General features: G+C 40.0%; 1 protein-coding gene across 1 annotated transcript; it reads right to left on the bottom strand.

Moving 5' to 3' along the window:
• Positions 1-42,377: 42,377 nt before the first annotated feature.
• On the bottom strand, positions 42,378-44,480 carry LOC132115369 (beta-microseminoprotein J1-like). The gene is made up of 4 exons (XM_059523816.1): positions 44,411-44,480; positions 44,230-44,311; positions 43,512-43,629; positions 42,378-42,656 (listed from the first exon to the last, which is right to left on the bottom strand). The coding sequence occupies exons 1-4, from the start codon at positions 44,456-44,458 to the stop codon at positions 42,518-42,520; spliced, it is 387 nt and encodes a 128-aa protein (XP_059379799.1). The 5' UTR covers positions 44,459-44,480; the 3' UTR covers positions 42,378-42,517.
• Between the last annotated feature and the right edge of the window lie 27,609 nt (positions 44,481-72,089).

Consider the following 72,089-nt stretch of genomic DNA (forward strand, 5'->3'; position numbering starts at 1 on the left):
TATGAATATTGATTACTCCTGCCCTGAGAGCAGCGCATATTTTATTTAAATAATAGTAATATGAATATTGAGTACTCCTGCCCTGAGAGCAGCACATAGTTTAGTAAAATAACAGTAATATGAATATTGAGTACTCCTGCCCTGAGAGCAGCGCATTGTACACTTAAAATAACAGTAATATAAATATTGATTACTCCTGCCCTGAGAGCAGGGCTAATGCTAATGAGAACGCTAATGATAAACTGACTGAGATATGAACAAGTTTTTTTTTTTTTTGCTCATATTGGTTTCACAGACATCGCAGTAGCTTTGGAAAAGCGTGTTTTACTCCTGTTACCGCACAAACAGCTTTGGTGCAATCAACAGATGAAGCAGTCAAATAAAAATGCATGATATATGATATTTAGACCATGATTATTTGTTCTGTGCATCTTTGTTCTCATAAAATTCAAGGCATTGATGTTTGCCTACAAAACCACCACTGGCTCTGCACCCATTTACCTAAATGTATTACTTCAGACTTATGTGCCCTCTAAAAGCTTGCGTTTGTGCAAGTGAACATCGCTTGATTGTGCCATCCCAAAGAAGCACCCAACTCTGTACGAGCAGCTGAGTCCTTAGCCATATTCAGGAATCGGTTTAAAACCCATCTCTTCCATCTTTATTTGGCCCTCTAACTTTAGCACTCAATATTCTACACTTTTCTAATTTTAATCTATAGGGAGACTGATGAAGAGTGAGAGAATCAGCAGACCAAAGGGAACGAGAAGGCAGGTAACGGGTGACTAAGTCACAAATAAAAGAAGAGGCAGTTCCATATATAGCTTTGTATGTTAATGTTAGAGTTTTAAAAACAATACGTGACTGTGCAGGAAGCCAATGCAAACTATAAAGCAAGCCTGTGATATGCTGATGTGATGGAGTATATGTGAGAACACAAGCTGCTGAATTCTGGATATACTGCAGGTGTTTGATTGATTTAGCAGGTAAGCCAATAAATAGTGCAGTACAGTAGTCAATCCTGGAAGTAACAAATGCATGAATAAGACTTTCAGCGTCAGGTTGGGTGAGGAAAGGCCTAATTCTTGCAATGTTTCTGAGGTGATGGAAAGCCGATTTTGTAATACTCTTAATGTGAGAGTCTAGTGTCTGATGAGTGTCAAAAATCACTCCAAGGTTATGAGCATGTAACACTGGCACACTGTATCAGATGCAGCACTAAGATCTAACAAGACCAGGATGGGGGAAGCTGTTGTCAGAGTCAGCTGAGACAAGCAGATCATTCAGAACTTGAACCAGGGCTGTCTCTGCACCGTGTCTCATTCTAAATCCAGACTGAAAAGGTTAAAAAAGTGTGAGTGGAGTTGGGCCAAAACTTTTGCAATAAAGGGTAATTTTTAGATAGGTCTATAATTAGATAGATCTCACTTATTACATCCAGGCTTTTTAAGGACTGGTGTAATAGCTGCAACTTTAAGGGCTTTTGGAACTGTACCAGTAGTGAGGGAGGTGTTCACAGTGTTCAAGAGGAGGAGACTAATCGAAGAGAGACACCCCTTTAGAACAAATGTTGGGAGAGTACATGTAGTTGTATTCATTCCCATCACTAATTTCAGAATACAATCCTTAGTGACTATGCTGAAACTAGAAAATGCACTTTCAGGAAAACTACAGTAGGTGGACAACCAGAATGGGTATTACCACCGCGTGTACCACCGCGGTTAACTGAGGTCAGTCGCCTGTTAAAATCATTCACAAAACTACCGCCAGGTGGCGCAAAGGGACGGTTTCTGAAATGAATATAAGTTTAAATTGTTGGTTTGTTAATGGAGATGAAATGCCGAACCTAAACAACAATAACATTATAATATAACATTGTAACATACTTAAACATTTTTTTTTACAGTGAGTTAATTTCAAAACGTGGGAAAGTCTTAGGCTATAAGTCTACACATTAAAAATGAAAAGAAAGACTTTTACACAAAGGCTCTTACTGCATGCTATTGTTATTAAACAGTCATTAAATAATAGGCCTATATATGTATACACAAGGATTAAAAGCTAAATGTTTTAATTTCAGTTCATTCTTGGTTTAAAAAAAAAAATCTTCAGGTTCCATATCCAATGCGAAATGAGAATGGTCCAGCATTTAGAAATAATTATTATTAACTCTGTTATTATTCTTGATTTTTCTAACTGCTAAAATATTGCATTTTCGAATTATGCCTTTACTGTGTGACCAAAAATTTATTATTAAGTATTATTTCTGTTTCAGCTGTTTGATCGCGCTGGTGCCTCGTTCATATTCATTGGAAACAGTGCAGTCGTTCACCAGCTATGTGGCGCGAGTTCATTATGATTTTTCTTTTTCTGTCGATAATGAAACACGTGTGAACTACAAAGCCTATTTTCAAATGGGCAACATCACGAATATGGAAATGTTTGGATTTGCCCAGAATGAGAGAGCCCAACCTTACCTTATGTTTCCTTTAAATTATTATAATTTTTTTTTTTTTCTATAACTAAGCATCATATACTGCAATTATATTTATCCATTAGAATTAGAATTTTTTAATTATTGTTCTGTTCTGATACATTTTTTTAATTTAAAGGATTTCTTATAAAGTGAGGGTAACTAAAATATAACATTTTTAGGCCTGCCGTTACTGTATAATCTCTGAATGTAATAAAGTGCAATTTTTTTTACTGTTACTGTGGGTTATGTGTATGTTTTTATCCAGTTTTTTTTCTTCATTGCATCTGAAAATAACTTTGTGCATCACATTCAGGACCTGCTTCTCGCGTTGCTCAGCTGTGGGTGATTACAAAATGCTTTATATAAAGGTTGCTGTCCCATTTTATACAGGAATTGTTCATTTAAAAAAAGAAAAATCTAAATATATTGTTAGTTTTATGCTAACATGCAATCTAAGTCTTAGGATACAAGTTCATTTAGGCTATTTAACATGCACTGTGACATTTTACCGTTTCAACTTATAAATTCCTTGAGATTTTAAAGTTTAATAGTATTAAAAATTAAGTTGAATCTAGTATTAAAATTATTTATGTGAATTAATATGTTAGCATGACTATTTCATCATATTTTTTTTATGAGCTGTATTCATTTTCCGAGACCAAGCACCCACTTTTTTCTTTTTTTTTTTTATCTATTAATCGCTTGCATATCTCCTACAATGGGAAATGTTTTTTTTTTTTTTTTTTTTGAGCAAGGTGCCACTGTCAGGGAGTCAAAAGATAATTACATCATCATTAGAGTTGCCAATTAACTTCAGAAATAGAAAATAAGGGCTAATTGAGATTCTTTCTTTAATTCTTTATTTATAATGTTTATTGTTGTAGAAAATAAGTGTTTATTCTTTAAGAAAATAAGGTATAGAATAAGAAACGTTCCAAATATTTGTAATGATAATATATTTTTAATAATATAGGCCTTTATCTGCCTGCAGTTAAAAAGTTATATTTGTTTTGCTTCAACAATATAGACTACAATTGAAAAAACAAAAAACAAACAAAAAAGTAAATTTTACCATTATAGAATTGGGGTAGTAATTTAGGAGGTGAAAATACTGTGACATTACAAGTGGCATGGGATTTTAAAGCATAACAACTGAAGGTCTATGAAATGTTAGGATTTGTAATTCAAATATAATGAGGTCCAAGTTTAAAACACAAGTTTTTGTTTTTTTTTATTTTTTTTTACTCTCTATTTAACAGCATTAAGTTACAATGAAATACGTCTTCCTTCAGGCAGACTGAACAGAATGAACATTAGCTCAAACATAGAGAAAGTTGTGGCCAAAATAAGACTTAACTTTACCCCCTAGTGGACGAAAACGTCCCCAACAACGCATAAGGGTTAATAACTCACCCTCATGTCGTGCCAAACCAGTGAGACCGTTTATCTTTGGAACACAGTTTAAGATATTTTAGATTTAGTCCGAGAGCTCTCAGTCCCACCATTGAAACTGTGTGTACGGTATACTGTCCATGTCCAGAAAGGTAAGAAAAACATCAAAGTAGTCCATGTGACATCAGTCAGGGTCAGTTAGAATTTTTTGAAGCATCGAAAATAAGTTTTGGTCCAAAAAATGGCAAAGACTACGACTTTATTCAGCATTGGCTTCTCTTCCGTGTCTGTTGAGAGAGAGAGTTCAAAACAAAGCAGTTTGTGATATCCGGTTCGCGAACGAATCATTCGATGTAACCGGATCTTTTTGAACCAGTTCACCAAATCGAACTGAATCATTTTAAATGGTTCGCGTCTCCAATATGCATTAATCCACAAATGACTTAAGCTGTTAACTTTTTTAATGTGGCTGACACTCCCTCTGAGTTCAAACAAACCAATATCCCGTAGTAATTAATGTACTCAAACAGTACACTGACTGAACTGATGTGAAGAGAGAACTGAAGATGAACATCGAGCCATTTGTGGATTAATGCGTATTGGAGACGCGAACTGTTTAAAACTATTCAGTTCGATTTGGTGAACTGGTTCAAAAAGATCCGGTTACATCGAGTGACTCGTTCGCGAACCGGATATCACAAACTGTTTTGTTTTGAACTCTCTCACAACAGACACGGAAGAGAAGACAATGCTGAATAAAGTCGTAGTTTTTGATATTTTTGGACAAAATTTTATTTTCGATGCTTCAAAATATTCTAACTGACCCTATGATGTCACATGGACTACTTTGATTATGTTTTTCTTACCTATCTGGACATGGACAGTATACCGTACACACAGTTTCAATGGAGGGACTGAGAGCTCTCGGACTAAATCTGAAATATCTTAAAATGTGTTCCGAAGATAAACGGAGGTCTCACTGGTTTGGAACGACATGAGGGTGAGTTATTAATTACATTATTTTGATTATTGGGTGAACTAACCTTTTAAACAAAACTTCATCATGTAATGGTACTTGGTAAGACAACTCCCAGAACCGGTGCACATACTCCTCAATAGATAGGCCTCCTTGACGAAAATGTAATAGCTGGTCTACTGGGTCCATGGTTGAGCTGGATAGGTGAAACGCTGACATGAAAGTGGGAACAGATACCTCGGTGAAGAGGGGATACCAGGCTGCTGGATTCTGGTATGGCGAAGTCTTCTGTAACAAGGAGTCAGAGACGTTCGGATCCATATGCAGTGGTTTAATGAAGAGAATGGTAAACCAGGCAATGATCAGAGAAAAAAGCATCAGGTATCCAGAATCAGCAACAGTAACAAGCATAGGTTGGGGCACGCAGCAGAGAATCAAAGTCAAGATTAAACAATCCAAAGTCAGACACAGGAGGAACAAACACAGAGAGGAACAATTACAAGGAGGAACAAACACAAGGAGGAACAAGTGGTAATGGGGAACACCTGGTGGTGATTAGTCCTAAGCATGGGATTCTGGGGAATGGAGTTGGAAATGGAAATACAAAATGCCAGATTACTGAGTGGAGTGCCCTCTCTAGGAGTTCAAGGGCACTCCAGCTGATGATCGTGACAGGTATCGGTGCATCCCTAATTACAGGGCCTGCGGAACTTCAATCCAGTGCCATACTATGCTGCCTCTATGGGGCATAAACACAATTTAGACCAAAACGAGAAACTCACAATGTTTGGAGTGACAAATGTGATTGCCATAGATGGATATTCTAGCGAAGTAGTGGCACATGCAACAATGCCTGTAAAGAATAACCTCATTATTTATGAGGACGTTTACAGGTAGGCAATTTGTTGTAGCGCTAAATAATTATACATGTCCTCTACCCACACTTTGCATTTCCACAATTTTCATGGTAATATTGGCTGTAGTTTAAACCTACTTACAATCAATCAACCTACGTAAAACGTAGCTACCTATATGACCTTATCCCCAAGGATGTTTTACTGTAAATACAGCTCAACTGTGATCTCTTTCATGTCCTTACAATTTAAGGTCTGCTATGGTTAACTATGGAATGTGGGATCAGGTGCGTGTTGACCACGGCAAGGAATTCTACTTGACACTCTTCGTTCAGGAATTTTTTGCCTCCCACAGACATTGTAAGGACAAACCACTATACTACCAAAGCACGTAAACAAAGGTAAAAATTAAAATTAAAAGAAAGAAAGGAGTATGCAGACTTTTCAAAAATATGCACATGTGTAGTTGTTGTGGACTGCGCCTTAGTTACATTTAGTGATTTAATTGATGCTTTTATCCAATCAACTTACAACCAAGAACAAATATTCAAGCTACAATTCAACAAAATCCTTGGTTTAAAAAGTGTAAAATTAAAGCTACATTTTACTCACTCCAAAAGGTCTCTAAAATTTTTCATCCCTTATTATGCTCCATAAACACATATTCATATTTGTTTGTTCTATAGAATCATAAAGTTGAGCGGATGTGGCCTGAGGTTAATAGCAGGATCAGTTACCCACTGAAAGAGGCCCTTATCCACCTTATTGACCAAGAACTCCTGGACATGGACTGCAACATCAGCAGATACTGTGTGTCTAACCTGACTAGACAACTGTCTGAACTGGGCATGAGGAGAGTAATTGACACTTGGAACGCACACAGAATTCCTGGTATGGTAAAACCAGTTACAGAAAAGAAAAAAACAAACTTCCCTCAGTTGCATTGTATTTTATTGTAACAATTGAATTAAAGGAAAAGGAATACCCAATCAACTAGCAAGAGATGGGTGACTGAAAAAGTCCCAGAGGGGCTACTACCTCAAGCACCTGAAGCAGCTGACCTTTATGCAGAGGAATTGGGAAAGCCCTTAACATCTCCTCCTTTGGAGCAGACCCATTCCGAAGTGAAGACAAGTTGAACATTGGACGTCTTTTTGGGCAAACATACACTGATATGTCATATCTGTACAACTGTGTTGTTAACAGGGATTTTAAACCTTTTCAAGATGCATTGAATTACCTTGTAAACTTGACTAAATCTTACATCTAGTACAACTATGCATGTACAGCATTCATAGCTTTATTTAAGAGATAATATATAGAACGGCAGTTATTACTGGGAAAACAAGTCCTTACAGGGTGAACCAGTCTTGCTTCGCACTGAAGGGACTTATTTTCTCAATTATGACCACCGTTCTATACATTATCCCCTTATTATACAACTACTTGACAAAAGACAGAAACTTCACATAACGTGTTTTTTTTTTTTTCCATTACCATTTTTCTTGACCTCTGCTGAGAAACAAACTTTGCCAAAAGCTACTTGCCAAAATATGAACATAAACTTCACCCAATGTAAAAAATGTTTAAAAGTATTTTTTGTTACTGTTTTGCTTCTGATAAATAAAAACCTTCTTTGTAACACAGATTACGTGATTCAAAAAGGTATTTTTTCTTTCAATATACTGTATACATATAGTATCAAATTATTAAGCCACTGCATGACAAATGTCTTTAGTACTTGTTGCATATTGATATCCATGCAGCTGGTCAGAGAGTGCTACTAAGAATTATTAGAACATACTTCGGTAGCCTCCAGTTCACTTACTTTAGATTTCTATGGATTGTTATAAATGGTTAAATATTTTCTCTTAGTATTTCCAAATTTATGAATTAATCAATCTTCCCCTTCATATGCTGCAAGTTTCTGTGCCAGAGAAAGCAAAGCATCACCTAACCATTTCCAAGCTTGACTTTACAGTGGACTTTTTTTTTATGTATGCTTCTTTCTTCCTCCTTTTGACACACTACTATTACATAGGCCCAATCAGAAAAGAATCCTGAACAAAAACAATGTATATGAATCAAAGAACTTTGGAATTCTGAAACAAAACTTGATATTTTTTTTTTAGCTAACTGGCTTGGTCTGGAGGATGAAAAACAAATGAAAAAGTGCAATATGTTAAAAGTCATGCAATAGGGCTGTTTTGCTCCCTCTAGCACTGGAAACCAGTAACATGTGTGAGAGAGGATGGATCCATTAAAATATTTTGAAAGATTTAAGAAAACCTATAACCCATAAAAACCCTGATGTAATACAGTCAACCCCTCATGGTCTTTTTCCATGAAAAATTAATTACCATTTGTCAGGAACAAGACTAAGCCTTGGTGTGTGGCTAACATTTCCAGTAGGTCATAACATTAAAAGAGTGCTCTTCTTAGTACAAAAGTCAATGTCATAAAGGGTTTGAATAATGTTGATACTGCAGTAATGATTAAAAGTGGCATTTTCTTTTGAATTTGAAAAAAAAAAAAAACATCTGTTTGCTTTAAGGAACACACCAACTTTTAATGGAAGTAGCTTGTTTGAAAGTGTAACAATCAACATACCCTTGCACACAGAACAGGTGAATGCCGCACGAACATGCTCAGCATGTGTCTCCATCAAGACGTAAGTCTTTCTTGACTCGATGGCCAGCTCAGACAGGTTTTTTATAACTTGAGTCAGAATCATGGAGCGACTGGGCAGCCATTACAACCTCTTCTTTTTTATCATTAACCCCCTGAAGGTCCATTGATTCGTCATCTTTTCTGCTAAAAACGAGAACAGCATTAACAGCTTTGAGTAAATTGTTTTATATACTAATTATATTGACAGTTCATTTTTTTAAGGGGACTTACGTTGATCTCATTTTCCCACTCTTCATATCGGCAAACTACTGCTCTGGCACTGTAAGAATTTTTCTTGCATTCTGCTTCCAATAGATAGAGCCTATAGAGAGGAAACAATAGCATTTCAGATAAATAGATCTATGGATGCTTAGGCATTCAGGCAAGAAAAACGTCCACAATACTTCAGAGATGAAAAATAGATGTTGTACTATCTATGATTGAAATGACCCAGTACTTTATGGAGGGATCAGTGTAAGCAACACAATATTCAAACCTTTGAAAGGGGCGCCCAGCTTGCAAAGGTTTAAGAACCCCTGATCTAGACTACAAAGATAAAGACTTTTTTAACCTCTGGTTCCTTCCAAATCAAGTATCTCATTCCCCTGTCCGTCTGTCAGGACCAAGGCTCCCAGGGTGTGTTTGACTTCTGTCAGAACGCCCTGCACAGTAACATCACCCTCCATGAACCTGTTGATGATCATTCTGCTGGGCTGAAGTTTTCCATGTACAAATTTGGCCATGAACACAGATCTAGAATATATTCAAAGGGGTGATGTATTAGTAGATACCCATTTACTTCTAGGCTGTACGACTGGACTAAAGCTACAGACAACACATGGAGAACAATTTCACAGCCAATTAGGTTAACTGGCAACCTGATTTTGTACATAAGAGCATAATCTAATCATCAGTAAAGATCTGGATTTGTTCATTACTTATTTATTGCACAACAATATTGGATTTCTGCTAACTTTGAGGCTTAGAAAACATGATCCAATTCTATAATGAAAAGCATTGTCTGGACTCTAGGAAGCATAGAATAACCCAAAAACTATACCATGGAAATGACATTTAGGCATGATAGAAGAGTGCAGCATTCTTATCTCTACTGAAGTTGTTTACTGTTTAGAGTAATCAAAATGTTTATCTTTTTGGAAATAATTAACGTTTTGTGTTGTGGGACCATCTAGCTTGCTATAAGTGCTCAGTTGAAAAGTCAGCATATAAAATGGTATGGGGGTACATAGCATGGAAACTTTAGGAAAGGCTTTATCATTCATCTAACATGGCCAGTTAGGAGTAAATATTATTTCACATTTGGTGCATGAACAGCGGAAAATTATTTACACTGGATTGTAGGGCCGTCAAAACCCTGTATTGGGCAGGAATGGATGCGCTTTAGCACATAATTGTCTTTCACCAGTAACAGGTCCTTTCTGGTGTTATGTTCAGCAACTTTCCTGCCCCAACTTTTCTGAGACATGTTGCTTCCATCAAATTTAAAATGAACAATACATATCCCCAAAAAACAATGAAATTATTCAGTTTTACCTAACCAACAAATGCAACTCTACATAACTCTTATATGATTTTGACTGTGTGGCCCTTGGGGATAGGCCTGCTGTTGTGGATGAATTGGTGGCACTGGCACCTTGACAAGCAAATGCGAAGCACTGTTGGGATTGGGATTAGGGTTGGGAATGGGGATGGGGTGATGGTTGCAGGGCTTCAGAGGCTGCCCCATGCACCTCATATTTTGCTCGGGGCACCAAATATACTGTGCTAAAATACTCATTGCCTGAGGGGAACACCACCATGTTGGAGGCATCTGTTAGGCACACAGTCGGTGGTGACACCCAAAACTTAATAAAAAATAAACATCACCAGAGTATATGTTCAGATTAGTGCACCAAATTCCCTGTTGGGTTTTCTACCATTATTGTAATGATTTTGTTCAAAACATGAAACTACCACATGTATAGTTTGACGCTGTGTGCTTTGTAATGCCCCTGCTCATAAAGTCATCTTTGTTGGGTGGCTACTGTGCAAAACAAAAACAAAAAAATTAATTCTGGGCCGAGTTTAGCCAAGGCCACTGCCCACTGGTGTTTGTCGCCATGGAAGGAAACATTTTAAACTTTTGCCTGGAAAATCGTTCCAATTTTATTTGTGGTCCTCTTCTCGGAGGCTGACTAATTTTGACATCATTTCATATATAATGGAAATTACAGTGCCTCACGTTTTACTAAAATAAAGGAAATAATTTATAAAACATGCAACAATTTCTTAATCAGTGTACAGACAAATATCTTTTTCCCCAAAAATTAAAATATAGGCAGCTCACTAAAATAGACTACCACTTTTAATGCTCTGATGCCACAATTTCTTTAGAATAATATTCATATTATATAAATAATACTGCACACCTAGTAAATGTGTCAAATCTAAAATATAGTGTAATACTGTGTAGCTTAGAGCAGGGGTTTTTCAAACTGTGGGTCGCAACCCACTTGTGGGTCACAGAATGGAACAAGGTGGGTCGCACAAAGTCACTTGGCTGCAGCTGAATTTGCGTTTCAATGACACACACACTCACACAGTTCAGTCTAGGGCTGCACGATATAGCCTACCAATATTAATTACGAACTGCAATATCCTTAGTGTGATCCTTAGTCCAAATTGCTATTAAGTCCATGTGCGTTGTGTGTTTTGAAGCGCGGCCGCGCACGAGTTGTAATAACAGTGAAAGTCTCAGAGCAATGTCATTAAAAGGTTCCATCGGTCCGAATTATTAAAGAGAAAAAACTTGCTCACTTCAATACACTATATTCTGCATGAGATTGTAACACCAGAAAATTCAAATGTTATGAAAACGGTTTCAGGTAGGCCATGTTCATTCATTTCTATCGTCTGTTTGAACTCTGACCGGGTCATTTGACAACACTACTTGTTAATAAAACATATTTTCACGAGTTCACACTTACTCAAAAATAGCCCGGACCTAGAGTACCGCCCAAAAAGCAATTGAGCAAAAGACAGCTGCCAAACTAAGAACACCCCCCCCCCAAAAAATAAGCATTGAGTACTGGTAGCTCTCGCAGCATCCAATGGGTTATCATACTCAGAACATCAAATGCGTAAGCCTCTCCAGGAAGGGGAAAAGACATGAAGATAGCTGGCAGGAGGTCGAGACTCATGGCGTCAGATGGCTAAGCCTAGCCAACCTTCAAACAGAAAGGTAAAGTTGTGCAGCCAGGAGACTCTTGCCAACATCCGACAGGAGCACACAGCATCGCAGGGATAAGCCTTGCTGACTGTAGAAATGGAAAAGGTAAGGTTGACTAGCTGGGAGACTCTCGCCAACAAGACAGCTGCAGTGCAACAATCCTCAATGAAGCAGCCCCTCCTAACTTTAATTTCATGAGTGTCTGCAGGACTGTTGGGAGAGGTGGAGGTGTAGCTGCTCTATTTAAAGATGTTTATCAATGCAAGCAAGTGTCATTGGTCAGTACTTGTCTTTTGAATATCTAAGGATTGTGCTGAAAGGTGCTCCACGCATTCTGTTTATAATTATTTACAGGCCAAAATACTCTCCAGGTAGACACACTCTAGACCTAATCATCAGTAGGGTTATAAACATTTCATCCATTGTAATTAAGGTTAAATCTGATCACTTCTGTATTTTCTTTGAGATATTGATCTCTGCTACCACTGAATCTAGATCCGTCTCTGACAGAAGAAGATGCACCGACGAGAACACTAGTGTACTATTTATGGAGGCTGTATCTTTAACAACAAGCATTTCTGCAAACTCTGTTGATATTCTCCTTGATTCCTTCAAATCAAAAGTTAAGTATTGATGATATTGCTCCAATAATAGTCAGTAAGAAAACAAACAAGACAGAAATCAGTTTGGAGAAGATCAACGGCATTTCAGACTTTGAAAAACAATGCAGAAAAGTAGAGTGGATGTGGCGGAAGACGAAACTTGAAAATCACTATAGCATCTATAAAAATTAAATGTGGAACTAGCCACGGCTAGACAAAGTTTCTTCTAAAACCTTATAAACAGTAACTTTAACAACACTCATACTTTTTTTGCCACTTTTGAGAGACTGACAACCCCCCCCCCCCCCCCCCAAGTCAGATTCCCAGTGAAATGCTCTCAGACTGCAAATGCAATGCGTTTGCTTCCTTCTTTTCTTAGAAGATCATCAATATCAGGAAGCCAATTAGCACATTCTCAAGTAATGCAGAGGTCAGACAGATTCGGCTGCAATATCAAAAAGATACTATGTCTATTTCTGAAGCAATTGATAGCTAAATTTTGAAAGACATAGTGCAGCACCTAAAATCGTCAACCTGGTATCTTGACACACTTCCCACATCTCATTGTTCAAAAGTGTGCTTAACTGTTTAGAAGAACAACTCTTGCACCCATCTGGTAAGGAATATAGTTTTTTCTCCCCTCCACATCAATGTTATACTAGGACTGATTATTTTTTTATGCCCAGAAGTTCGTTACACCTAGTTATCTCGTGTTGTATCAACAATATTGTTATTTCAGATCATGCTATGGTTGTTCTTGAGTTAAAAACGTCAAGAAGAGATAATTTTCGGCAGTGGAGACTAAACACTAATATACTCAAAGATAAGTTATTTAAGCCTTTTTTTTCAACGGAATTTACTGCATTCTATGACATTAATGCTCAAACTAAAGACTCATCGCTTTTATGGGAGACTAGTAAAGCTTATATAAGAGGATTAATTTTTGTCTCTTTCTGCCTCGAAGAGGGGTAAAAAAATGAGACCCAAAGACAATTAGAAAAGTACTAGAGACCCAGACTTGAGTAAAAGTACAAGTGTTCTATCAAAAAAATGACTTGAGTAGAAGTTGAAGTGCTCTTTAAGCACCACACTTAAGTAGAAGTACTAAAGTATTCAACATTTTTTGTACTTAATAGGGGTGTAACGATTCACTCGTTTTCTCGATGCATCGATTACAAACCCCGATTCATATGCATCGATCTTGAAACATGATTTTTGAATCGTGAATCACCGATCTTGGACAGTAATAGATTCAAAATGCTAAGAATCGAATGAATCGCGATTTCTATAGCGATTCAATGCTTTCAAAATGTATACACATTAAGGTAAAGGTAAAGGTAAAGGTAAAGGATTTTATTGTCATTCCAAAGCATGTACATGATCTGGAACGAAATTAGGTACTGAGGTCCAGTTAAAACCATTCAAAATAAATAACTAATTACTCATCAATAAATACAATAGATAAAATAACAAATAATACAAGCCCATATTAATATATGAGTACAGTCTCTCGACACACTAAAAACCCTTAAAAATTACCAGCATAGTTAGTGCAATCTAATTTAGGACAGCAAGTTCAGTTTATCAATTCTGTATTTGTCAATGTTAAAAAGTCTCACGGCTTCTGGATAGAAGCTGTTTTTTAACCTTGATGTCCTAGCTCTGATGCTGCGCAGCCTCCTGCCTGAAGGAAGAGGGTCAAATAGTCTATTGCCAGGGTGAGAAAAGTCTTTCATGATACTTGCAGCCCTAGTCTTGCATCTGTTGATGTATATATCTCCAATTGCAGGGAGACTACAACCGATGACTTTCTCTGCCGTCTTAACCACACGCTGTAGGGCCTTCCTATCTGATACAGAGCAGTTTCCATACCACACTGTTATACAAGATGTTAGGATGCTCTCCACCACACACCTTTAAAAAGATGTGAGAACTGTAGTTCCCAAGCCAGCCTTTTTAAGCCTCCTCAGAAAATATAGCCTTTGATGAGCCTTTTTTACCAGACTGTTACAATTGGATTTCCACTTTAAGTCATCGTTGATATGTACTCCTAGATATTTGTAGCTGGAGACAATTTCCACCTGGTGTCTCCTATTGGTTTTCCTAAAGTCCACAATAATTTCTTTAGTCTTTTCCACGTTAATGCATAGGTTGTTATCCTTACACCAGGCCACCATTTGTTCCACCTCTGATCTATAGGCTGACTCGTCATTCTGAGAAATGAGTCCCATCACCACAGTATCGTCTGCAAACTTGACAACATGATTACTCGAGTGTCTGGCTGAACAATCATATGTCAGCAGTGTGTACAACATTGGGCTCAGGACACAGACCTGCGGTGAGCCGGTGTTAAGAACAATGGTGGAAGAACATTTATTATGGATTTTTTACAGACTGTTTTCTGTTTGTTAAAAAGTCCAGTACCCAGTTGCACAATGAGTAACTCAGTCCTAGAATTTCCAGTTTGTGTATCAATGTCTGTGGAATGATTGTATTAAAAGCCGAACTAAAATCCATAAAAAGCAATCTCACATAGGTGTCTTTGCTGTTCAGATGGGTAAGAGCCAGATGTAAAACTGATGAGACGGCATCTGCAGTGGACCTGTTCTTTCGATAAGCGTACTGATTCTGGTCAGTGCTACCATCAATTTTCTCACTGATTTGAGTCATGACCAGCCGCTCAAAACACTTCATCACTATTGGGGTGAGTGCTACCGGGCGATAGTCATTCAAACATGACACTGTTTTAGTCTTAGGAACAGGAATGATAGTAGCAGATTTAAAGCATGAGGGTACAGCTGCTTTTGACAGTGAGATATTAAAAATGTCAGTCAGTACCTCTGAGAGCTGAAATGCACAGTCTTTCAGAACCCTGCCTGGGATGTTATCTGGGCCTGCAGCTTTCCTTGGTTTGACTCTCTGAAGGACCCTCCTGACATCTTCTGTGGTTACACTGGGTGGCGGCTCACCAGGTGGTACAGTGAGTCTAGTGCTAGGAGTGTTATTAGAGACCTCAAAACGAGCATAAAAAGGGTTGAGAGCATCAGGAAGAGATGGATCTCTGGAGCATTCAATACCTCCTCTTTTATAATCAGTGATGCTCTTAATGCCAGCCCACATTCTCTGGTGGTCGTTGGTAGAAAAATGACCCTGTATCTTGAGAGCATAATCAGCCTTAGCTCTTTTTATGCCGGTATTCAAATTCCTCCTTGCCACTCGAAGCGCCTCCGTGTCACCCTTCCTGAATGCTGAATCTCGTGCTCTCAGAAGTGATCTGACCTCAGCAGTTAGCCAGGGCTTCTGCCAGTCAGTACTTTCAAAGCAGTGCTGCAACACAGAGGCAGCATTACTGGGCCACACTGTAATTGACTTTTGTGTTGGTTTCATTGTCTTCACAGCAGGGCTGTAGGAGGGAACAAGCATAACAGAGATATGATCAGACCGTCCAAGGTTAGGAAGAGGGAATGCTCTGTAGGCTCCGCGTCTGTTTGTGTACACATGATCGAGGGTGTTATTCCCCCGGGTTGCAATAGTAACATGTTGATAAAACCTTGGTATAATGTCCGTCAAATTTACATGGTTAAAATCTCCAGCAATCACATAAAATGCATCCGGGTACTTGTTTTGGAGAGAGACTATGTTTTCATGTAGTTCTGCTAGCGCCTCATTAGCTTTTGCACTCGGGGGGATATAAACAACAACAATGAACACCGCTGTGAGCTCTCGCGGTAGATAATACGGCAGGCATTTGATGGTCATGTATTCAACATTTCCAGAGCAGTGAGTGCTAATAATGGAACAGTTAGTGCACCAACCTTCGTTGATATACACGCAAAGTCCACCTCCTCGAGTCTTCCCCGACAACTGACTCCGGTCGGCCCGGTGGAGTAGCATGCCACTGATCTGGAGTACTGAATCTGGTACGTTGTCATTAAGCCATGTTTCCATCAATAAAAGCACACAGCAGTTCCTCATCTCCTTGTACATATTAATTTGCAGCCTTAATAAATCCATTTTGTTGTCCAACGCCCGAACATTGGCTAAAAAAAGAGATGGAATCATCAGCCTTTTATTGTTAGCCTTTAGCTTAGCCAGCAGGCCGGCTCGCTTGCCTCTCTTCTGCTTCCGAGCACACAGCTTCCTCTTGCCTCTATGCCGGCGTATGTTGCACTGCTATGCCGTTGTCCTCAGAAGTCCCATCCTAACCAGCTCTGACTTAAGATTCGGTGATAGTTTTGCTCCATACATGCTGTTAATTTTGCAGAGTTCAAGTGGGTTATACCTCACAAACGTCCTTGCACGCATACACTCAATAGCCAGTGAAGCAGGCAAAATACTAGTTAAACCGGGAATTACTACACACACGTACGAATTAATGGAGACCTTGAAGAGTGTTCGTGAATCGTTTCTCTTATCTGTCCTTCACGCGCTCCACTCTTTACCGACTGAGACTGTCACAGGATTGCGCTCGCGCTCCGTTCGTCTCTGACGCAGCTGACGTGTATTCTATAGGACTCGTGGCCAGTAATGCTAACGTGAAGTAGTTTTACTTTTCTGTAGTTTGTCAATGGCTCTCTGCATCTTACCGACGGAGTTACCGGAGCCGTCGACAGCTGTATTTATTGCATGGACGGAGCAGAAATGTAAGTGTCTAAATCATACACACAGATCCATTGAATGATAAATGTTTTTTAACAATGCGGATGAACCGAATATACGAAGGAAACTTGTAAAATTAACCACAGCATTAACAACGTCCTTAAAAATAAGAGCGCGAGATTTATCTGATAATCAGATGCATGAAAGTAGCGTTTCTTTCATTAGCAAACAGACATCTGGCACATTTTCTCTCAGAATCATTCGCTGATGGAGAGGAAAAGTTAAACAGAGATGAAGATGTTTTCACACTGAAAGAGAAGCGATCTCGCTCTCACAGCCTTGTGCCAGGCTGTATCTGCAGCTAAACTGAATAAAAGCAGAATGAACTGATGAAACTAAAAAAAAACCCACAAACAATTTATGAATGATGCAGTGCTAATTGACATTTATTACAGTACAGAAACTATAAAGTATATTTTCTACCTTATTCTGTGCAGAAAATTTAAATAATTGCTAATTAAATGTAGCCTAGTATATAAAACAATTGCCATTAGGAAAAAAATATTGATTACAAATGATTGATTACTGTCCAGCAGTGTATTTGATTTATTACAGCTAATTAAAAGTAATTAAAAAAGAAGATAATTCCTTGTAAAAAAAATAAATAAATAAATAATAATAATAATAATAATTATTATTATTATTATTATTTAGGCTACATACATAAAATGATTGTATTTGACATTTCTGTCACTTCTGAAATTATGGCTACGCCCCTGATGTGACAAAATGTTAGCTTATACATAATACTCTTTAAGCTCTTTTTTAAAAACTTGGCTTACATACATTTTTACGTATGCCATGTCGCATCATTAAACTAGCATTTAACAATTGACAAAAGGTTTTTTTTTTCTAACCTATGGTTCTCTAACCATAAATGCTACTGTAATTTGCCCCCTGACTAAGCATTTAAAGAATTTAGTAGAAGCATTTAAATAATCCCGTGAATGCACTTAAAGAATGCAGAATCGAATCGTTATAATCAAATCAAATTTAATTGTGAATCGAATCGAATTGAATCGTTCTAAATTTGCACAAATCGTTCTTGAATCGAATCGAAAACCTATGAATCGTAATCGAATCGAATCGCTGCCTTGCCAAAGATTCACAGCCCTAGTACTTAAGTATTGCAAGTATTCTATTTGAAAATTTACTACTCAAGTACTGAAAGTAAAAGTAAAAGTATTGTGTTATGTAGTTATTAAAGAAAGTAGTCAAAAGTTTGAACATATTGTTTTTACTATTTCAAATGATTAACCTAAAGGACAATCACAATTCCTTTGACTGTAACTTTTTGTAAACAAAAAACAGATTAAAGGGTTAGTTCGCCCAATTTGCAAAATTATGTCATTAATAACTCACCCTCATGTTGTTTCAAACCTGTAAGACCTCCGTTTATTTTTGGAACACAGTTTAAGATATTTTAGATTTAGTCCGAGAGCTCTCAGTCCCTCCATTGAAGCTGTGTGTACGGTATACTGTCCATGTCCAGGTAAGAAAAACATTATCAAAGTATTCCATGTGACATCAGAGGGTCAGTTAGAATTTTTTGAAGCATCGAAAAAAAAAAACATTTTGGTCCAAAAATAGCTAAAACTACGACTTTATTCAGCATTGTCTTCTCTTCCGTGTCTGTTGTAAGACAGTTCAAAACAAAGCAGTTTGTGATATCCGGTTCGCGAACGAATCATTCGATGTAACCGGATCTTTTTAAACTAGTTCACCAAATCGAACTGAATCGTTTTAAACGGTTCGCGTCTCCAATACGCATTAATCCACAAATGACTTAAGCTGTTAACTTTTTTAATGTGGCTGACACTCCCTCTGAGTTAAAACAAACCAATATCCCGGAGTAATGCATGCACTCAAACAGTACACTGACTGAACTGATGTGAAGAGAGAAATGAAGATGAACAACGAGCCGAGCCAGATAACGAACAACAGACTGACTCGTTCACGAGTCAAGAACACTGATCTATATATATAACTTATATTATAGATCAGTGGTCAAGAACCGTTTCTGTCAGACGTGTCCGATTCGAGAACCGAGGAGCTGATGATACTGCGCATGTGTGATTCAGCGTGAAAGCAAACCGACACCAAGCGGCAACATTCTGATCTGAAAAATGAAGCCTACCCGGAAGTGCGAAAAACTGCAATACATCGAAAATCCGCCAGGGGAAGGTCCCAAAAGGGAGCAAATGTCCATAGCCCCCATGTTAAAATGTCCGTTTTCACAGCATAAATTCATGTTTTTACAAGTTGGTCCCATGGACTTTTATTGTATTTTTCGATAGCTTCCGAGTGCCTGACAACTTTGAGGGGGGTGATTTTTTTTCTAACTCGTTAGTTTAGATCGTATTTAGATATAAAATATATGACAATAAGGATGTGGTTAACTTTGAGTGACAGCTTGATTGACAGCTGACAAGGCAGCGCCACGGAGAATGACAACAAGAAGCGCCATTTTTTAATACAGTTGACATATAATACTACTGTTTCTGTATCATGAAATGTAGTTTTAAGAGGTTTTCAGGCGAGAATGTAGTTGTTTAAAGCTCTAATCTGTGGTTTATTTAAAGATTTATGAAAATTTGATCCAGTTGATCCAGCGATGACCGGGCGGTCGGCGTTCATGTACCCCGCCTGAAGCAGTCCCAGTCTTTCCTCGGCTAGACCTTCTAAAGTTTGCCGCCAATGCTGCGGACTCTGGCGTCTCTGTAGTTGTTAAACATGAGATATAATTCATCTTGTGTATATCTAATGAGCGATTTTTGGTCTCGTAAATCTATCATTTTTTCCCTGAGCAATCGTTTTGGCTGAGGGGAAGTTTCATAACTTTATAAGCTATTTAACTTTACCGATGTATGGTTAGACTAGAGCGCTGACTTTGTATGTTTAACTGAATCGTTTGCTTTATTTGTATAGCTTCTTATACCTTTTACTTATACTTTTATAATGGCTAATATTGATAAAACTGAAATTTAACAAAAAGAGACTGGGTTGAGTTTTGTCATTTTAAATTTTAATACAACGAAGATTATCTGTAATGTTGTTTACTGCAAAATCTGTTGTTTAGTACAAATGCACATATTGCCTGGACCATAAAATGTTTAATATTTTTATATTATATTTAAAATGAAAAGAGGCAGGTTTGTGTTTTATTTTTATTTTTTCATAAATAGGCAAATGTTATGTGTAGTTGGATATAATCAATATGCGTTGCCTGAACCACATTTGTGTGGCTATAATGTTTAAGGTTTCTTTTAATGAAAACGAAAATAGTTAGTATGGTGTTTTATAACATATTTCGTTGCCTAAAATATACACAGAGATAACCGAATTTGCAGAGCAAGCTGAGTGAAGCGCGCTGCGTCAGAAGGTGGGCGGGGTTAGGATTTCCCAAGATTTTCCAAGATGGCGCAGCCCATACCCCCCATAAACGGCTTCAAACCCGTTCTTCAGAAAGTCTATGGGTGACGTCACAGACGCTTTGTCCATATTTTTTACAGTCTATGACCGAAACACAGAGCGCATGAACCGAACTGATTCTTTTGGTGATTGATTCTGAACTGATTCTGTGCTAATGTTATGAGCCCAGGTAAACCGAAGGCTTGCAGTCAACGCCAATGACGCCATAACGTCGGGCGCAAAAGAACCGGTGAACTGTTTTCTTCAACTGGTTTATTGAATCGAACTGTCAGAAAGAACTACTGGTGATTCGAAAACCGATGCAACCGGTTCTTGACTCGTGAACGAGTCATTATCTGGCTCGGCTTGGTGTTCATCTCTCTCTTCACAGCAGTTCAGTCAGCACGCGCAGTCTTCTCAATTCGCTCAATGATGTGCCAGCTTCATCAAACCTGCCATCTACAGTTCTGTTTGTAATGCAATGATTCGTAACATTTTTATAATTGTAACGAGTAACGATGCAGCACATAAAAAAATATTGGAGTAAAAGTATTAAACTCATCGAAAATATGTACTGAAGTAAAAGTGGAAGTAGGAGAAAAAAATAATACTCTAGTAAAGTACAGATACCGCCTTTTAGTACTTAAGTACAGTAGTGAAGTAGTTCTACTTCGTTACTATACATCTCTGTCCAGCAGCGATACCTTTTTTTCCAAAATCAGTTTACCAACTATTTCAGAAGAGCAGAAAGTGAATTTAAATGCTCCTATCTCTAAGGAAGAGTTACTAGAGGCTATTGCGAAGATGCAAAGTGGAAAAGTGCCAGGTCCCGATGGTATAGGCTGTGAATTTTATAAGGATTGGCACGCTTTGTTACTTGAACCCATGCTCAATATGTTTAATTATTCATTTAACATTGGGCGGCTTCCGGAATCGCTGAGAGAAGGTAATATTTCTCTTATTTTAAAAAAAGGTAAACCTCCTGAAGCCTGCTCTTCATATAGACCCATATCGCTATTAAATACTGACAGGAAATTGCTAGCTAAAGTTCTAGCTTCTCGTTTAGAGAAGGTAGTAACTGATCTTATTAGAGATGACCAAGTAGGTCCGCTCATCTTGTAATAATATGAGACGTCTTCTTAATATTATACAAACTTTTCAGCAACGTAAGATTGATGGGCTAGTGCTATCTCTTGATGCGGAGAAAGCATTTGACCGTATTGAGTGGTCATATTTATTTTTTGTTTTGGAGAAATTTAATTTTGGTGATTCTTTTATCAGATGGGTTAGACTGTTATACGAAGAGCCTAAAGCGTCTGTTCTTACAAATAGTTCCAAATCAGCTAGCTTCTCTTTACACGGAGGAAATAGACGGGGTGCCCATTGTCACCCCTGCTTTTTGCGCTCGCTATTGAACCCCTTGCTGAAACGATCAGAACAGACCCTTCAATTGAAGGCTTGCAAACTAATGAGAAACATCATAAAATAGCCCTTTATGCAGATGATGTGCTAATTTTCTTTTTAAATCCTGCATCTTCAGTACTATCTCTTCTTGATGTTATTAATAATTTCAGCACTTTTTCAGGATATAAGATTAATCTAAATAAGTCTGAGGCTATGCCGGTTGGTACCATGAAAACGATGCCAAAGGTTAGTTCTTTTCCATTTAAGTGGTCCCCTGGAGGATTTATATACTTGGCTATCTTTGGCTCTTATAAAAATGACTATCCACCCAAAGCTCTTATATCCTATTCAAATGATCCCTATCTTATTCTCTAAAAAGGTTTTAAAAGATGTGAACGGCTGGCTCAGCTCTTTTATCTGGAGCAAGCGCAAACCAAGGCTGAAATTCTCTGTGTTACAACTACCAGGGTCAATGGGTGGCCTGGATTTGCCCAATATTAGGTTATATCAGTGGTCTGCCCATCTAAGATATGTGTCGGATTGCGTTTCTCTTGAGAACTCTTCTACGTGGTTAGTTCTTGAACAATCTTTATCTAACCTTCCCCTTGTGGATCTGTTGTTTCTCAAAAAATTTAAAGTTGTATTTGAGAATTGTAATAACCCTCTAACGGTAAATTAACTTAGGGCATGGAGAGTTGTTTGTCGTTACGAGGGAAGAACTAAGCTAACCTCTGCTCTCACCCCAATTTTGAACAATCCGGACTTTCCTCCAGGTAGATCTGATGGGAGGTTTAAATTTTGGGCGAACAAAGGTATTATTCGACTTATAGACCTGTTTGATGAAGAAAGGTTGATGTCTTTTGAGAAGTTAAGTCAACTATATCAATTATTAAAGCAGGACTCGTTTTTTACAGATCAGAAATTACATCTTGAAAGATACCTCATTGTGTCATAACAGAAGTCTTTCCCCTATAGAAAAAGTGCTATTTCAGACACCTGGGGAGAAGTCAGTGAGTCAGTTATACAAGATTCTTAAGGCATCTTCTAAAGGAAATGTAATTTTAAATTCTAGATCGATTTGGGAGAGGGAACTTTTTGTTTCCATAAGTGAAGATGGAGTAATATTTGGAAATGTGCTAAATCTATTTCGGTATGTAATCATGCCAAGGCTATACAGTTCAAAATTGTGCATAGGATGCATATTGCACCAAATCGTAGACATGCATTCAACAATTCCCTCTCACCCCTATGTCTTAAGTGCAAGACACAAATTGGTACACTCACTCACTGTCTTTGGTCATGTAATCAGTTACAAATATATTGGGCCAAAATAGTTTCTGAAATGAGTAATATCTTTAATAAGGAGCTGGCATTAGATCCTTTATTTTTGATCCTTGGTCTGCCTGACAAAGCTTTGATTTTTTTCAAAGAAAAGAGGCTGTATAATCTTCTTACTTTTGCTGCTAGGAAAAACATATTGCTGAGATGGATATGTGACAAGACTCCTACTATATCGGGCTGGCACAAGATTTTGATGGAACTTATTCCGCTGGAATTTTTAACTTGTTTAGTTAATGGTCAGCCAGACCAGTTTTATAATGTCTGGAAACCCTTTATAAATAGTCTAGGGGTCGAATTGTCAACTATTCTATGGAAAGGTTTTCCCATTCAAATGTCTTTTGAGTGAGTATTTACTGTCTCTGAAAATGTATTGTACCTTTATTTATTTATTTATTTTGTACTCTTAAAGTGGCCTATGTTAATTGTGTTTGGTACTATTTATGCAGTGGGTTTTTTTTTTGTGGTTGGAATCTGTGTTGTGTTTTGTTAAAGTCAAAAATGTTCAATAAACATATATTTAAAAAAAAAAAGAAGAACAACTCTTAGAAGTGGTGAATGCCTCACTTCTTACTGGGACATTTCCAAACTCCCTGAAAACGGCAGTTGTTAAGCCCCTCCTGAAAAAGAGCAATCTTGATAACACCATTTTGAGCAATTATAGACCAATATCTAATTTTCCCTTAATAGGCAAAATTATAGAAAAGGTAGTTCCCCATCGAGGGAGAGACGATGCGTCGATAACGCTTTGGGAACGCATTCTGCGTGAGTGCGTCTGAAGCATCCATGTCAACTAGTCCAATGGCGAGAGTGAGCGTCAGGAGTGACATCACGACCAGGAATTGATAAAAACCCCAACCGGAGCAACCGGTGTTAGCTTTCTGTGCCTCAGCAAGCGATCTGTGTCAAACCTGTCTGTCATATTTACTGTTGTCTTGTTCAAAGTTTATATATCATGGCGAAACAACTATTCAAACAGTGTGTTTCTCCCTGCCCGCGTTATTTAACGGGTGGGGATACACACGAGCTTTGTGTAGTTTGTTTGGGAGTGGAGCATGCGTTATCAGCCTTCGAGGAGACTGATTGCCTGCATTGTGAGAAGCTTTCGCTTCGCATGCTCCGCTCCCGCTTGTCACTCTTTGATGAGAAGAGCGGCGAGCCTCGCGCTCCTCAGGGTGCAGGACCCGCTTCTGCCGAGGCAGAACGGAGAATGCATTCCTGGGGTTCGCAAATGGATCTCTCAACGGGGTTGGAGACGGGTCCGAGGGCTCTTTCTCCTCCCTTACCTGGGAGATCCATAGCTCAAACTCCGGTGTCGGAAGCCCGCCCCGCGGCTTCTTCCACCCGGGGGGAGAGCTCATTGCTTCGTTGCTCTAGCTCCGAGGAGTTAGATGTAATGGGCAGTGAAGGTGACACAATCAGGGGGGAAGAGGATTCGCCATCTCTTTCCCCAGCATATGAGGAGTTGGTTGATGTATTAACACGAGCTGTAGATAAGTTACATATATCTTGGCCATCTGATAAACAGAGCGCTCGTCCTAAAAGCAAATTAGACGAGCGTTTTCTGTCTTCTAAAACATCTCCTACATCACGGGGTCTCCCTTTTTTCCCTGATCTTCACAGTGAGCTGTCTAGATCGTGGAATAAGCCATATTCATCACGTCTTTTCAGCCCTCAAGTGCGCATTTATTCTGATATAAGAGAGCTGAAAGAAAATGGTTATGAAGCGATGCCCCGGGCGGAACAGACGCTCGCGAGCTATCTTTCCCCTGGTTCAGTGTCATCTATTAAGAAGCGACTTTGCCCACGAAGCCTTTAAAGATCACATCTAATTTAGTGGGTAAAGCTTACACAGCAGCAGGTCAGGCTGGAGCTTGCCTTCACTCGATGGCTTTGCTTCAGGCTTATCAGGCTGAGCTGCTGGGGGAGTTAGATAACAGTGAGGGAGTCAGCCGTGACGAAATTCGCGAACTTCGTCGGGCTACGGATTTATCTCTCAGGGCTACTAAAGAAACAGCACGTGCTATTGGTAGATCTATGGCTGCTTTGGTTTCTACAGAAAGACACCTTTGGCTTAATCTTTCAGATATTAAAGATAAAGATAGATCTTTTCTTTTAGATGCTCCCATTTCTCATGAAGGTCTGTTTGGTGATGCTGTGAATGAAGTGGTTGAAAGATTTCAAGAAAATAAAAAGCAATCTGAAGCTTTTAAAAGTTTTCTCCCTCGCCGATCTAATCCTGATGCTGCTGGGCGTGCAAGGCAGCCCCAGCCTTCATGCTCCTCATATCGTGTTTTTCAAAAAGAGAGTGTTGCGTCTCGCGCTCCTCCTCAAAAATCACGGGGACCGAGCCAGCACTCACAGCCAAAGCAATCTAAGCAGAAGCCGGATCTGAGGACCGTTCTTCTCGCTAAGAAAGCTTCGGCTCAGAAGATCCTGACGCCAAATGGGTCAGACCTGTGAGGGCAGCCCCAACCGAGACGGTGCGGTGTACACCTCAGTATACGGTGCCCGTCCGGTCTCGGTGCTCTCACGGGGCCGTCCTGCCAACCCCGCCACCCTTGGTGCCTCAGGGCGCAGCGGTCTCCAGCGGGTCTCTGGCGCTGTGTCTCTCAGACACTGCGTCTGGCTCGCTCCCTCTGAGGGGGGTTCAAGAGCAGTTAGCTCCGGTGGTTCCTGCGTTTCGGCTTCAGGTCCCTGCACTAGCTGTTCAAATTACACCAGAGGCCAGCCTCGAGAGGCTGGTTCCCTTAGTAGAATGTCTGACAGAATGGAAAAGTCTGCCGAATATATCTCAATGGGTCCTGCAGATAGTAGAGAAGGGTTACAGAATCCAGTTCGGTTCTCGTCCCCCTCGCTACAATGGGGTGTTGCTCACAGTAGTGCATCCCGAGCAGGCTCTGGTCATGGAGCAAGAAGTGAAATCTCTTTTAGCGAAAAATGCTATAGAGCAGGTGTATCCTCCCGACAGGGCATCGGGTTTTTACAGCCGTTATTTCATTGTTCCAAAAAAGGATGGAGGGCTGCGTCCCATTTTAGATCTTCGTCTGTTGAATCATACAGTTCAGAAATTAAAATTCAAGATATTGACACTCAAACAGATCGTGACTCAAATCAGATCCGAGGACTGGTTCGTCACGATATACCTAAAAGATGCGTACTTCCATATCTCCATCCTCCCTCAGCACAGGAAGTTCCTAAGGTTTTCTTTCGGGGGCAAAGAATACCAGTATCGGGTACTTCCCTTCGGTCTAGCTCTCTCACCCCGCACATTCACGAAATGCGTAGATGCAGCTCTGGCCCCGCTCAGGCTGCAGGGCATACGTATTCTGAATTACTTGGACGACTGGTTGATTTTAGCGGAATCAGAACAGTTGGCGGTTCGGCATCGAGATGTCGTCCTCGCTCATATGCAGAAGTTGGGTTTGAGGCTCAATACCAAGAAGAGTGTGCTATCTCCATTACAGAGGACCACTTTTCTTGGGGTGGTATGGGATTCGGTCATGATGCGAGCCGCTCTTTTGCCCGCTCGTGTAGCCAACATCCTCACAGCCACATCAGAGCTAAAGCAAGGCCAGTCACGCACTGTAAAACAGTTCGAGAGATTGTTGGGTCTCATGGCAGCAGCGTCCAATGTGATCCCCTTTGGCCTGCTGGGCATGAGACCTTTACAGTGGTGGCTCAGGACCAGAGGGTTCTCCCCGAGGGGGAAACCCACTTCGTACGATCAAGATCACGCGGCGGTGTCTCCGCGCCTTGGTCATATGGAGAGAACACTGGTTCGTGTCCCAGGGTCCGGTATTGGGAGCTCTTTGTCATCGGGTTGCCATCTCGACAGATGCTTCCCTTACCGGCTGGGGAGCGGTAATGGAAGGCCGCTCAGCTCAGGGTCTGTGGGAGAGCCATCATCACTCTTGGCACATCAACTGCCTGGAGATGATGGCGGTCTTCAAAGCTTTGAGGCACTTCCTGCCAGACCTGAGGGACCATCATGTGCTGGTCCGCACAGACAATACATCGGTGGTCTCTTACATCAACCGTCAGGGGGGTCTGCGCTCGCGCCCACTCTGCAAATTAGCGCACCAGATCCTCCTGTGGTCCCTGGGGAAATTACGCTCTCTGAGGGCAATGTATATACCAGGGACTCAGAATATTGGAGCAGACACCCTGTCGAGGCAGGTGCTGAGGTCAGGGAAATGGAGGCTTCACCCCGAGGTGGTGGAGCTCATATGGGAATCTTATGGCCAAGCAGAAGTGGATCTGTTTGCGTCTCAGTACACGACGCACTGTCCACTATGGTTCTCCCTTACTCATCCAGCCCCCCTGGGGTTGGACGCTATGGTACAGACGTGGCCGAGGCCGTGGCTCCCAGGAGTTCTGGAGAGAGTCCGCCAGGACGGAGTAAGTCTACTTCTCGTAGCTCCACACTGGCCGAGCCGAATCTGGTTTGCGGACCTGATTCATCTCCTCGACGGTCCTCCCTTGGAGATCCCGATCAGGAAAGACCTTCTATCTCAGGCCGGGGGCACTATATTTCACCCCCGGCCAGAGATTTGGAAGCTTTGGGTGTGGCCTCTGAGGGGGCGCAACTCATAGAGAGTGGTCTCTCAACTGAGGTTGTGGAGACCATTCTTAGCTCCAGAGCTCCAGCTACGAGGAAACTTTATAGACTCAAATGGAATGTTTTTTCTTCTTGGTGTTACCAACATCAGTGTTACCCTGTCCACTGCTCTGTTGGCTCAGTTCTTGAGTTTTTACAGGACCGCTTCACTTCTGGTCTGTGTCCATTCACCCTAAAAGTTTACGTGGCGGCCATTTCAGCTTTCCACGCCCCAGTGGGTGGTGCATCTCTGGGTCGTGACCCTCTTATCTCTCGTTTCCTTCGTGGCACCTTGAGGCTGAGACCTGCAACTCGTACTAGAGTGCCGGCCTGGGACCTGGCTATAGTTTTAGAAGGCCTTTCTAGGGCTCCTTTTGAACCCCTAGATTCTGTCTCTGAGAAGTTTCTTTCGTTTAAGACTACCTTTCTCCTTGCTATTTCGTCCCTAAAAAGAGTCGGAGACCTTCAGGCTCTCTCGGTTTCTCCCACCTGCCTTGAATTTGCACCTGGGATGGTCAAAGCATTTCTCTACCCTAAGCAGGGATACGTCCCTAAGGTACCGACCATTGTTCCGAGACCTATTGTTCTGCAGGCTTTCTGTCCTCCCCCGTTTGCATCATCGGCCTCTTTAAAATTCTTATCTTTGTTTTTAAATCCGTAAATAATCTGGCACCAAGCTATTTGTCTGAGCTTCTCTGTCCACATAATCCCACACGAAATCTGAGGTCTGGTGACCAGAAACTTTTGTCTGTCCCCAGATCACGGTTAAAGAATAGAGGAGACAGAGCCTTTGCGATTGCTGGCCCTAGGCTGTGGAACAGCCTTCCATTTTACATCAGAGCGGCTCAATCTCTAACTGTTTTTAAATCCTCTCCTAAAACCTACTTCTTTTCTTTAGCTTTTAATACATTGTGATATTTTGTCATGAATGTGTGGTTATGTCCTTGTTTTGTATCTTGTGTATTGTTCAGCACTTTGGTCAGCCCTGTTTGCTGTTTTTAAATGTGCTATATAAATAAATAAAAACTTGAAACTTGATCGGACCAGGAAAAGTCTAACCTCTTGTGCCCGGTGCGAGCATTGGACACTTATGTTCATCGGACTTCTTCTTTTCGGAAATCCGATCAGCTGTTTGTTTGTTTCGGGTCACCTAAGATAGGTCTTCCTGCCACTAAACAGACACTTAGTAAGTGGATAGTTGGGGCTATCCTTCTTGCCCATGAGTCTTCTGACCTACCGTGCCCTTTGGGGGTCAGAGCTCATTCTACTAGGAGTATGGCGGCCTCTAGAGCCTTATTATCTGTGGCCTCTCTTCAGGATGTTTGCGATGCGGCAGGCTGGTCCTCGCCACTCACGTTCATCAGGTTTTATAGCCTAGACCTGGACGCTACTCCCGGGTCTCAGGTTTTTAATTCTTGAGCCGTTGGTTTTTTCTGGCTGACACTCAGGCACTTGTTATATGGCGGTTTGGGTATTCTCGTTCCCAAAGCGTTATCGACGCATCGTCTCTCCCTCGATGGGGAACGTCTCAGTTACGTCTGTAACCTCGGTTCCCCGAGAAGGGAACGAGACGATGCGTCTCCCTGCCATACTTCCTTCGTTCCTGTGATCGACTTGCTTCGGCACTGTCGAAGCTAACACCGGTTGCTCCGGTTGGGGTTTTTATCAATTCCTGGTCGTGACGTCACTCCTGACGCTCACTCTCGCCATTGGACTAGTTGACATGGATGCTTCAGACGCACTCACACAGAATGCGTTCCCAAAGCGTTATCGACGCATTGTCTCGTTCCCTTCTCGGGGAACCGAGGTTACAGACGTAACCGAGACGTTTTTAAGTCAGCTGAATAAATACGTAAACTCAAATGGATACCTGGACAATTTTCAATCTAGTTTCCGACCGCATCACAGCACAGAGACAGCACTCATTAAGATAATAAGTGATATTCGCTTAAATTGTGACTCAAAATTTCAGTGCTGGTATTGCTAGATCTCAGTGCTGCTTTTGACACTGTCTATCATAACATACTACTAGAGAGACTGGAAAACTGGGTCTGGCTTTCTGAAATGGTACTCAAATGGTTCAGGTCATACTTAGAAGGGAGATGTTATTATGTGAGTCTAGGAGAGCATAAGTCTAAGTGGACATCCATGACATGCGGAGTCCCACAAGGCTCAATTCTTGCACTTCTCTTTTTTTAGACTATATATGCTTCCACTAAGTCAAATAATGAGAAAGAACCAAATTGCCTATCACAGGTATGGTGATGATACCCAAATTTACCTAGCCTTATCTCCAAATGACTACAGTCCAATTGACTCCCTCTGCCAATGCATTGATGAAAATAATAGTTTGATGTGCCAGAACTTTTTTTTAAGTTAAACAAGAAGAAAACTGAAGTCATTGCATTTGGAAACAAAGATGAAGTGTTCAAGGTGAATGCATACCTTAACTAAGAATCATGTCAGGAGTCTTGGTGTGATTCTGGAGACAGAGCTTAGTTTCAGTAGTCATGTCAAGGCATTAACTAAATCAGCATACTATCATTTAAAAAAACATTGCAAGAATTAGATGTTTTGTTTCCAGCCAAAACCTGGAGAAACTTGTTCATGCCTTTATCAACAGCAGGGTGGACTATTGTAATGGTCTCCTCACCTGCCTTCACAAAAAGACCATTAGACAGCTGGAGCTCATCTAGAACGCTGCCGCCAGGATTCTGACTAGAACCAGAAAATCTGAGCAAATCACACGAGTCCTCAGGTCCTTACACTGGCTTCCAGTTACGTTCAGGATTGATTTTAAACTACTTTTACTCTATAACTATATTCACTCAATGACCTAGAACCGAAATACATTGCAGATATGTTCACTGAATATAAACCTAACAGACCACTCAGATCATTAGAAAAGAGTCAGTTAGAAATACTAAGGGTTCACACAAAACAAGGGGAGTCCGCCTTAAGTTACTATGCCACCCACAGTTGGAATCCACTTCCAGAAGAGATCAGATGTGCTAAAACACTAGTCACATTTAAATCTAGACTCAAAACCCATCTGTTTAGCTGTGCATTTGTCGAATAAGCACTGTGCGATGCCCGAACTGATTGCACTGTATTTTAGGTATTCACTGTATTTTATGTAAAATCATTTTCTATTTCTACTTGTTTTAAATTAATTTTAAATAAGTAAATTTTGTTATCTTTTCCAAAAGTTTTAAAATTGCTTGTTATATTTTTGTTCTTCATGATTATTTTACTTTCTTTTATGTAAAGCTCTTGAATTACCATTGTGTACGAAATGTGCTATATAAATAAACTTGCCTTGCCAACGTCCGACAAGAGCTCAATACTCACGGCAACGAATGGGTAAGCCTCTCCGGGGGGAAGACGGAATGGTAAAGTTGTGTGGCTAGGAGGCTCTTGCAGGCATATGACGGGAGCTCAATACTCACTGCATGATTGGGTAAGACTTGCAGACCATAGAATGGAAAAGGAGGCTCTTGCCGGCATCCAACGGAAGCTCAATACTCATGGCATTAGGTAGGTAAGCCTTGCCAACAGTAGAATGGAAGTTAAGGTTGTGTAGCCGGGAAGCTCTCACTGTCATTGGACGAGAGCTTAATACTCAAGGCTCAGATGGGTAAGCTTCGCCGGAAGTCGGAAGGAAAGGCAAATGTAGCTTGACTGGGAGGGCTCTTGCAGGAATTCAATACTCACTTCATCAGATGGGTAAGCCTCGCCAGGAGTTGAAAGAAAAACATATTTGCTCCACCAGGACCACTCTTGCAGCACATGACAGGGAGTTCAATACTCAGAACAATTTGAGTTGTCTAAAAAGGTAGATGCTATGGGGATTACTTTGTGTAATTGTTTAACAAATCCAATAAGATGCTTCCAATAACATGCCAGAAAATCTTGGAGCAGCTTTGCATTCGAAATTTAAGCATACAACAAAATAGAAATGTATCCCACATAAGTGCCATGGATGCATAAGCACAGCTTTGGAAGCTGAGGTGATGGCGACTTTCGCCAGCCAAGTGCTAAAGACCCATTAATTTTTTTCTTCTCTCTCATCATACTGATTGCATGATCGATGTCCTACAATTGAGAGAAAGAGAGAATTCATCAAGAGCAATCCAGTTGATTAAGCTTAAACAGCTAATTCTGCTGAGCTGACAGATCAATTAGGAGTTTCTTACCCCAGAATTCTCAGAGTAGCCACTCCAAAGATTGTTAATTATCCGATTTATCAGCAGAATAATCCACAGAAAACTCTGTTACCCAATTAATTGTTAGTGATTGCCGTAGATGAGGTGTTTATGTCCGCACTTGCCAGGATTTGGGCCCAGAAGTTGTGAACCATTGGAGGTGGCTCTGAGGCAACAGCATTTGGTGGAACGGGCAGTGATGTTGCTATAAAAAGAGAATATTGTGATTTTAAATGAAGTAAAAAGATTTAAGGTGGAAGAGCAGGGGCCGCGATTGTCAGGGAAGGCAGCCTTGTGTTTAATATCAACCTCTGGGGCTTGAGGTGGGAAACGGAGACAAGTGCAAGAAATATGGAGGAAAAGAAAGACGTGTGTTGTGAGTGGTGGCAGCCTCACACTAGTGTCTGCTTTGGGAGCTGGAGGCCACTGAAAAGGAAAAACAGGGCTATTAGTTGTAGGAGGAAGAAGACCAAGATCTGTGGACCTGTGGTACAAGCAGAGGCAGCCTCACACTTGCTTCAACTGTAGGCCATGGGACAGGGTGGATTGTGACATATTGATGGGCAATGCTGAAATGCCAAAGTAGCCAACGGTGTTGACAATTTAGTCATTTGTTGTTTAGATTTAACAATTTCTTAGACTACCCTAGCAACTTGTTTTGCCAAAGCACATTGCAACAAATGTACTTTTTTGGCAACTTTTAAAAGTTTTAAGTCATTAAAAAGATATGCATTTTCATCTTAACCACACAAAGAACAAAGTATTGAAAAGCTAGCCTAAACAGCACGTTTGGCTAGAGACTTGAAGAAAGGTGCCTAGCAATACTCATGTCATGTAAATTAGGTTGCTAGTTGCACTTGATCAGTAATTTTTTCCTTTATCATAAATCTTAGTTGTTAGTTTGTGCCTATAAGTGATATAATAATATATCATTTAGGTACATAGTTGAAAATTTCTCTTAAATGAATCTTTTTCATCTATTTAACTAAATGAAGTGTAATTTAAAATACAGGAAAAATGCTAGCGAAAAGAATTTTTGGAAATCTGAGTAATTTCTTTTTATGACGTGATATCAACATACTTTTGTGCCACGACGTCATTTAACAACTTTCAGCAACAAACAACTTAACTTTTAGTGACTTTACCTAAAAATGTATTTACAACACGGCCTGTGCTACTAGAACAAGAGCTTGAGGCCCAGCTGCATACAAAGCTGCGGCCGGAAGAGCCACGGTAAAAGGTGTGGAAGATTTTTATTAATAAGATTCTACTCAATCAAGTATAATCAAGATGTATCTAGTCACATATATGCATATGTGTCTTATTCCATTATAATCATATAGCCTTTGTGTGAAAGGAATGTGCCTATGTCTGCAAAAAACATCCTGACCACCACAGATAGGAAACATCTGGAAAAACATGCAATGGGTCTCTTTTCTTTACAAGTCTCTAGGGATGTATTAAAATTTAAGCATAAGGAAAAGTCTGACTATTTGGAACGCCCTGTATAGGGTATATAATGGGATGCCACTGAGCATTCGGGAGATCTTCTTGCAGAGAACATCTCGGCTTTGTTTCTCTCTGAAATAAAGTCTATCTTCTGGAAACAAAACCCCGTGACTGTGTGATTCCTCAGATCCATGGCAGACAAAAATACACTACATTTGGCACCCCAGATGGGACTGGAAAGGAGCAGCAGAGTGGACGACCGCTTTTGAGCTGACTGATGAGCAACACACACACACAGTGGTGGCCACCATAGAATAAGGTAAGCATTTTTGCTTATATAATTAGTGTGTGTTGTTGACTGGTCAGTTCTGAGCGGTAAGGTCACTTAAAATCTGCTCTTCCAAATTTAGAACTAATTAAATAAATAAAAATGGGGGGTTTGTTTCCAGAAGAAAAACTGCAGATACATATTTGGTTTACTGAAAGGTCTTTTGGAAAAGGCCTGATTTTAATCTGGATAGTGTAGGCAGAAATACATTGCATGCAATGGTCTGTGTTTATTGTGGGCTGGGCCTATAAGGGACAGCAATACACGTGAGCCAGATGTATTATAGAGGAAAAGTCCTTTGGATACCGCTCTGTATATGTAAGATACAGAGGTCTGAACGGAAAGGCGGAAAAGTCCTTAGGGAAGGCAGAAATCCTGTATAGTACTGATTTTTACTTTGTTGAGGAAGTGTATCAGTGAAAGAGCGAGTAGAGCTGACAGGTCACTCAGGAGAGTGTAGAGTACTCTGTATTTATGTATGTTTTAATGTAAGTGTCTGTGTGACTGGCTGTGTTTGTTTGAGAAAATAGATTCTATATTTGGTGGAGCAAGAGGTGCACTTCCCTCCTTGACCATCACTTGAGAGTGATTAGGTTACAGGGACGGGCGTGGCTGGTGTTGAGAAAGGATAAGTGCAGGAGCCCTAAAACAATAAACTTAACTGTATGAATGTTGTTTTAGAGAAAAAATAAACAAAAATGTTCCAAGAAATGGACTGTGCAGAATATACAAATAATATATTAATTAAAACAAGATATGCATGTATTATTTAATAACTTGTCTTAATGTATGAATTTAAAAGATGCATGTGCTTAAAACATTATATCTAATATGTGAAGACATCTAAAATTTGTATCTTGTTATCCCTGGGACACAGTATAAAAGTTAATCCATTACAGAGTTCCAGAGATTGGGCTTGTGTAAATAAAAAATAAATAAATAAATAAATAAATAAATAACTTGTGTAGTGCAATGTGTAATGAGAGCAAGATTGGGTGACCAAGTTAATAGACATTTTGATTCAAAGGCCATATGCAATTTACAATAGGAAGGGACTAGTTGCTTAAATAGTTAAATTAAATTATTATATTTACAATAATAGGAATTATTTAATGTTGGTTATAGGAAACATTAATTCACCAATACCAGATTATTCTGAATCATGGATGAACATTTAGAAGAAAAATGATGATTGAAGTCTTTATTTTACCATACGAATGTCAGGCTGTTATAAAAGGAAGGTTTATTTTGTTTTATTGCAGTACACTTAGATAATAAAGGCAGCTGATTTCTGCATTTTGCAAAGAAAAAAAAATGCTTGCTATTTTCCTGCAATGAGGAACTTGCTTTACTAACATAGAATAAGAGAACTGCTGTTTTCAACCAGATGATTTTGTTTTTATTAAGGGACCTCTGAAAGAAGAGGTTAAAAAGTGAAAATCATAAAAAGAGCTGACTGCTCAGACACAATTTGGTCAGAGGTTACATAGGTACATTTGATTAATGCAGTCTCTGAGTGTTAAAATTTCAGATGACTTCTGGAACAGTGCCTTGACAAAAGGACGCAATGAACTGTCTGTCAAGAAATGGCAAAGCAGCAAACACAGCTACAGAGAGAAGAAGAGGGAGGGGCTGACGGATGTTCCCCTCCCCTCCTGAAAGAGGAGAGCACTCTTCAGCAAGGAGAAAGACTGAATTAAAGCAGGAAAAGGTGAATCTTTCACTTGAGACTTTTCCTGAGGGTGAAAAGAACATTATGAAATGCAAAACTCTGGCAGAAAGCAACCAGAAGCCAGACTGAGAAGAAGCAGAAAAACAACGGAGACTGTACACCACAACATCAGGTCTTTGAGTGCCATCACAGACTGACGACCCAGTACAACAGCCCAGGCTGATGATTTCACCAGAAGGACTCCCATCCCTTCAGTGCACAGGTGCTGCATGTGAAATGAACACTATAGAGACTGCTTCAAATGTTAATTATTTTATTTCATTATTTTTTAACTATATTATTCTTGATTAGTCATTGGTCTCACAGCACTTCTTTAAATTCTGTGTTTTAACTAACATTCTCAATCTGCTTTTCAATAGGTACCAGTCCAGCCTTATGTCTTAAAGAAAACATAATTTTGACAGACAGAAGTGAGTACTTGACTCACCAATCAGATAAACATGAAGCTGGATTTGGCATAGTAAGGCTGTTTCATTAACCAACTAGGGGAAAACCACAACTAAATACTTGACAACAATGCTGAACATTTAAAAAAAAAAAAAAAAAAATTAATAAATAAAATAAAAAAGGGTAACTTGATGAACAATAGAAAAAATATATATTGTTGAGAAAATAGAAATATTGGTCACTCCATTTTGTTTAACGGTAATTTTCTAAGGTAAAACTAAATAAAATAAAAATGAATAGAAAATTATTTCCAAAATCATGAAATCACATATACTGTCATCACTGGGGATAACAAGATGGAAATGTTGATGGCCATGGATCCTAGATTATGCAGAGATCTCCAATCCTCTTCTCAAAGTTGCTCATGAGCAATAACAAAAAAGGATTTGAATAAACTTTAAATTAGATGAACAAGTGACATTTGAGAAATTAGAATTGGCTCTCTCAAATGCCCAATGCCTAGGCCTAATATTCTAAACAAATCAATCTATTAGATTTTAAAGAAAGAAAGAAAGAAAGAAAGAAGGAAGAAGAAGAAGAAAAAAGAAGGTTTATAGAGCGGTGCTAAACTAAACTTTATGGTGACTGATGTTGCCCAGTTGCGTGACATCTAGAAGCTATGTGGAATGATAGCAGGTCTACGCTAAGTAGAGTCTAACATCAAAGGTTTATGTTATCCTACACAAAATGTGCCATTCCACAGCTAAAATAATTTAGTTCACAGTCAGCTGACATTTTGAGAAAAAAAAATATGTTTTTGGCCAAAAGGGGGTATGAAAGTGTGTGAAAAAGTATGAATGATGGTGTTGTATGGCATGAAAGAGATTGTCTGACGAGTCACTGTGGCAATTCAATCAATTTGCCAAAACAGCTGTATACAAATTTGAATGTGGGCCCACAGGGCAAATTTATGCCCAGTAAAATAATGACCATGGATGAATTTGGTTAAATTTCCTGGTCAGTACCGAGGTCTTTGTTGTGGCAGAAAGAAGAACAGTGCTACACATGCGCAGCGTATAACATGGGAAGGCAGATCAAAGCAAGCTTGCTCTGTCCACCCCACATCTAACTTTCTTTTCAGCATATCATGATGGAGCTGATTGTGTCAAAAGGATGAAATATTATCTTTCTGACTGTTAACATAAATAAAGTGGGCTGAGTGTTTTCCAGGTCAAAAGGCCTATGCTACTGAGAAAGATAGGCCTAGGAAATTAACCAGTGATATAGTGGAACTCAGTTTACAAAACAAAGAGATAACTGAATAAAATTGAAATGAATTTAAAAGTAGTAAGGATGCCGATAATGGAGTAAAACCAAATTCTTTGTAATATTATAAAAAATGGGTATTCACCCTTTTCTTATTGTAAAGACATTGTAAAGCACTGGAATTGTGAAAACTCAAAAAGGGGCCAAGACAGCCCTCAACCCACATTACATTTCTACAGGTCACACCAAGAAGAACAAATGGCAAGATGAGCAAAATAGCATGCTTGATAACACTAACAAAAACTCTGAAGTTTTCGATTTACAGGTGACAGCAGTTCTAGGAAGGCCAAGGAATGCTTCGCTCCATCAAAGAGAACCAGTGAGGGTGCAGTTATGATCTCAAGGGAGAGCCTTGCATTAATCAGCAAAACGGTTACAGAGTGACACCTGAGTTCACATCTCTAACCTTAAAATACGCCAACCAGCTTTGGCAACTCCACACAGCATGAAGTGAGGGATGAAGGGTGTGCTAGTAACGACCCACCCTTGCCAACGAGTGAAAGACCATTGCAACGACTCGCAAAGAGTCTCCCTGGTGAAGATGGATTGAGAGAGTGATGGGACTGCTACTGAGATCAAAATACTTGGGAGCAGATGTGGGCCAAGAAATGGAAAAGAAAAAGTGGAAAGATAATGTCAAGTAATGGCAGATCAAAAAATTTGAAGGTTAGAAGAAGGGAAATATGGATGTAGGAAGATTTGAAGGGAGAATAGAGCAATTGAATGCAACAAATAGAATGAAAGGAGCAAAATAGAAAAGCTTGAGATTATTTGTAAATTGAAGAAGGAAAAGTATGTGTTATGTTTGGGGGACAATGCTGTATTTATATACCAAATAATACTGCTCCAGAATGAGCATTTAGTGAAGTAATGATCAAATTGAAAAGGCTAAGAATGGTAGATAAAAAAAAATGTTGGAAAAGATAATAAAATAGGAGCATAGTTTATAACTAAATTGGGAAAGTTTTTAGGAATTGCATTATTGACAGGAGATTTACTATTTTACTGTATACTTCCTATATTGAGGTCACTAGTCACAGCCACCGCTAAGCAAATTAAATTCAAAGATGTCAAGATGATGGGAAATTGATTTTTGAGGGTAACCAAAAAGGCTCTCTACGATACATAAGGATCTGAGCTGAAGATCAACTCTTATAATCTTGTGATATTTAATGTGTGATGTGATTATGTATTTTTATGCCTTTTATACATAACTTTGATAACCAGGCAAATGCTGAACCAATTGCACGTTCATTCTTATAACATTGTGTACTATTAAAGAAGGAATTAGGGGGACTGGATCTTTTACTCCCTCCTCGTCAAATAAGGAGAGAGATGTTTGGTCCGGTAATCCCTCAGAGTGGAATTTCATGATCTAGTCACTGGTGATAATACAATGTGACTTATTTAGTCACTAGGTAGTGTAACTAATAAGTCTCAAAGGGGAGAATGTGGAAGATTTATATTAATAAGATTTTACTCAATCAAGTATAATCAAGATGAATCTAGTCACATATATGCATATGTGTCTTATTCCATTATAATCATATAGCCTTTGTGTGAAAGGAATGTGCCTATGTCTGCAAAAAACATCCTGACCACCACAGATAGGAAACATCTGGAAAAACATGCAATGGGCCTCTTTTCTTTACCATAGCATGTCTCTAGGGAGGTATTAAAATTTTAAGCATAAGGAAAAGTCTGACTATTTGGAACGCCCTGTATAGGGTATATAATGGGATGCCACTGAGCATTCGGGAGATCTTCTTGCAGAGAACATCTCGGCTTTGTTTCTCTCTGAAATAAAGTCTATCTTCTGGAAACAAAACCCTGTGACTGTGTGATTCCTCAGATCCATGGCAGACAAAAATACACTACAAAGGTTGAGTTGAAGTGGGAAGCGAGTGAGGCTTTGCTGCTGTGAGATGAGGGGCACGGCCCATGGATCGTTGGAAGTCTGCCACTATTCTCCATGCTTAAGGAAAGCAATGGTGGTGTCAGCAAGGTGAGTTTGGGGCCTTGCGAGCTTTGCTCAAAATATTTTGTGAGGTTTGGCTGATTGCTGGGAGAGTAACTTAGACCGTACAGATCCACTTTGTTCCATGGAATTAATCAGCATTTACCTCAGGCTTAAATATGGTTAACTTTCCGATTGGAAGAATTGTAGGCACAGCCAAAAAATGTGTGGCTGGTCTAGAAGAGTTCAGTGGCTGCGATGAAGCCTGGAGCTCACTGTCTGGCTGAGAAGAAGCGATCCTGGGGCTGGCAGATTGGCCGGAGAACCGAAAAATCTCCCATATAGACCTTGTCTTCTAATTGGGAGAAGCTGAGTCTAACATATAATGGAAAGAGATGCCAACCAAATTTTGATAAACTGTCAACGGATAGAGGTAAGTCAGCTGTATTTATACTATGGTGTTGATTAACTTGTGCACTCCAACAGTGTTAATTAGGCTAAGTATCTGATGCGCTCCTCCCAAACCTTGTTAATAAAACATAATTTATTTTCACCTGTAAGGATGTTAGCAACTGATTGCAATGACATTGTTGTTCTCTGTGTTTAAGGACATTTTACAATTATTGTGATATTACTGACCAATATTAGAGAACTTTTAGATCACAGTTAATAGAATGTGTCGGGGATTTGGTTTTTCAGCCAGCTGTGTTTTTCCTTTTTGTGTGTCTGTGCTTGTGTATTTGTGAGTTGGTGTATCCCAGGGTGTGGTTATGCACTCTTTTCTGTGGTTAATTGCTGAATGTAAATCACCTGCCTAAAATCAACTCTTTAAATCAACAATTTAAACTCTGGGCATTCAATCATTTTCTGCCAGATCATTCAGTCTGCTGATGTGGTACTAAACTAAAACCTCCCAGTGTCTTTGGACGAGTTTTTGGGTCATGAGTTTTGTTGGAGTTCTATTTCTGTTTCTCCTATGCTTTAGACAACACCCTACCCGCATTCTGCCTGCTATGCCCATTCAACAAACTATTCTCTCTGCTCTACCAGCTCACCTCATCCAACAATCTTCAACACTAAAGGAGAGATGGAGTAAGTTGATTGACTTCTGGCAATAAATAAATTTTATTTGCATCATTTTTAGTCTGTGTTCTGCTTTTGGGTGCAAAGCTGTGTTTGGTTACGACAGAATGAGTAAGTGACATGGTGAGATCACAGTATGAGCCCACAGTGAGTGTGCTGTACCTTCACATTTACCACAGTATGAGCGCACAGTGAGTGGGCAGTGAACTCACATTGTGACCACAGTATGAGCACACAGTGAGTGTGCAGTGACTTCACAATATGACCACAGTATGAGCACACAGTGAGTGTGCAGAGACCTCACAACATGAGCACAGTATGAGCACACAGTGAGTGTGCAGTGACCTCACAATATGACCACAGTATGAGCCCACAGTGAGTGTGCTGTACCTTCACTTTTACCACAGTATGAGCGCACAGTGAGTGGGCAGTGAACTCACATTGTGACCACAGTATGAGCACACAGTGAGTGTGCAGTGACCTCACAACATGATCACAGTATGAGCCCACAGTGAGTGTGCTGTACCTTCACATTTACCACAGTATGAGCGCACAGTGAGTGGGCAGTGAACTCACATTGTGACCACAGTATGAGCACACAGTGAGTGTGCAGAGACCTCACATTGTGAGCAAAGCATGAGCATACAGTAAGTGCATTTTACTGACTCTCTCCTTTGAACTCATTCATAAAACTTAACAAATCTTTATTCAAGTTTTTTTTAATCATTTAAGTGGCATTAAATATTATACTTTAGCCAGCCAAATTCCCCGATATTTCAAATTAGGAAATGATAATAATGCAGCCAAAGATAATTTATAGGGACCATAAATAATTACTTGACCTTCAGAGTCTTTAATACATTTGTCATGTGACAGATGCAATGAACAGATCATTCATGAATGACCCATCACTACCACATTTGTATTTACCCATTCATAACCCACACACAGATTACCCATGTAGGTATTACCTTGAGTCCATGTAGCCAGACTTTAAGGCAATGTTTGTGTTTGCCCATGTCTGACACATATTTTGGCCAAAAGGGCCTATTCAGAACCCATACAAATATTACCTATGTGGGTACTACCTTGAGCAAATGTAGTCAGCTTTTATGGGACTGATTGTGTTTGCCAATGTTTTACCCATATGATTTTACCCACATTTGTGTTTCCCCATTCAAAACCCATATAGAGGTTGGGTATTAGGCTGCTGTGATTTTGCCAAGTAAGACATGTTCCTGGATCAACATATGTTGATGATCCTGGATCAACATTGTTGTCCAAAAATATTGACTTAACCCAATCACTACCTCTAAACCTAACCCTACCCATAATTTATTCTAAAATCAGTGGAATATATAGCTGATTAACAAGGGAGTAGAAGCACCTAACATTGTTTGCATGCCTAAAACATATATTTCCTGAAAAGTTTTATCTCAATTCTGATAGGATTGAAATATTGTTCCAGAATCCACAAGGATGCTGATCCAGGAACATGATGTACTTGCTGAAATCAAGCTCACCATTGGTACTACCTTTTGGCCAGTGTAGGCAGTCTATATGGGATTAATTGTATTTGTCCATGTCTAACCCTTTTATTAAACCAACATGGGCCCCATTTGTGTTATCCATTTAGAACCCATGCACTCATTTCCAATTTATGACCCAAATAGGGCCCCAGATAAGATGCCCATTTTGGGACCATGCCCACTTGGTACCCATTTAGACCCAGCATAAACCATGTAGGGCCCACTTTTTTTTTTTTTTTTTTAACGAAGACTTTAAACAGCTTTATGTAAAGGTGAATAAATTCATCTGAAAAGGATGTGTGGTAACACTTTAGAATTAGGGAACACATTCAGTACTGGCTAAGAGTTTTCCCTCTAACATTAGTTTAACATTAGCTTAAATGAGCAACTAAAATAGTTTAAATAGTTTTTAAAAAAGTGAGAATTGGTGTTAAAATGGAATTAATGATACTCTGTATTTTGCATTGTTGAGCTGTTGTAACATTGTAAAGTGAATAAATGTTTTGTTTTGAGACGTCTCTTTACTGTTTCATTACACTAAAATGTAAATACAGATTGATTACATTTAAATTAAAACATTTAAAGAAAATGTAAAAATATGAAGCTTATAAGAAAAATAAATATAAATATAACTTTAAAAACAACAAGGTTTATGTTTGATCATTTTAAAACAATAGTTTGTAAATTAAAAAAAAAAAATTGTTGCCATTAATTAAGAGTGCGAGTTTAAAACATGTAAAGTCTAATAGATCAAACAAAAATAAAATCAGTTCAAAATACTCAAAAAGCTTATGCAAAGATTTCATTTTTATTGAGGAAAATGGGTACAATGTGTTCTTTACAGTGAAGTCCAAGTTGGATCCAAAAACAGCTGACATTTATTTTAATCCAAAATAGACACATTACTTGATCATTGGAATTCCTTTCCAACAACATCATAAGAACATATCATGTTGGGGTTTGTTGGATTAAACACTTCAAATGTGCATTTGTTGTTGTAATCATATTTCGCAATGCAGCCTTGAGATAGGTTAATCGCTCGGCCCACCCTATAACATAAAACACATCACTTCAGAGGAAATGTCTTGAAACATAAAACCCACAACATGCTGTTCATAATCACAGAAATAAAGTTCTACTCATCCTTCAGCTTATAAACATGAATGCTGAAGAAAAATGTGTTAAAATACAGCACATAAAAAAGGCCAGCATAGTTAATGGAACTAACAATGAACAACCCTTGTGAAAAAGTTAACTTTAACGTAAATTTAAAAGGTGTCCTTAATACAGAAATAATATACTTTAAAAGAATATAATTAAGTGTGAAGTTAATGTAAAGTTTTTGGATGATTAAACATCATTTTCAATTGTCTAATAGGTTAACTTTATATTTAATGCAATGAGTTGAACTTAGGTGTGTTTTTCACCCACTTAAATAGGACTTAAGTACATTTCATATATAATTTAATTGCTTGTATTGTCTTAATATCCTTATAGTGTGCTACATGTAATGGCAAGCATTTATTGTAAACTAAAACATACTTTCATTTAATTTCTATTGAAGCGTAATACATTTGTAATTACAGATTTGTAATGATGAAGTTATAAGTAATAGTAATATTGAATAACACTAAAGTTAAAATTATAATAAAGTACATGCTTTAGAATGTTACTTGAGTTTGTTATGAAAGTGTTCTTAACACTACAGTTAAATGTTAAGCACAATTTTATTTCAGTAATATTGTATTAACTGCAATACTGTATTATCTGTGTTAACTCCAATAGCTTTTTTGTTTATTTATTTTTTTAAACTGAAGGACAAGATTACATTAATATAATGATTAAAGAACAATGTATTTGGTTTTTTAAAGTTTCAACAGCAGCTAGGATGTTAAGTGTCTTACACGTCACAGCACTTCATTTCCTCAGGGGAGCAGGTACATCCGATGCATCTTTTGTTTGTCCAAGTACTTCCGATTGGATGCTTGGAGTTATCATAGCCATCGACACAATATTCTGCACCTATTTAAATTCAATGAAATTAAAAGTTGTTAAGAAATGCAGTATTTATTTACCAAATATTGTACATACACCACCTTTTAAATATGTAGTATGATGAGTGGATGTGTGTCTCGTTAAAATTGAATATTTTCTGATTTTGGGTAGCTAGGTTATGTAGAGATAGGGGTGGTGTGGTCAATAGTATCAAATGCAGTGGATAAATCTAAAAGAATAAGAACCACAAAATATCTGGGATGAGTAGATAGATATCATTTCACACTCTCAAGAGGACAGACTCAGTCCTGTGAGCAGACTTGAAACCAGATTGAAAAATCTCATAGATACAATTACTTGAAGTTGATCCAGCACAATTTTCTGCAATACCTTTGAAATGAAAGGTAAAACAGAAATAGGCAGTGTTTTTTTTTTAAACCAAAATAATAATAATAATAATAAAAATAAAATAAAATTGCTCTGATGAAAAGCAACTAAGCAATGATTAACTCATCATTCACTGATGAAATGTGCAATATAAATTTAAAAAAGAGTGAATTTTTACTTTGTGTTGAATTTTATAGAAATAATGAAAAATATTGTTGTATGTGTTTGTGTTTTATTTACCTTGGTCTAGAAGTGTCAAGGAGCAGGCGGAATCACTTAAAGAGACACAGGCACAAAATACCAAAACCAGAGCCAAAAATGCCTGTAAAAATACAACTAAGAAATTATTAAAGAAAAAAAAAAAACAGTACACAACAGTAAATGTTTACATGTAAGTTCTATATTGATCAGTGAAACTTACCATTTTTGCAAGTTTAGCAGAGATGCTGGTCTGATGAAATGCAGTCATTGGGACTATAGGTCTTTTTAAAGAAAACAGAAGTGGGGAGGAGCATCTTTCTGGCCAATCATTTCATCACACGTCTGCACTGATCATCAACTTGTTTGTTTACCAACTTTAACTACTCAATGGCACTTTTATGCAGAAAAATACTTTTCATGTCTTTAATTCAAGTGAGATGGGTATCCCATAGGAAGTTTTTGGATAAGCTATAGACTGTGGGCCATATTTTAATTATCTTAATGCATGGTCTAGAGCGCACACAGCACAAGTGCATTTAGGACGTGTCCGAATTATTATTGTTTTTAATGAAATCAATGTGATATATTTTTGTTCGATAATAATAATAATATTATGTTATATATATATATATATATATATATATATATATATATATATATATATATATATATATATATATATATATATATATATATATACCAAAACCAGAGCCAAAAATGCCTGTAAAAATACAACTAAGAACTTATTAAAGAAACAAAACAAAAAAAACACAGTACACAACAGTAAATGTTTAACGAAAGTAAATGTCCAGCTCACCCCTAAACCATCTGGATTGGGATCAGTTCCGGTGACTGTGGAGGCCAGGTCATCTGGCGCAGCACCCCATCACTCTCCTTCTTGGTCAAATAGCCCTTGATGCCTTCAGTGTGAATCTACAATTTTCATAGTCATGAAAATAAAGAAAACTCTTTGAATGAGAAGGTGTGTCCAAACTTATATATATAATGTTGTATTTTGACATAATAGAATGATACTATTTAATATTTATGCAATGATTTTTCTACACACTGAAGATAATACTATTTTATTTCTAATATATATATATATATATATATATATATATATATATATATATATATATATATTTTATGACAGTATTTCATGCTAAAATAGAGACAATGTCTTTAAAATCTCATTTTTGAAGACAGATCAGTGTCATCTGGTGCAAGAAAGAAATACATCTGAAATTCCATGGTTTAGCCACTAGATAGAGCTCTTAATAAAAGGCTTATCAATTCTCTATTTGTTGTAAAACATAAATACAGGTGCATCTCAATAAATTGGAATATTCTGTTAAAGTTAATTGATTTCAGTAATTCAACTCAAACTGTAAGATGTGTATTAAATAAATTCAATGCACACTGACTGAAGTAGTTTAAGTCTTTGGTCAAAAACCCACCATCTCAACAAATAAGAATATGGTGACATGGCAATCAGCTAATAAACTCAACTCAATTCCTGAGCCTTCAAAATGGTCTCTCAGTTTGGTTCACTAGGCTACACAATCATGGGGAAGACTGCAGATCTGACAGTTGTCCAGAAGACAATCATTGACACCCTTCACAATGAGGGTAAGCCACAAACATTCATTACCAAAGAAGCTGTTCACAGAGTGCTGTATCCAAGCATGTTAACAGAAGACTGAGTGGGAGGAAAAGGTGTGGAAGAAAAAGATGCACAACCAACCAAGAGAACCTTATGAGGATTGTCAAGCAAAAAAGATTTAAGAATTTGAGTGAACTTCACAAGGAATGGACTGAGGCTTGGGTCAAGGCATCAAGAGCCACCAGACACAGACGTGTCAAGGGATTTAGCTACAGTTGTCGTATTCCTCTTGTTAGGCCACTCCTGAAGCACTAAGGAGAAGAAGAATGGACTGTTGCCCAATGGTCCAAAGTCCTCTTTTCAGATGAGAGCAAGTTTTGTATTTCATTTGGAAACCAAGGTCCTAGAGTCTGGAGGAAGGGTGAAGAAGCTCATAGCCCAAGTTGCTTGAAGTCCAATGTTAAGTTTCCACAGTCTGTGATGATTTGGGGTGCAATGTCATCTGCTGGTGTTGGTCCATTTGTGTATTTTGAAAACCAAACTTTTTTGATTCTGATTTCATTTTCAGCAGGATTTGGCACCTGCCCACACTGCCTAAAGCACCAAAAGTTGGTTAAATGACCATGGTGTTGGTGTGCTTGACTGGCCAGCAAACTCACCAGACCTGAACCTCTTAGAGAATCTATGGGGTATTGTTAGGAAGAAAATGAAAAACGAGACCAAAAAGTGCAGAGAAGCTGAAGGCCACTGTCAAAGAGTTGTTATTTATTATACCATAATTCCTCAAATAAAAGCCGGGGCCTTTATTTACCTGAACTGCAGAAGGTAACAGGCTTTTATTAGAGGCAGGTCTTTATTTCTAATTCCTTCTGTTTGATAAGTAATTGTTTTAAATAACCCATTTTAAATTAAAAGCGATAGCGTTCCAGTGGACAGATATCATAACATTAGCACAGAATCAGTTCAGAATCAATCACCAAAAGAATCAGTTTGGTTCAGACGTGCTCTGTGTCAGTCTGCTTCACGCTGAATCACGCATGCGCAGTACCATCAGCTCTTCGGTTCTCGAATCGGATGTATCCGACAGAAACGGTTCTCGGTTCAGTATACTGGTGATCCGAAAACCGATGCAACCGGTTCTTGACTCGAGAACGAGAAACGCTCCGCAGTGGGCAGTTTTGTCCAGAACATAACCATACTGCCACCGGTAACTGTATGCAATATAATTGTCATAAATTAGAAGAAACAGTCGAGCTACAGAGAAGGACAGCAGCTTGTGAGTGTTTTGTCTTGTTTTCTCATCAGACTAGTGTGTGATCGTCATTGCTAGGAAAGTTTTTGGTTTAAATTGTGTGTGTCTTACCCTGGTTAATACGTGCTGAAATTGGTTTTGCGTTTGCCTATCGCGGGACTGCCTGGTTTCGATCTGCTAAATAGTGAGGCGTGGCCAGCTGACTTCAAACACAGGTAATCAGGCAAATATAAAAGCGCTAAGTTTCACCGCGGCAGCGGTCGCGGCAGCCCTCGTGTGAGCCCTCCTCGTGTGAAGACGGACGAGTGTAAAGACAATTGACTCTACCTGCACGAATCCACCGAGCAAGGACACCGACAGGGCACTTGAGTATTGCTTTTCTCCTCTTTCGTTACTTTTTGTATACCTTGTTCTCAAATATCTCTTACACTTGTAGTCACTATGTGCTTTCAGATCTCTACTATCACTACTAACACTCGGAGAGCACGCTATGTACGTCGCAGGAAGGCCTGTCTGACAAACCTACGGCCTGTCCCTCTGACCTCTACTACTACGCTCTCTATTCCAGTTGGTCTCTGGAACTGCCAGTCTACAGTTAACAAAGCAGACTTCATTTCTTCTATTGCTACACATTCCGGCCTCAAACTCATGGCACTGACAGAGACTTGGATCAAACCTGAAGATACTGCCACCCCTGCAGCCCTCTCCACTAATTTCACTTGTTCCAACACTCCTCGTACCACTGGGAGGGGTGGAGGTACGGGTCTCCTTATATCAAAAGAATGGAAATTTGATCTTCAGCTATCACCTACAGGGACTGGTTCATTTGAATCACATGCCATTACTGTAACCCACCCTGTTAAAATCCACTTTGTGGTCATTTATCGTCCCCCAGGTCAATTGGGAAACTTCTTGGAGGAGTTGGATGTGCTGCTATCAAACTTTCCTGAAGATGGTACTCCTCTGGTACTGCTTGGTGACTTCAACATCCACCTAGATAAACCCCAGGCTGCTGACTTCAAAACTCTGCTCACCTCATTTGATCTCAAGCTAGTGTCTACTACAGCGACTCACAAATCAAGCAACCAACTGGACCTCATCGACACATGCTGTTGCTCTGTGGACAACTCTTCAGTTGCTCCACTGCACACCTCAGACCACTTCCTCATTACTGCTAACCTAGCACTTACTCCTGAAGTGCCTCACACTCCAACGCAGGTCACCTTTCGACGGAACCTACTCTCCCTCTCTCCATCTCGCCATCTCATCTTCTGTGGTTTCATCCTCGCTTCCTGCACTCTCTCAGTTCTCTGCTCTGGACACGAACAGCGCTACGGACACTCTTTGCTCCACTTTAACATCTTGCTTGGACAACTTTTGCCCACTGTTGTCTAGACCAGCACGCACCACCCCATCTGCCCCCTGGCTGTCCGAGGTTCTCCGTGAACATCGCTCTAAACTCAGGGCTGCAGAGAGGAAATGGCAGAAATCAAGAAACTCTACTGACCTGAGTGTGTATCAGTCTCTCCTCTCTTCCTTCTCTGCAAATGTCTTCACGGCTAAAACATCCTACTACCACAACAAAATTAACAGCTGTTGTGACGCTCGGACACTCTTCAAGACTTTCTCTTCTCTTCTTAATCCGCCGCCACCACCTCCTCCATCGACTCTTACAGCGGACGACTTTGCAGTTTTCTTCACAAATAAGACAAGATCTATGACCAAGATATGACCAATTCTCCACACCGCAGACTGAGGACAACTTCACAATGACCGACGCACACTCTTTCTCCTCCTTCTCCCCACTCTCAGAGATGGACGTCTCCAAACTTCTCCTGTCCAATCATCCTATTACTTGTCCACTTGATCCAATCCCCACTCACCTCCTTCAAGCGATCTCTTCTTCAGTCATACCTTCGCTCACTCACGTTATCAACTCCTCTCTTCACTCTGGAACATTTCCCTCAGCATTCAAGCAGGCTCGGGTAAGCCCACTGCTCAAGAAACCATCTCTAAATCCAGCGCTTCTTGAAAACTACAGACCGGTATCCCTTCTTCCATTCATTGCAAAGACACTTGAGCGAGCTGTGTTCAACCAGTTTTCTATGTTCCTTGTACAGAACATCCTCCTGGACAGCAACCAATCTGGCTTCAAAAGTGGCCACTCAACTGAGACTGCTCTGCTCTCGGTTACTGAAGCCCTGCGACTAGCAAGAGCAGCTTCAAAATCCTAGGTACTCATCTTACTGGGCCTTTCTGCTGCTTTTGACACGGTTAATCACCAGATTCTCCTGTCCACCCTCAGAAAGATGGACATTTCTGGAACAGCACTCCTGTGGGTTAAGTCCTACCTCTCTGACAGATCCTTTAGTTTGTCTTGGAGGGGTGATGTTTCAAAGTCACACCACCTTGCTACTGGGGTTCCTCAAGGCTCAGTACTTGGACCACTTCTCTTCTCCATCTACATGACATCATTAGGATCTGTCATTCAGAAGCATGGCTTTTCTTATCACTGCTACGCTGATGACACCCAACTCTACTTCTCATTCCAACCAGATGACCCGACGATAGCTGCTCGCATTTCAGCCTGTCTGAGTGACATCTCTAGCTGGATGAATGACCATCACCTTCAGCTTAACCTTACGAAGACAGAACTCCTGGTGATTCCAGCTAACCCATTGCTTCATCACAACTTCTCTATACAGCTGGGCTCATCAACCATTACTCCTTCGAGGACAGCTAGAAACCTAGGAGTTGTGATGGATCATCAGTTAAGCTTCACAGACCACATTGCTACAACTACCCGGTCCTGCAGGTTTGCCTTATACAACATTAGGAAGATTAGACCCTTCCTGTCAGAGCAAGCAACCCAACTTCTTGTCCAAGCTCTTGTTCTCTCCAGACTGGACTATTGTAATGCTCTCCTGGCGGGCCTTCCTGCATGTACTGTCAAGCCTCTGCAATTGATCCAGAATGCAGCAGCGAGGGTTGTCTTCAATGAGCCAAAAAAAGCTCACGTTACTCCTCTCCTCATCAGGTTACACTGGCTACCAGTAGCTGCTCGCATCAAATTCAAGGTACTGATGCTAGCCTACAAGATGACCACTGGCATGGCACCAACTTACCTAAACTCATTGGTTAAATCTTATGTGCCCTCCAGAAGTTTGCGCTCTGCAAGTGAACGACGCCTTGTGGTACCATCCCAAAGAAGTTCAAAATCACTCTCACGGACCTTTTCCTGGACTGTGCCCAGCTGGTGGAATGACCTCCCAATCTCAATTCGTACATCTGAGTCTTTACTCATTTTAAAGAAACATCTAAAGACTCATCTTTTTCGCCTGCACTTAACCAACTAAGACTAGCACTTTTCCCTTTCTTGTCTTTTCATTTTATAAAAACCTGCCTATGCATTTTATATTAGACTAACTGAGACTTGTCATGGCTCTTGTATACTGTTGTTGTTCTCTTGTTGACCTGACTGCTTCTATTGTTCTCATTTGTAAGTTGCTTTGGATAAAAGCGTCTGCTAAATGATTAAATGTAAATGTAAATGTAAATGTAAATACTTGACGGAAGTGGTCCTGATTGAAATTCAGCATTGCGTTAGTTCAGGCAGGCCACATTAGTCACGATTGCATCAGCTGACAGTCAGCTGTTCCTGACGTCACATTTGGTCTATTTAAATTACCATTCTTCTTCCATCACATCGATGCTTGCAATTAACTCCCTCCTTCAACCCCAATTCCACCAACTGAACCTGTAATCCGATCTAACTTTGTTCTTTCTTTATGGTCACTTCATTGGAAGCAGTCTCTATCACATTTCATTTACAACTCATGAAGTTGTGAATTGTAATTATGTATGCATATAATGGTTCTGTTCTGTACCCCAGAGGGGTCTATCCTGCTGCTCTCCATGCTCTGTCCAAGCATGGCTGCATGTACTGGCATGTGGAGTTTTGCCCACAAAATAACCATACCGCCAACACTAACTGTATGTGATATAATTGTCATAAATATACTTGACAGAAGTGGTCCTTATTGAATGATTTATCAATTAGAATGACTAATTAAACAGTCAGGGGAAAACTAGGTCACAACCGAAACTCAAAACACATACATGTAACACTATCATTTCCCACTGATTTTAGGAATAAATTATGGGTAGGGTTAGGTTAAGCAGTAGAGATTGGGTTAAATCTTTATTTTTGGACTATAATGTTGATCCAGGATCATCAAAAGATGTGTCACGGTGCAGGTTGTCTTCTTGGCCTCCCCTGCGGTCTGTGTTGTCCTGTCTACTCAGAAGTTCGTGGTCTGGGCAATGATCATCTGATCGTGGTGGGGATGCGCAGATCATGAGCTGATTCTTCCCCACCTGTCGCTCATTCCCCCACTCCCTTATATGTCTCTGCCTTTCTATCTGTCATCGTGAGTAGATTGTTTTGCTTTCCCCATGTTTTGTGTGGTGTCCAAGCTTCAGTCTCACCTTCTGTTTTCCTTTTTAAGGATCCGTAGTTCAGAGATCTGGCAGTGCGAGTGGTCCGCAGTGTGCCGGCCAGCTCGGAGATCTCTGTGTGCACCTGAGCATTTAATTATTGTTTATGTTATTTTGTGTTTTGAGGCGAGAACAAAATATAGTCCTTTTCTCTACTCTGCATCTGAGTCCTCAGTCTAGCCCTCAACCTGACAGAATCTACTCACCATCAAATTTCTTGCCACGCGGAACCGCGGCTTTATCCGCCCGCTCCATACTCGGGTGAGCCCAACTCATGACGGTCATTTCTGTCCCAGCGCTTGCTGATTTTCACTCTCCAGCCTTCCTGTTTCCCCACGGAGCAATCCAGGGTAGCATTCGTCATAACTCTCTTAGTAGGTCAAGCGAGAGAGTGGAGAACGTCCAAGTGGGACAGCAAGCATGGCTGTTGTTTTTCAATTGAGGCATTCTCAAAGGAGTTGAGTAAGGTGTTTAATCGCTCGGCACATGGTATTAAAGCAGCACTAGCATTGGGAGAGCAGTCAGTGTTCGGTTACTCCATTGAATTCAGCATGCTCACTGTGTCCTGGATGGAATGAGAATGCTCTCTGTAATCACTTCCCCTGTGACCTGGCTGAGCATGTGAGGGACGAGATCTATTCTCTGGAGCTGCCTTCTGGCTTGGATGAGCTTATCGACCTCGCCATATGGGTTGACTACCGGATTACTTGTATTACTGTTCTCTGCAATGAAGAGAGGGGATTCCCCATGAACACGTCACCAGGGTCGCGTGTGGAGCAGTATGTGACAAGATGTCTCAATGGCGCATCCTCTCAGAGGAGGAGCCTATGCAGATCGACATGCCCTGTGGCTGGGCCACTCTTTTCACACAAGGGAGAGTGCATGGTGAATGTCACTACAACTCGACTGCCACCTGGTGGCCGTTCAGAGTTTCAAGCTTCAGTACAGTTTGGTGGAGCTGTTGTCCAGGTTTCTGCATTAATTAACTCTGGAGCAGAGGGCATGGATTTTTACGAGGTTGGACCTCTGCAGTGCTTATCACTTGGTTCTGATTAGGGAGGGGGATTAATGGAAGACCGCCTTTACCACCCATACGGGGCATTTTAAATATTAAGTTATGCCGTTTGGGCTTTCCAGCTCCCCGGCGGTATTTCAGGCACTCGTCAACGACGTGCTCTGAGACATGGTCGATCGGTTTGTTTTTGTTCACATCAACGACATCCTGATCTTCTCCCAGAACGAGTGTGATCATGTCAGCACATCAGGCAAGTGCTCCAGTGGCTGCTGGAGAATCGTTTATTCGTCAAGTTGGAGAAGTGTAAGTTTCACGGACAGTCGGTTCCGTTTCTGGGTTTTATTCTCTCGCCTGAGGGTATCCGTATGGATCTCACCAAGGTAAAGGCAGTTGCTGATTGACCCACCCCAGATAGTCATTGAGTGGTCCAGCGCTTTCTAGGTTTGCCAATTTTTACAGGCGGTTCATTCAGAACTTTAGCCAGATCGCCCTTCCTCTGACTGATCTCACCTCCACAAAGAAACAATTCTGTTGGTCGTCGCAGGCATAATCTGTGATTTTGAGAGCCTTAAGAGTCGATTTATTTTGGCCCCCATTTTAACGCCCCCTGATCCATCTCGTCAGTTCATTGTTGAGGTGGATGAGTCTGAGGTGGTGGTTGGGGCAGTCTTGTCTTAAAGAACATCTTCGGATGAGAGAATACATCCCTGCGCTTTCTTTTCTTATCGTTTAACCCCCGCGAAATGGAACTATGACATCGGGAATAGGGAGTTACTATCTGGCGCTGGAGGGCAGGCATCACTGGTTAGAGGGAGCGGTATTTCCGTTTATCGTATGGACTGATCATAAGAATCTAGAGTACATTCGCACCGCCAATAGAATAAATTCTAGGCAGACTCACTGGGCATTATTTTTTGGACGTTTCAGGTTTACGATTTCTTATCGCCCCGGCTCTAAGAATGGTAAACCTGACGCGTTGTCGCGGGTTTTTGAGGCTGAGGCTTGTCCCACCCTCCCCGTGGCCATTCTGCATCCCAAAGTTGGGATGGGTTGTGGCTGTGGACGCCTTAGGGGTGGAGTCCCAGGTCTGCATGGCACTACGCGACGCTTCTGTTCCCACTGGATGTCTAGAGGTTCTGCTCTTCGTGCCCGAGTCAGTCTGAACTAGCGTAAAACAGTGGGACCACTCTTCTAGTCTAGCTTGCCACCCTGGAGCAACTCATACTTGTAGGTTAATCTAGCAGTGGTTTTGGTGGCCATCCATTGCGCGGGATGCTCGACGGTTTGTGTCGGCTTGGCTGATTTGTGATGCTGGTAAGGGATCCAATCAACCCCCAGAAGGGCTACTCCAGCCGTTGTCGGTCCCTTCGCGGCCCTGATCACACATAGCGATGGACTTCATTACTGGCTTGCCTCCATCTAGTGGCAAGAAGGTAGTTCACACTGTGGTGGACAGGTTCTCAAAGGCGGTCCATATTATTCCCCTCCCCAAATAGGCTTCAGCGAGGGAGACAGCGACTATTGTCTTAAATCACATTTTCCGTATTCATGGCCTCCCGGGTAACGTGGTTTCTGACAGGGGTCCCCAGTTTGTGTCTAGGTTTTGGACAGAGTTCTGTTGACAGCTGGGAGCGACTGCAAGCCTATCCTCTGGATATCACCCGCAGACTAATTGTCAGGCCGAACATGCCAACCAGGATTTGGAGAGTGTTCTGCGCTGTGTGGCGTCTGCTGAACCGTCATCTTGGACTTCCAGGTTGTCCATGGTAGAGTATGTGCATAACTCCCTTCCGGTCTCATCTATGGGTTTGTCTCCCTTCCAGTTCTGTTTAAGCTACCAGCCACCTTTATTCCTCTCTCAAGAATTCGATGCCGTTGTTCCACGCATATGTTAATTCAGAGATGCCTGAGAAGAAAGCCCGCACTTTATGTGTGTGGTCAGAGAGTCTGGTTGTCTACTAAGGACATTAACTCTAGACTGCCCTCGTGTAAAATGGGACCCAAATTTGTTGGACCGTTTATTATTGGAAACAGGAAACAAATGATTCTTCTCCACAATCTGACTTTGCTGCAGCCTGGAATTGAACTACTGGTTTCATCTGGTCAGAGGAGAACTGGCCCCCCAACTGAGCCTGGTTTCTCTCAAGGTTTTTTTCTCCATTCTGTCACAGATGGAGCTTGCTTAGTTGGGGTCACTTCATCTACAGCGATATCATTGACTTGATTGCAAATTAATGCACAGACACTATTACCTGAACAGAGATGACATCACTGAATTCAATGATGAACTGCCTTTAACTATCATTTTGCATTATTGACACACTGTTTTCCTAATGAATGTTGTTGAGTTGCTTTGACGCAATGTATTTTGTTTAAAGCGCTATATAAATAAAGGTGACTTGACTTGACTATTGCCAAGGTGCTTAGTCCGGTGTCGGCGCGGCTCAAATTGATCAAAAAATCAAACCCGCCTTTTGCTCCCCCCTTCAGCCCCTGACCTCTGCCCCTCCGTACTGTACTGTATGCCGGCTCATTGATGTGAGGCATAGGGGTAGAGGTCACCAATATCTGGTAGACTGGGGAGTTATGGTCCAGAGAAGAGATGCTGGATTCCGGCTTGCGATATTCTGAATCGCGCTCTCATTGATCAATTTCATCAGCATCATGGTGAGTCCTTCAGAGATGACAGGAGGCATCCCTGAGGTGGGGGGTACTGTCACGGTGCAGGGTGCAGTCTCAGCTTCCCCTGCGGTCTGTGTTGTCTTGTCTGTTCGGTAGCTCATGGTCTGGGCAATCAGCGCTGATCGTGGCGGGGGTGAGCAGATCATGAGCGGATTCTTTCCCACCTGTCGCTCGTTCCCCCACTACCTTTTATGTGTCTGCCTTTCTGTCTGTCATCGTGAGTAGATTGTTTTGTCTTTGCCCGTGTTTTGTGTGGTGTCCAAGCTCCAGTCTCACCCTCTGTTTTCCTGTTTAAGGATCCGTAGTTCGGAGATCCGGCAGCACAAGTGGTCCGCAGTGTGCCGGCCAGCTCGGAAATCTCTGTGTACACCTGAGCATTTAATTATTGTTTATGTTATTTTGTGTTTTGTGGCGAGAATAAAATATTTTCCTTTTCCCTACTCTGCATCTGAGTCCTCTGCATCTGTGTCCTCTGTCTAGCCCGCACCCTGACAAGATATTGATCCAGGAACATGTATTACTTGGCAAAATCATGGTGACCATTAACAGTGCATTCATCTGACAGCTCACCATTATACCATACCCTATACGTACAGGGTATACGGAGTATACGGGACTACAAAAAGTCTTTAATCCACAAAACCAGGTTGACACCATTGGATATTAACGATTCTAAAAAGATCAACCCTGATTGTGTTAAATGATTATGTAAAATCTAAAAATAAAATTCTGGCATATGCATTTGAAAATTGTTAATAATAAGTTACACAGTTCATCATAGTTAACACAGCATCATCAATGCCCCTATTTCATCTATATGCAAACTGCAGAAGATCAATACTCGGATGAAATTAGATGTTTGACAAGAATCCTTTCCATAGTTTTACATAACACAGATGTGAAGGCCCCTTTTGTACTGGAATCATATCACACTTTCTTTCCATAAGGAAGGTACAGTTCCATCTTGTGAAAAAAAGCCTGGAATAGCCTTGTCAACTCGTGACAGCAGCTATTTACACCAGACTCAGTGCGATGCCAGGAGCGACGCAAGTGTTTTTTTGCTAGTTTCTGCCAGATGTAGTTGTCATTTTCACGTCCTGTGCCACATTTAACTGTCAACCCCCATTTTTGAACATAGACGTGAAAGTGCAAAACTACAGTAAGATCAAAACTTAAGTTGTTATAATTAATGAACGTTTTTATAATTTTACTGTAGAAGTGGAAACATTTCAAAATAAGAAAGTATCCAAAAGTTATAGAAGTTGCGCTTAATTTACAGTAAAAAAAAAAGAACTGAACAATTTTTATTATATTTTATATCAAATAAATATTTTTCATTACAGGTTTTACACTAAAATTGCTATACAATTAAAGCCTTATGTGTTAATAAGTTATTTCCAAATTTGATGTTGATATAAAAAAATTCATGTGAGATTTTATTTTGTGGTGTGACACCATAAATATCCACCTGGTGACACCCAAATTCCATAGAATAAAAAAAAAAAAAACATTTTTCCGCCACCAAATAGGGAATATTGAGACTCAGACCTTTCCAACGATATGTATTTTGTCCAGATTATTAAAAGTTTTAATTGTAAAATAAGATAAAAAAAAAAAAAATTAAAGTACCATTTCCATGGTAATGCCATGTTCAATTTAAAAATTTTAAGCTTTCAAATAATATGGAACTTAGGGTGATTGCTAACATATTTTATAGAGTAAAAATTTAATAAATCTCCACTGTTGGGCCAGTGACACTTAACAGGTTAAATAGCATTTGTGCCCTAATGCACATTTGTGTGCCCATAGGCATGCTTGTTAAAATGTTAAAGATTAATATTGTGTACATAAAAAAAAACATGCCATAATTAATAGTTTTGCATGCATCAGAATTAAGCACATGAGCAAATCTGTTCCCTCACTAGAGAAGCGTTAGGTTTTTCTGCTTGCAAATTCTGCCATGTAAATAACAAATCCACCATGGCACTAGCACAACTGGCTTTTAAAGGGAATGAGAGATGAGGCGGATTGGTTTATGGTACATTACACCCAAAAAACACCCATTACTCTTTGAGAGAATGGGGCAATCCTTTTAGACCATGCGCTGGGTGCACCGACCATGTGTCCCATTTTTAAACTAGCGGGATTTGGACACGCCCTAAGTTTAATTGAGCTGTGCGCTTTAGACCATGCACTAAGATCCTTAAAAAAGGGCCCCTTTGGTCATAGGTGCAGTCTATTTCAGTTGCCTCAAAATAGCAACACGCCAACCAGAGGCGGACTGGCCATCGGGAGCACCAGGACAGTTCCCGCTGGCCTGATGGTCATTCTGGCCTGCCGGCTGCCGCTGGTATGCAACTGCAAATTAATTGACGGACTTATGAATATAGAATCAGGCGATCGCGGGTGAAAATGACACACCACCACATGCCCAACATTAGCAAAGCACTGCCTAATTGGCTATATTCAGAGGCAGTCTTTATCTTAGAAAATCGTTCAAAAAATGGAGCTTAAACATAAAGGAGGAGCAGAGAGGGAACGTATAAAAAGGAGAAAAGTCCTGGCCACAGACGCAGCAAGTTGCTGCAAAATCCCAGCCATTTTGCCAGTAGGGAGCAGGTTGGTCAGAAATACATTTACATTATATTTACCAGGGGTGGGACGATTCATTGAAAAAAACCGAACCCTTCGCGAACCCGTGCTGGGACTGCTGTTCAGCTTAAATCTGACAAAGCATCTGTAATATGGTTTACTATAAATAACTAATATTAGCTTATATTTGTTTCTATTGACGGATGAGCATTCTGGGTTCCCAGACATTACAACAACTGCAATGAGAAAAAAAAAAGTGCACAAAAACAGTGGACAAACTATTCACTCTTGTTCAATATGAATAGGAACACTGGATCAGTGTATTCTCTTAACCCTCTGGAGTCTAAGGGTATTTTTGGGGCCTGGAGAAGTTTTGTCATGCCTTGACATTTGTGCTTTTTTCAGTTTCTTATAAATATCTAAATGGGTAAAGTCTAATCTCACTGTAATCAGCACAAACTGGGCTATAATAATATGTGAAATGCATGTATGTACATGATTGTGTTTTTGAGAAAAATTAGATATAATTCACATTAGATATAATGAAGGGAGACTTGAAAAACAGACATCGCGTTGTTTTCATATGGATTACTTTATCACAGAATATCTGTTTTCGGCGGCAGTTTAGTTTAGTTTAAAAATAGACATGTCAAGCTTTCTATAGATATCTCTCTCATGTATTTTCGTTGAGTATTCACGGAGTTACAGTTCATTTAAATGACGTGTTTGTAAAAGAAGATCAGCGCAGACAAAGGCTGCAGACAGCGCAGCTTGTTTGTTATCTTTATTTTATAAGTGCACAAAGTTTTGTTATTATTATGTCTGAATCCAAAAAAAAGTAGACCCTTTACAGATTCGATTGATGTATTGCTCTTATCTGTACGATTAAAACTGAAAGTGTAATTTAAGTTCTTTTCGGGGTTATCAGGAGAAAATGACTCAAAACGCGTATCCGCGTTAATCGACTCGAAAGGGTTAAAGTAACAGTCTTTATATTAATCGAACAGCAACAACAAAGAAATCACTTACTGCTCTTGATTGAAAAGTTTTTGTAACTTTAATAAAGAATCATCTTTAATTTATAGTCCAAAATGCAATGCTTTTTTTACATTTTATTCAATTTCTGTACCTAAAATCTAACGTTAGACCTCCCAAAAGTCAATTTATTTTATTTGTATCTTTTATTTGTGCTGTTGCTTGTAGTTAGAATATTCTTAATAATATGATAAAATATATATATATTTTTTTTAAAGTATAGTTTTTCCATACACATAGCACATACAACAGTACTTGCACAAACTAGCTCACATTTTACATATGGGGATATAGTATTTTTTTGTACCAAATTTGACCAGAAATTTAGATTTTCCATTTCTAGCCTACAATATATAGCCTAGTCTACAATGTGTATTTATTTATTTTGAAGGTGACGAAGGAAGCAACAGTAGCACTAGTGCTACTAGTGCTCCTGGATTTTCCCCCAGTTTTTTCGTGGGAGTGGGACGGGAGAGATTTGAAAATCCACTCCCGTGTCACTGTCACCCTCTACTTCACACAACTGCCATGAGTCACATTGGAGTGACGTCAACTCCCCCTTGGAGGAGCAGCTGTCAATCTGGAACTTGCGGCCAATGGTGACACTGAAGCCTGCCCTAATTTACATGAAACTCTAACAGCAACTTTTAAAAAACCCAAGCGCAGTATGTGGAAACGAGCAAAGGGGAAAAGACCACAAGCACACAAAAAAAAATAACATATGAGCAGGAAACCTGATTTTGTTTGAGATTTGTAAAATTTTGAATTCATGTTTAAGTTTTCTGCAATATAATTTTAAATGCGTTTACATTTTTTATTTACGCTTATTATTTTTTGATCCATGACTGCGCTGTTTGTTATTTAAAAAATAACTGCATTTGTTTTTCTTTTTTTGTGCGTTATTGTAACAAGTAGTCAGGGACATTCGGATCCATGTACAATGTTTATTAAAAACTCGTAGTGATAACAGGCATGGTTCAGACAACAGCGTCAATGATATCAGAGACAATCGAAGACAGGGTCGATTACCAGGCTTGAATCGGAGCAGGCGGCAGACAGTAGACAAGTCGTGGGCAGAGCAAAGGGTCAGTAAGGCAGGCGGCAGAGAATCGTCAGGATCAGAACAGTTCAAGGTAATACACGGAAAGGCAGGCAGGGATAAACGCTCAGAACTGTCAGACAGGCAAAACAAGACTTTGCACTGTGTGTGAGTTTGGCTGCAGCTTAAATAGGGCGTGGAATGAGGAACACCTGGTGGTGATTAGTCTGAGGTACGGGGCTGCTGGGTAATGTAGTCCATAAGAATGTCAGTATTCCGGTGAAGGTGCCCTCCGGTGGCTGTCGGAGAGAGCCACAGAGGCCTGAGTCGTAACAGTTATTATTTTACACGTTTTTTAAAATATTTTATCTTTGCTTATTATTTTTCGATCTGTGGTTGCAATACATTTGGCGGGATTCTAATACCATATACATGCCCCCTCACTTTGAATGGGCATGACGCCTCTGGTTTCAATTTACCAGGGCTTGGGTTAAACCTGCTGGGTTGCATCGCTGGGGTGTTTCAGGCTAGCGCTGGGTTGTTTAACGCACCTTGAAGATGTTTAAATCGCTCCCCAACTGTCATTTTGGCAGAACAACGGGGCAAAGCCACAGCTTTCAATTGTTTTAAGGTAAGTTTATTTAATGTTTTCATTTTAATTATTTTACATTGGCAGAATTATAACTTTTTTTGCTTTTTTAAATATAACTTTTTTCAAATAACTGAATACGACTGTCTGCTCAAGTGTAAACGCCAATCACCTTTCAGATCAGTATAGCATATTCAGCATCTGTAGACCTACTCATATGTGAATATAACTCATAATCATGATGAACTTCACAGTTAATTGAACAGAATCATTTCTATTAAAACAATCTGTATTTAGTTTATTTTATAGGTTGGAACAAACATGGAATTCCTTAATCCGAGCAGAGTCCACAAAACCCCATCCAATTGTCATTGAGATTTAAAAATGCCAGCAGATCTCTCAGGCATTGATCATAATTAATGGACAGGTAAGGATATTCTGGAAAATTTTCAAAAGGAATTGCGATACATGTGTGACACAGTGAAAAACAGACATGGTAATTAATAACACCCGATGTACTTGTTCTTCTTATGATGCATCTACACTAATATCAGTCTGTTTCTCTCTTATTCCAAGATCACCGTAGCCCCCAGATCCAGTCTGTATCCAGATCAGATGGTCACTACAGTCACCCGGATTCAGTACGTATCCAGCCCAGATGATGGATCAGCACCTAGAGAGGACCTCAACAGCCCTGAAAGACAGCAGAGACCAGGGGCCCGTTTCAATAATAAGGTTCAACCAACTCCAACGAGTTCAACGAGTTTAAACTTGAATTCTGAGTTGACTTACCCTGAGATGGGAAACTCAAAAGTTTTCAGTTACAGAACAGCTGAAATGAGTTGGTTTAATCAACTTTAAATTGACTGACTCTGAGTTAAGCGCGTGCACCACAACTATAAAAAGCCATTATCAATAGAGCACCGATATTACGAGTCACCATGGCAACAGCTCCCGCCAAAAAGCTGTCTGCATACTTCAGACTCAATATAAATGTAATTCTTATCAGTGTTATAATATCACAGGTGAAAACTGGCAGAACGATCAATTAATATAATAACTAATAGCTAATAATTTTCATGGTATATCATGGGCAAAAATATATATATAAAATAATAATAATATTTTAAGTGCATTTTTCTTATTTTACAAATGATCTCCCAATAGAGTAAGAAAAATACGGCAGTACCTATTTACACTAAGTGGAATTAACATACTTTCTTAGCGATAGATCCTAAATCGCCATCCTTCACCAGGCTCCCGACAGGAGTGGGTGTGTGAAAGGAGGGGCGCTGGATAAGCCAGGGCTGGTGGCGTGTGATGGGGCACACCTAAAGGAAATGGATCCTCATCACCGCTGCTGTTTAAAAACCCAACGCACCACTCCTCGAGAGACCGGTCTCTTCCCCGTGCATGCACACTGGTGTCCTCGTGGGTCCACGTCCAACGAGAAGGATGCGGCCGCTAGAAGAAGCCGTCGCCCCTCACACCCCGGACCGGAGAGGGGAGCGCATGTAGCCCCTGGACTCCGCCCCTTACCTGGACACTTCCTTCATGAACACTGCCCGACCCACACGATCCCTGCAGCACGACGAGGACACCAGATCCCCTGTTTGTTTTGGACACTCTCCCCCTTTGGCCACTTTCATTCCGTCTTGTAGTGTTCTTGTATTACTGATTCACCAGAAGAGGGCACTATGGGTTACTAGTTGGTGCCTATAAAAGGTGTAGAAGAACAATTCAATGTAAGCAACCATGTGGCATGCAGGCTGTGTTTGTTCTTGTCCTTTGATGCTAATAAATATTTGAATATGTAACTTCTAGAATCTGACTCTTCATGCTTACCTGGACTTGAAACACTACAAAATTGGTGACAAGGATGGGAATTTACCTTTATGAATGAAAGATGGCTGCAGTTGCTTCATTTCCTACACTATTTCTGCCATGTCCTGGTGAGCCTTTGATAAACTTTGATAATTGGCAAAAGATGTTCAGCAATTATTTATTGGTCATTAATGCATCTGGAGATGAATGGCCTGTTGCATGAAAGAAAGCCTTTATTTCTTCATTGTTTGGGCACAGAAGGTCAGAGATTATTTTATACTTTGTCAAATCAAGGAGAGATGATGGAGTAAGCTATTGAGGTTTTACATGCATACTTTGTTCCTCGATGGAATGTAATTGCAGAACGGCATGCTTTTCGAAAACGAGCTCATGTACCTGGTGAAATAGTCCTACAATATGTAACCTCAATCTGAGATTTAGCAGCCACATGTGAGTTTGGATCAAATCTTGATGAAATGTTACGTGATCAATTAGTAGAAAATGTGACCAGTCATCGTATTAAAGAAAAACTGTTGTTGGAGACTGATTTGACTCTTAATAAAGCCATCACAATTGCTACTCAAATTGAAGCTGCTGGTGAACAAGTTAAAACTATATCAGATCGGCAGTTGGTGCCTGTGCAAGCAATACAAGATAAGTCTATGGAAGTTGTTGTTCAGTATAAAACAAAATACTCTGCATCTACAAAGCCTTCTGTTTCCTTTAATACTTCCTCTAAAGCTTCTAAAATGACTTCAGTCCGTGCATGTTATCATTGTGGATCAACCAAACATCTTGCAAATGATTATAGATGTCCTGCTGTTTCAGGAAAATGCCATAATTTTCAAAGGATTGGACATTTTTTATGTCATTCACAACACACCTGCTTAGTACATGAAATTGAATTGCCTGAACTTCACATTTTGTACATGCAAAATGTGCTAACGGATAATATTAAGTGTTCTGCTACAATCACAACTGCTTCTGTAGCTGTGGAGTTGATAGTGGATTCTGGGTCCTCTGTTTCCATTTTGCCAAAATCTGTGTACGAGACATACTTTAAGAAAAATGCCTTGCTGCCTCCTTCTGTTAAATTGGTGACTTATTCCCATGATCCAATATCAGTGCTTGGATGCTTACCTGTTACTGTTACCAAGAATGATGTTAACTGTGAGACTTCATTTTTTATAGTTGAGTCCGGCACTGCTCTTCTCGGAATGGATTTAGCTAATGGTCTGCATCTTCAGTTTGGAGGATTTTCTGTTCCAATAAAATCTGCTCAACCTCCAGCACATGTGATGGGCCTTTCTGCTTCAGTGCCTGTGGATAAACTGGGATGTGCAAAAGGTTTCCTGCATATAGGGCTGGGTATTGTTCAAAATCTTTCGATCTGGTGCCAATTTTGATACCTCAGTTTCGATACTGGTTCCTAACGATACTTTTTTCGATACCATATATTTTTAAATCCATTTCAACATCAACACAAATACATTAAACACAAAACTTTTATTTTTCACCTTAATTAAAACAAATTCTGGTAACACTTCACACTCAGGATAACATTATTAATACAACTGGTTGTGCTTTTTGGATAGGGGTGCGCCATTCAGGGGCGGACTGGGACCAAAAAGTGGCCCTTGACTTTCTGGCCCACAGCAGCCCACAACATCATAATGAAAACGCCCCTGTTTTGATGTCAAAGGCGCAAAATGTAATTTTTCTGCTTTAAAAATAGCAGATATCACTATATCTATGTTATATATATTTTTTAGTTGTGTACTTACATTATCCCGACAGTTTCGACGAACTTTCAATTCCGGAGAAAATTATAGTTTAATTAGAAGACACTGCACGTTTCTTTATTTCCGTTTTGTTGCCCGTCTATGGCATCATATAAACTTTGACCCCTCTAGTTTATCTAACTTCCTGCGGAACCGCCAAATACAAAGGTGAACAGAAGCAAAGACGAGACGAAGAAGAAAAAGTAGTAGCTAGCCTTGATCGAGACTATTATATTTTATAGTTATATTGTTTATATTCGTATTTATACCTCAATCAATAACTTAGTTATGGATCATGATTATGCTTTGCCTGCACGTTCTGTGAAGCGCAAACGTACGGGTGAAATAAATGACCCGAGAAGGTTTTGGGACAAGAGAAGCAACAAGACACGGGTAAATATTGGAGTTGCATTTCCAAGATAGAGAGAGCTTCATGACAAGCTGAAACTACAGAGAGATGCTTGCATTCTAATAAACAGGTATGCATCCATTCAGCTAACTATATCTATCCGTATATTTTGTGAAACGATGATGTCTTGTGTAAAACGCAGACGGACTAGCTCTCATGTAGAGTATAATGTAAATCTACATATGTTCTATATCTAGCTGGATAAAGTAGCTTCAAATGCAGTTCACTATCTTGTTCGATATCATAGTATAAACGTAATTATAATTATTAACGAAAGGCAACCATGTTTTTTAACATATATTACTAGCTAGATGGAATATTGATTTGATAGGGGTCTGATAATTCATATATTTCTCCGTTCGAAAATACGTGATTGTCAAAATACTAAGGCCGGTGACACACTGGCTGCGTGGCGTCTCTGCTGCGTGCCAGAAGCGTAGCGCGCTGCTGCTGCTGCTGTAGGTGACATAGAGGGAGACCGCTGACAGACCAGGCTCTTGTCTTCATGACAACAATATCTATACTTCATGTTGAACATAAATATAAAGCCTAATGATAAAGGACACCGTCAACAGTATTGACGGCAAAATAGACTATGTTTGACAGGTGCAATATTTGAAAATCGTTAATTATTTATTTATTTTTTAAATTACATTTATATCTGAATTTATGTCAACCTATAGACTTTCAAACATCAAAATGTCATGAATTAATATGTATTTGTGTACAAAATTACATATAAACATATTTTCCTATTATATTTTGCCTGGAAACGCTTCCAACACGCGCGCGTGTCGCATGAAAAATAGGCGTCGGTTCTATTTCTAGCATGCACGCGTTTTCCGCGCGCCTCGAGCCGCGCGTCTAACGCAAGCAGTCTGTAAGCTCTAACCTATTAAAATGGGAGCCAAATTAAAAACTGACACGTCACGCAGCTGAGACGCTTGCGCCACGCATCCAGTGTGTCGCCGGCCTCGGTTAAAATGAGTGAGGAATGTGGGGAGCGACAGAGCGCGTGTTCCAATGAACAACAACTCCCATGAGCCTACGCTCTTTCCCGACGTCATCAATGTACGTCTTATGTTATTATTTTGATTGAGTGACCCCTGGTGGCCAAAAATCCCATACTGTACATTTAATTTAATATTTAAGTAAACAGTTTGGGAATTTAACCAATAGGGCAACTGATCCTCCGTTGAAAAAAAAAAAAAAAGAACAGCAGCTGTTCATATAGCGACTCCTAGTGAGCGATACACGCTCATCACGACACAAACATTCTTCTAGAACTCACACTTTGCATTCAGTTAGCAGATCCATACGAATCATGCATGAAATAGAAGTTTATAAACTCAAACGATAGCTTTATGTGCTTTAGGGATGAACTTGAAGTCTTTATTCATTCGAGATGTTCAATAATAGATCATCTTTGGCTCTGTACTACAAGTTCATGATCCGATTAGTGAACCGATGATTCTTTTGAGTCAATCTTTTTTGTTTAACGAAACCAGTGTGGAAACCAGTGTTTCACAAACTGGATAGATCTGAGGTGCAGGGCTCGCAAAATCGTTAGCCCCACATCCCGGGTCTATTGTGTTTTCCAGTCCGATGGGCTATCGTCAATAGTCATGTAAAATTTCTAACTTGATTCGCGTTGTTCACTCGCATGAAGGGGTGAAACGGATCGTAGCTGATTGTTTGCACTTGTTTCTAAATCTTGCTGATTCAAGCATTTTAAACAATTCGTGTGCGTTCGGAGATTGCGCGCACTCGTTTAAAGCACCACTGCGAGCAGCATTCCAGACAATGCGCGTACAGAGAATGAATTCATCTTTCGCGTATTGTAACTTCTGAATGAACACATACACACACAATTATATCAAAATAATTGTCTCTGCAAGTGTCCTCGTAAACACAGTCGGTTATGTTTTAAGTGAACGTATACAGTGGCCTGCTGCTCAGAGAAATTCGCTGTACCGGATAAATCTGTCTCTCTCTCTCTGTTTTTTAGACTACGTGAAAGGGGGCGTGTTTCAAGATACGCAATGGAGTAAACCAAACTAAACAGGGAGGGAGGGCAAAACACTCATCCAAACAAATGCTTCATTAAATTGGTGGTATTTCCGGCTTTGGTTGCAATACTCTTATCGCATATGTTGCACTTTGCTGACTCGGCATCCACTTTTATAAAGTGTAGCCACACTTTAGACCTCTTTGGCATTGTAAAACGGAAACGTTTTGAGAAAAAACAACTACACTTGTGTTGTGTGACTGCGAGTATATTCAGAAATCCTCCCCATCACGTCACGTGGTGGTGGACAGCCAATCACGGCAAATTTAGGTCCTTACATGCACGTATGCTACAAGCTCACACAGACACAGCCGCTTGGCAAATCACCTTGGGTTTCACCAATTGTAGTAGTGCAGAAAAAATCAGGAGGCATTCACATGTGTGTAGATCTAGGAGAAGCAAACAAAGCTGTGATTACAAATAAGTTGTAATGATTGTTAAAGAAGTTTGAGGAAGCAAGTGCAAGTTAGAGCGTTTAATGAAAAATAACACAAACAATGAACACGAAGACAGGTGATACTGGGATTCTTGACGGGAAGGGAAGTCCAGGAAGAGGCAGAGCTCACGGGTGATCCGAGGTGCGATGGTGGTTTGGCAGCAGGAGAGTGTGACATAAGAACTGCGGGGGAAGAGCCGTGAAGGTGAGTGATGAGGTCCGGGGATGAGGTGGAGTGGACGGGGTTCCGGAGACAGAACAATCCAACGACGAGAATAACAAACACAAGAATGGAAGAACATGAGATACACTGAGAATGACTAACAATGCTCTGACAAACACAAGACGCCAGACAGGGCAAAACACACACAACTCCACCTACATAGTGCAAAACCCGGGACCACGGTTTACCAACCGTGACATAGTTATCCTCTGCCATGATGAATTGTTGTCTAAGCTATGTGGAGCAACTGTATTCTCTTCAATTGACTTGGAGAGTGCTTACTTTAAACTTCTATTACATGAAGAAAGTCTTTATTTGACTGCATTCATAACACACGAAGGCCTATTTATGTTTGCCACGTACCATTTGGCCTAGCTTCGGCACCTTCTACATTCCTGAAAATTGTATCAACTATACTACAAGGATTGACAAATGTGGCTCATTATCTCGATGATATCATTGTCTGGGGTCGGACACAAAATGAACATGCTTAACAAAGTCGTTCAACTCTTACAGAGTGCAGGACTTCAAATGAATACTCCAAAATGCCAATTCAGTAATACAGGTCTATGCTTTTTGGGTCATACAGTGTCTGCACAAGGTGTTCATCCAAATGAGGATCATCTTAATGCAATGCTTTATGCACCAGTTCATACAGATACACATCAGCTTCATTCCTTTCTTGGATTAATCTTATGGTACAGCAAGTTTATTCCAAATTTTGCCACTGTGGTAGAGCCATTGCGTGCTTGTATTAGGAAAGGAGTTGACTTCAGTTGGTCTGAAGAAGCTCAGAAAAGTTTAAACACTGTGAAAGAGTTGCTGCTTAAAAGCTCTGCTTTGTCATTATTTGATCCTAATTTGCCAGTAATTTGCAAGCTTTAACAGTGCTGCTTTCTCCCAAAGGTACAGATCGTGCTGGAATGAGAATTTCACGTTGGGCAGCACGACTCTTATGTTTTAACTATGAAGTAGTTTACTGTTCTGGTTCTCAAAATTGTACTGCAGACTGTCTGTCTCAATTGCCTCTGCAAGCTTCCAAAGAGGATTTTTCTGATGCAGAACCTGAATTTGTTGCATTTTTGTCTTCTGAGATGTCTGCTATAACTTTAACTGAGTTTGCTTCTGCCTCTGCATCATGTCCAGAATTGACTTCGTTACGTGCACAAATTGATGGTGGATGGCCTTCATCAATGGCTGTTAATAAAGATCTACATCCCTATTTCCCTGTAACGGATGAATTAAGTGTTCAAAAGAACTATGTATTCAGAGGAGAATGTTTTCTTGTTCCTGTTTCACTTCGACACATCTTGGTGAATTTGGTCCATGATGGCCATCAAGGAATTGTGCATACAAAGCAGCGCCTTCGGGAACTCTACTGGTGGCCAAGTATTGATTCTTTGGTCAAGGAAAAGAACTGTCAAGTTTGTGTCTCTTCTGACAAAACCACTATTGTTTCTGTTGCACCTTTGCAACCTGTACCTTATCCCTCTGATATATGATAACTCTGATTGACTACCATAGTAAGTGGCCTGAAGTGGCATTTACTTCTTCGATCACCACTCAAAATGTTAAGTTTTTGACATCTGTTTTTGGTCGATTTGGAAATCCACAGTACCTTGTGTCTGACAATGGAGGTCAATTCCGTTCAGTGGATTTTGCTGAGTTTCTGAAAAGGAGAGATATTCAGCATATATGTACATCAGTCTATCATCCAGCTGCAAATGGTGCCATTGAGAGATTTCATTGTCTGCTCAAGAGCTGTATTCAATCTGCTATTGTGTCTGGCAAGCCATGGAACCCAATATTAATACAATCTCTTAAAGTTTACCGTGCTACTCCGCATTCTGTTACTGATCTCCATTTGAGTTATTCTGTAGCAGGAAAATGCGTACTTGTTTGAACATCCTTCCTCCTGTAACTGGCAAAATTGTTGTGAGTCAGAAAGTATCCCGATCACAAAAGAAAATGAAAGCATATACAGACTCTAGACCAAGAGCTCGTAATCCTAACTTCAAACAGGGTAATTGGGTGCGTATACAGAGTCCAGTTCATTTTCCAAAAGGGCATCCAAAATTCTCAAAACCTTTGCAAATTACTTGCCAGATTGGTTCATGTAGTTACCAGTAGGGCTGTGCAAAAAATCGAATGCGATTTTCATGCACATCTCACCAGTAAAAACGCTCCTGTAATTAGTAGTATATCTCCAGCACGTGTGTTCAGATCAGGGTTGCCAGGTTTTCACAACAAATCCTGCCCAGTTGCTTCTCAAAACTAGTCCAAAACTAGCCCAATCGCGTTTCCAGGAGGTTCCCCGATAAAAATTGCTTCCCGGGGTTAAAATATAAGTTTTTTAGCAGGGTTGCCTTGGTAAAATTCGCATTTTAGGGGCTAAATATCATGTTACTTTTATTGGGGTCGCTTCGACCCGCGGACATGAAAAACAACCTCAGACTTGGCAACGCTGGTTGGCATTTACTACACCGAGACGTAATTCACTGACAATCTACACAAAATCGATGTTAAAATCGCAGGCGATTCGAAGCGACCCCAATAAAAATAACGTGATATTTAGCCCCTAAAATGTGAATTTTACCAAGGCAACCCTTCCAGAAAATGTATATTTTAACCCCGGGAAGCAATTTTTATCGGGGAATCACCTGGAAACGTGATTGGGCTAGTTTTGGACTAGTTTTGAGAAGCAACTGGGCAGGATTTGTTGTGAAAACCTGGCAACCCTGATCTGAACACACGTGCTGGAGATATACTTCTAATCACAGGAGCATCTTTACTGATGAGATGCGCATGAAAATCGCATTCGATTTTTTGCACAGCCCTAGTTACCAGTTGTCAGATGGGGAAAGAGTGGCATGCGTCTCATTTATCTCCTACCCTAGCACCTATAGAATGTTCCATTAAGAATGAACTTGTGGCCCTGCCCCTCCATTCAGGTTCCTCATCTACCTCTGGAGTGTTGTTTAAAAATGAACTGCCAAACTCACCCATTCAAGTTCCTGTTCCTGCAGATCCTTCAACTGCTCCTGAAAGAGTTTCAGCACATGTAAGACGACCTCCACGTTGGCTGCAGGATTATTTTACTTAGTGGTGCATTGTTCCATAGGAACACTAAGAATCAGTTATGTTGTATTGCTAAACTGTTCATTAAGATGTACTTTAATGTGAATTATATGGAACTATTGTGTTAACTTTAAATTTTGGATTCAGTGAGGAATGTATGATTTAAGTAATGGGGGAATACGTTGTGTTCTTGTATTACTGATTCACCAGAAGAGGGCACTATGGCTTACTAGTTGGTACCTATAAAAGGCATAGTAGAACAATTCAATGTGAGCAGCCATGTGGCATGCAGGCTGTGTTTGTTCTTAGCTTTTGATGTTAATAAATCTTTGAAAATGTAACTTCTTGAATCTGACTCTTTATGCTTACCTGGACTTGAAACACTACACCACTTTTGTTTTATTTTCTGTTAATAAAAGCCTCTCCAGGCCTGATGCCACACCCACTGTGTCTGTCATGTGCTCCTCCCACCACACAACAAACAACAAATAAAAATACTTTTTGTTTACATAATCACTAAATCATTAACATTATCTATGATGTTCGGATTTTAAATGACAACTTGACTAACAATTTAATAGTATGTTGAAATATCTAATGTAAATGTTCAAATAAAGCTTTGAAAAAGTTGAATAACAATGTAAACCTCATTTCAGACTTTTAAATAAAAAAAGTTGTAAGTCGAAATGATAATTGATTAATACATGATTACATGTATTCTATCTGCTACATAAATTAAATACATTACATTTACATTAATTAAATTCTAGATAACTTATCTGAATTGTTGAAATATGAAGAATCCACATAAGCTTTTTTTTCATCAAATGGTCAAAATTTATAGCAGGGCATGCAAATTCAGTCCGTTTTTAGCAAGATGGGAGCTGCACACAGACTGAATGTAAATATATGTCTCTGTAAATCCACTTTCTGACAGCAGGTGGCGCTTATGGAGAAGATGAATTAGAGCTGTTTCCCGTGTGAACAAAGTAGCACTGCGATTAATGCTGCATTCCCGTAACCCATGTTTCTCCAACCTTCTACCAGTGGAAGTGCACCTGAGCCTCTAAGGGATGTATGCTCTCCACACTGCTCTTCTCCCTCTACACAAATGACTGCACCTCTGAAGATGCCTCTGACAAACTCTTAAAGTTTGAGGATTACACGGTCATCCAGGGGTGCGTTTCCCGTACAACAACGTAGCTCGCAGATTAACCACCATAGTACGATGCATCGTTATGAAAATGAACGACCTAGTCACGACTGTTTCCCGAAACCATGGTACCTTCTTCGATCTAATGGCTGACTGGAGACCTGAGCACATACCGCCACCTACAGTATTTTGTTTTTTTTTTCTCTTTTCTTCGACTCGAATTACGCTTTTGAAATGACGTTACGTAGGAGTCGAGTAATAACGTCTCGGTTACGTACGTAACCCTCGTTCCCTGATGGAGGGAACGGAGACGTTATGTCGAACGACATATGGGGTCTCACTTGGGAGGCCAATCATCTCTGAATTTAAGAGAAAATGCCAATGAAAATTGGCTAGTGGATTAACACACCTGAGCCACTCCCCGTGCCACGGGTATAAATAGGGTGACAGATGCATCCACTCATTAGGTTTTACGCTGAGGAGCCGAGAACGTGTCCCGGCAACAGCGAACGGTTCAAGGTTGCGGCATGGGGACATAACGTTTTCGTTCCCTCCATCAGGGAACGAGGGTTACGTACGTAACCGAGACGTTCCCTATCTGTCGGTCACTACGAGTTATG

Source organism: Carassius carassius, chromosome 34, assembly GCF_963082965.1.
Source record: "Carassius carassius chromosome 34, fCarCar2.1, whole genome shotgun sequence".
NCBI lineage: Eukaryota > Metazoa > Chordata > Actinopteri > Cypriniformes > Cyprinidae > Carassius > Carassius carassius.

Coding starts and splice junctions, on each gene's coding strand:
- LOC132115369 (XM_059523816.1), bottom strand. CDS start 44,458: ATGACTGCATTTCATCAGACCAGCATCTCTGCTAAACTTGCAAAAATG. Junction 44,312..44,410: donor CTGCTAAACTTGCAAAAATG/GTAAGTTTCACT, acceptor GTATTTTTACAG/GCATTTTTGGCTCTGGTTTT. Junction 42,657..43,511: donor GAAATGAAGTGCTGTGACGT/GTAAGACACTTA, acceptor TTTATGTTATAG/GGTGGGCCGAGCGATTAACC.